The sequence below is a fragment of the Micrasema longulum genome, unplaced genomic scaffold (genome assembly GCF_059751315.1).
Source record: "Micrasema longulum isolate JH-2025_06_02 unplaced genomic scaffold, ASM5975131v1 h1tg000442l, whole genome shotgun sequence".
Taxonomy (NCBI): domain Eukaryota; kingdom Metazoa; phylum Arthropoda; class Insecta; order Trichoptera; family Brachycentridae; genus Micrasema; species Micrasema longulum.
Genome location: NW_028277641.1, coordinates 2987 through 75075, shown reverse-complemented (window position 1 = coordinate 75075; position 72089 = coordinate 2987).

Genomic DNA, 72089 nt, shown 5'->3' with positions numbered 1-72089 from the left:
AGCCTTATATATTTGGGAGTACAGATAACTGAGGATGGAAGCATGCATAAAGAGCTCGCAATCCGCATAAAAATTGCTGGAGCAACTTGATGCGTGTTGTCTGGAACTCTATTTTATACTCGGTAAAAACAAAATGCTGATTATTCAACTTTTGTATATTGCCAGTTCTCCTATATGAGTTAAAATCTTGGCACCTTACCAAAGCTCAAAACACCAAACTTCTGAGTTTTGAGAGTAAGTGCTTGAGAAGACTATTAGGTAAAAGGTGGTTCGATTTTATAACTAACATTGAAGTCCGAGAACGGATGCAGCAGCCTCCTATAACAAGCGTCTTGAGGATGCGGTGGTGGACCTGGCTTGGACACGTGCTGCGCATGCCTCAAGAGAACCTACACCCTAGTTGCCTTTTTAAACCTGCGGGATCACGCCGTCCTGGAAGGCCGTCAATGACGATCTTTAGACTTTATTCGGCGGAATTAAGGGGCGCTGGATTGACATGAGAAGAAGCGAGAGTGCTGGCTGGCGATAAGGTCTCCTGGAGGCAACTGGTGATGTCCACATGCTCTACCTAGGAGCGTATGTGGAAAAGAAGAGCAAGAATAAATGTAATTTTAATACGAAGCCTAACAAGAGACTGTATAACTTACATAAGTACATTGATTGACATGATTATACTTTGGAATATTATCAAGACTAATCTTAAGAAAAACACATATATTTAAAGCTATCAAAACATGGAAAAAATCTACGTTTTCTTATCGCACCCCAATCGAAACAGAATACACTTGCCGTTAGACTATTAAATCGTTAACATATCATCACAATTATTATGAATCGTGTTATGTTCTTAATTTTGTTTCAATTCACACCATGCCCATTTTACAATGCTCCCGAGGCGGGTAACAGCTGAATGCATTTTTTCACATTTGAATTTTAAATACTCACCTCAGTTTATGAGGAATTTAAAATGGTTACAAAAGCCATTATCAATTCAGATAATTATTTTAATGCAAAAAAACCTCTCTGTTATTGCGAGTATATATTTTAACGATTCTATTAGTTCACTGACATTTTATTTCAATACAAACATATAAATATTGGGAGAAAAATAATACCCCAGGGTTATAATATCAATATTGATAATTTGAATAAAAATTATGTGAACAAAATAAAGTATCTCGGGATCTACTTGGATAGATATTTAAATTTTAAAAAAACACACTCAATATGAAACAAAAAAAAATTCATTTACGGGAAGATTACGAAATGTAATAGATTTAAAAAGTAGTATTCTTATATATAAAACAATAATATGTCCACACATGAATTACTGTTCTTTCATTCTTTTTTTATTTAATGAAGGAGAAATTCAAAATATACAAATTCTTCAAAATAAGGCAATGAAAATTAAACTTAAAAAGTTTATCTATTCTAATGTCGAAAGAATGCACAAAGGAATTGGCTTGCTTACAGTAAAGCAATAAATCAAATATAATGTGGCAATTTTATACATAAAATAATTAAGGGGATGAAAAAAATAAAAACAATAATCAAACTTAACCAACAATGTCATACATATGAAACAAGGGGTAAAAAAAAGATAAGATTACCAATGAGGAAAAAACAGAATCTCAAAACTCATTGTACAAGGGGTTGAAGCTGTGCAATGAGTTACCTGAAGAAATAAAGGAATTAGAAACAATGTAAATATTTAAAATTAATTTGAAAAAATATGTAATTGTGAAATTTCGATAAAAAAATTGTAAAACTATTAAAAGTTTATATTAGTTCTTAAGATGTTATGAACAAACTTAATAAACCATAAATAAGTGAACATTTAATATGAACTTCAACCTTCAATTTTTTTAGTTAAAAATTAATGCTTTTTTATTACAAAAAAAGCTAAGACGTAAAAATATACGTGTTAAAATGATTTTTACATTATGTGGTTCCTACTAACGAACTTAAAATAAGCAGTTTTGTAGTATTTAAATTACAATGAAAATTATATTTTTAAAATAATAAAGCGTAAATTAAAACGTGTGAATCACATCATAACTTCGGAAAGCTAATGTAAAAATTGTGAACCAATATATTAAATGAATTCAATGTACCTATTTACTGCGAACCGAATTGTGGTACCGTGGTAATGTTGTAGTCACGGATTAAAGGTTCGAGGTTCAAATCCCACTCTATCTATATAAATTAATTATTACTTTGAGGAATTGATTTTAAAACTGAAATATTTTCATTTTTATTTTGTTTTTTAATCTTACTCTTTAGATGTATCTTAATTTCTTGTTTTTCCAACAATACGTATATAATAAGTTATTTTAGTTTCCCTTGACTGGCACATGTAGCTTCAGACTAAAATAATTCAATTCGTGAAATAAATTTTTAATTACAAAAAGGCGGGTAATCGATTGGATTGATTTTTTAAAAAATTAATTCATTTTAATGAAAGGTACCTTCCAGTGGGATGACAAACTGGAATGAACAAACGAAAGACAAAAAAAGGGTAATATTGGATAAATTGAAATTTTTTTTTTTTTGTACAAATTGATAATCTTCATATTTATATAATAAATAAGTGTTTCATTACTGATAAAGATAGTTTTTATAATTTTTTTTTTGTACGGAAAATTAAAAATTATTTTATTGACAGTGAGGAAGTTAAGTGCTTCGGGAAATTGGATATAAAATATGTCTTCTTATACGAAGTTAAAAGTAGAGCATTTAATTGAACGGCGATATTTTCGAAAATGTAAGAGAAAATTATTAAAAACTGTTTTAATATAAATTAAATTCTTTAAAAGACGTCACGAGTTCTTGTGAATTAAACAACGATATAATATTGTGATAGATTTCCGGTTTACGGGAGGACAATTCACCAATCAGCAGAACTCGTTGAAATCTCGTGACGTCGCAGGCGGAGTAATTTCAAAATCGTGAAACTTTAAAAAATCATGGCTCTAATAATAATATACATAAAAATTAATACAAACAATTTTTCTCTTAGTTTGATAGTCTCATGGTAAAAAAAAAAAGATTTTCCTTATTGAAGATAACTCAGTTAGCTTCCAATTTTATTCGGTGTCTTGAAAGCTGTTTGTGGACGCCATGATATGCTCCAAGGTAATTTTAGAAATGTGGTAAACATGAACAGTTTTTTTGTTGCATAAAATATACATATATCGTCACTTCAGCGGTAACATGACCTTTCTCATTTTTTTGCACTTCACAGGAAAGACAAAAAACGGAATGAAAATAGAATGTCATGTAGTCAAATTTTTATATGTCAATATATATACATAGATAATGTACATTAAATACATAGATCATATTGCCGCTTAAGCGATGATACAAGTATACATTAAATGACCATTTTTTAAAAAAAATTATAAATAAAAAAAATGGTGGTGAAACGAAATAATCATGATTATAAATCCCTATAGACGCAACATTTTAAGTTAAGAATTTAATCACATAATATTGCCGCATAAAAAGGTAAGTATGAATTCAAAATACAGTAAATGAATAAATGTTGTTCCAGAAACAGACATATGCCGTTTTCTTTGTTTATGTGAGCGTATTGTGGTGTATTTTTATGATGATAATAGTAATTAAACTATTCAGTCGAATTTGTGTAGTAAATATTCAGTATTTGGAACAAATTACTATTCATTGATTCTCTAATGTGAACGTTTCGCCCGAAGACATACGGATACAGCATCTGATTTTTCTTAATGTTTCTGGATCAGCTAACGGTAGTAATAAACTACACGCAAAGATCTCACGGTCTTGTCTTATTGTAAGTTAATTATTATAACTGAATTAGAAGTCGTTTATATTTAGATCTGCAAATAACACGTCGCAGTTTATTTTTATGGCGTATTGTAGCAAAGCGTACCCAATCCATTTATTTTGCACCCACGATAGACAAATCCCGCCAAAAACATGGCCATTATTAATAAAATAATTAAAATACATCAGTCATGATATTATAAAAATACTTTTTATATAACATTACAAGTCACAATAATTAATATGATGGTTTTAAAATTTACCTTAATTAAAATGAATTTATTTATTTATCCACCATTTTAGTAGTATAAACGTATTAGTTTTTTTTTTTATAAATCCTTGTCTTTGCCCTGGCTTATTATAAGTATTATCATCATCTTCATCATCATCAGCCGTCTTTTGTCCAATGTTGAACATAGGCCTCCCCCTTTAGTCTCCATATTTCCCTATCCTGAGCCTGATAATGATAGACACAAACATTAGTATTATAAGAGTCCGTATTCGATAGAATTCACAAGTTATTGAAATATTAATAGATATAAGGAATAAAAACAGGAAGTATTAAAACACATTCGTTCCGATAAAGTATTAAACAATAGTTTGTCATCGGGTGCTCAGACATTATTTTTATTAAGATTCAAAAAGAGTACAGAAATAATATTGTACACTTAAAAAAAAAATGAACGTCGTCGATGCTTTGAAAAAAATAAGAATAGGATCAAGAAGAAAGAAAGAAAAAAAAACTCAACAAAACCAAATAAAACGTTTCTAAATATTTTTAAACTAGTAGAGAAAAATATATTTTAAGTAAATAATAAACATAAAGGTACTTGAATATATTTGGAGATTTAGAAAAAAACCATATAAAAGTAGTGGATAGTCATAAATGTAACCAAAACAAGACAAAAAATAAAAATAAATCAAAAAATTTATTTTATATCCACAAAACGAAAATTAAAACTACCTACTGGAATTAAAATCTAAAGTGTGTAAATAAATTTTAAAAAATTAAAGCTGAAAAGGACACACTAAAAATGTATTTACCGAGACATAAAAATACTGAGTTTTACAAAAATAATAAATCAATATAGAAACATTCTGTCTAAACATAATTTTCTTTTTATTGTGACATGTTTGAAAGTCAAGTGTCAGCATATTAAATATTTATAAAATGTGGATGTGGATAAAAAATACATATCACTGATATGAAAATAGTTTGCTTACCCCGAATGTAGATATAACTAAATATAAAACGTTGAGTATGGGTAACAGATCATCACCTAAATCCCATCATAATCTAAAAATAAGATCTGATTGTTCGTGCCAGATTTTAAAACCAGTTGATAACATTAAATATCTGGGAATAATTAATGACAGAAATCTACGATGGATGGTTCAGGTCCAATAGCTTGTTTCCAGATTGAAAAAGCCGAGTCATGTGTTCTGCTCACTTATAAACATCTTGGACGTTGGCACTCTTAGAACTGTGCACTTTTCCGGTCAGTGGCAAACTATAGTATAGTGGGCTGGGGAGGTTGCACGGCGTCCATCATGAACCCCCTAATAAATGTAAAAAAATAATACCTAAGGTGATGCTTCGGGGTCCTCTTTCCCATCTGAGACATTGTTTCAATTATGAAGGTACTGGGTATTAGACATAAAAAAAAGAGTCATTAACACATTTCTGGTCATGCGGTTACAAGAGGAAATCCTAGCAGAATGCTTGAACGAAATTTTCCTGTAATTTGGATTATTTAATAACGAAAACACGAACGATTTTTGCTCAGAGATATTTATCTTTCTTGGCTCTAAGAGTGTTTAATGTCCTGGATGAACGAATTAATTTCTCCGAAACGAAAACCATTTTTAGAAGAGATGTACAAGTTTGAATTTTGTTTAAGGGAAGAGACTATTGCAGGAGACTGCTGCGATATATTGCATATATTTATATGCTATTGAGCGTATTGTTCAGATGTTTATGTACCTAATCAGTTTTAATTTTTATTTCGGCTATTATTTGATAATGTACATGCTTTTACTTTCCATTATATTGTGTCTCAACTCAACACAGGGCTCTTGGCCTCATAGAAGAACCAAAATCATGGACGAGTATTATGACTCGATAGCTGCTTGCAAAAAAGAAATCAAATGAAGAAACGTCCACCGCGTGGTGTAGTGTTTGGCATGTTTGCCTACCATGCCTAAGGTACCGGTTTCGATTTCTGGCTAGATGTATGAAAACCATTGGTCTTAATAACTTTTTTAAACTGCAATATGTCATTGTTCTTGGGCTGGCACTTGAAGCGTAAGAAAAGCGCCGTGGCGCAGTTGATTAGACACCAACTCGCACCTCGATTGTTAAACCGCAGTGCGTGCAAAAAGTGTTGTTTAGAGATAATGGGGATTCAAAGATTTCACTTTGCTTGAAAAACTGGGTTTTTTTTTGTAAATTTATTAACTAACCCTTACGTTGAAAGTATTTTTTACATCTTTTGAAAAGTTTATCTGAGTCTTTTGTTTAGTTTTGCCTGGTGTTTTATTGTATTGTTCGGTCCCTAGATTATTAGTTTTGACTGTCATTGTCTCGTTTTAGAAGGATGATTATGATATTTTTTCTAATATTCTCGTAATGTGTCCATTGTTCATGTTTACTACAATTTTTTTCAAGTTTTAGTTCTTCGTCTACAATTACACAAGTGGCTAATTTAGAATAAATTTTAAGATTTCTCGTAGAATTCAATTAAATTATATTGCTTAGTTTGTTTAAAAAGTTGTTTAGTTGTTGTTAGATAGGAAAGGTCATATGATAACTTTTTTTTTTTTATTTTGCTGTCTTTGTTGACTGTTTATGTCATTTTGATTTTCTGTTCCCCGTAGTAGTTTCGTTTAACATATTTTAGTTTTTACATATGCTTCGTACAATTTTTTTCGTTTTTGGAACAAAGATTCTGATTTTTTTTTTAAAGTTGATAATATCGCTACTTTGCTAATTAAATTGTTGATAATTATTCTCATGTCAATTGTCTGTCTATTGTTAGTCTTAAGTATTTTACATGTTAAATTTTCGTCGTTCATCAATTATGTAAGCATCTATTCAATGATATTTTTTCATAGATTAAAAATTGATAATATTCCTTTTTTTTTTCATGAAGTGTAAGTAAGTTTGTGTTTGTCCATTTAGTCAACATAGTTAGGTCTCCGTTTATGTCGTTGTTCGTTAATACGTCTGTTTGATTTTTGTAGAATAGTCCAATGTCATTGGCATACACAAATTTTTTTCATTTTATTTTACAGTGATGAGTCATTAATATTTATAAAATAAAATAGTGGACCTAAAATAGATCCTTGTGGTATTTGATCCTTTATGAAATCTTCATTATGAAATCCTTATTTTCAATGACTTAATGTTTTATTTAAAACATACTTCCCTTTTGAACTTTCAAGCTTGTGACAAAAAATCCGAAAAAAAATCAAGAGTAGTTTAGGTGTTGTGGTTTTTCTTTTTCGTAAATCTCCTCTTTTGCCCCATGCTGACAAGCCTTTCAAATGCTTTTTTTCGTCGCTTAGCGGGTAACTCCTTATTTTTTTGTGTATGTCCTAATGTTTGCAGACAGGCTGGATTTCTCCCCTTGGGAGTAATTTAGATCCAAATTTGTTGCAACAGAGAAGGAAAAACATTTTTAAAAGAGAATACTGAAATTTAGGCTTTTACAGGGCTTACGACCTGTCATTGACTGGTTTAAATTACCACTTTACAACTGTGTAAAATTCATCATTCTGCTTATGTTTTAACATCCACAAATTTAGTTAAAATAGAGAAATAAATTAATCGCTAATGTTTTGAGTATGTCCAAATAGGCCAGGCAGGCTGGATTTCCTCTTTAGTGAGTTATTTAGATCTCAATTTGTTGCTCTTGAGAGGGAAAACATTTTTGAGAAGGGAATATAAAAGTCAAGGCATTAAAAGGGCTTCCTTGTTTAATGGCCACTCTGTACATTATATAACATTTACCATTCTGTTTATGTTAAAATATTCATATTTTCTCTACAAAATCATCTGTTGACTTTAGTACAACTTTAGATTTAGAATATGGATATTTTAACAAAAACAGAATTCAAATATTATACATTGTTTAAAGTGGCAATTTAAACCAGCCGATGACAGGTCACAAACCCTTAAAATGCTTATACCTCTATATTTTCTTCTTGTTAATATTTTTTCTCTCTATTGCAAAAAATTAAGATCTAATTTAATTAATTATAACGAACACAAGATTATTTTCATTCCTTTTGTGTGGATAAAAAATTACATTACTAAGGGCAATATTACTAAAGGTAATGAATCACGTGGTGCTATTATCAAAACATTACTTTGTTATTCAGTAACAAAATATACGTTACGTCAAAATACGTATTTTCCTTTAAATCACGTAAATGGTTTAAGCTCATTAAACGTAGCGAAGTGAAAGAAACGTTTTCATTACAAGTCCATTGCAGGAACGTACAATTTCTATAGAGTAAGCTTTCAGTTACATAATTTAGATGCAGAGCTTTTTAATACAGAAAGCTCGATTAAAAAGAGTTGCATGAAAAGTCTTTTCAGGACTTAAAAGCCTACAAAATATCCCTCCAATTCATCTTGCGTAATATGTTAATCTCCCTTATTCATAATATATGTTTATTGCAAACATGAGTCTGTATATCTTTTTGAAATGTATTTCTGGAGCACTGTAACTTTTACGGATATAAAAATGCATAGATTTTCTAACTGTCCAATTTGTCACAAATTATTTTGTAAGGGTTTCTCAGAAAACTTATGAAATCGGATAAAAAAAAGTTCAATATTTTTGTATAAAATGTGATAATACGTGAGGATTGATAAGAAAACTTGTTACTAATTCTCCTCATGATAACTAAATTACCGCATATGTTTTACGATAAAGTTTTCATACAAAATATTTTTTTTAATGTACTTTCCTTAAACATTTTTTTTTTATGATACGGTGCGAAAACTTGCGGTTTAGAATGAAGTATTATTTTAAGTCATTTAAAACATTTATTCATTTAAAATTACACTAGTTTAAATATTTATGAACTTATTAAGGCTTTTTAGGCTATGCCCGTGTCAAGCCACAATAAATAACAATAAACATACGTAGTAAAATGAATAAGTTTAAATTATAATGGCATAGAATAACAATCTAGAAAAAAAGGTAAATTTTATATATAATAAAATTCCAAAGAATACATTGCAAAAAAGAGAATCAGAAATAATTTTAAAAATATTAAGAATCACACATTATCAAATAAACACGTTAATAGTTTCATTAAAATCAACAAAATAATAGTAAAATATAGTAGTGTTAAAAAAAAACAAATAAGAGTATCCTTGAAATCAACAGAAAAATAATATATACATAAAAACAAAATTGAAATAATAATAATTGTTTTATGTTTTCCAGAAACTTACTCAATACTATAGTAAGAAATATAAGAAATAGGAGCAATATATCATATGCCAAATAATAGTTCGTACTTCATTAAATTATACAAAAATATATAATGAAAAAAAATTAAAATATCAAGATATATACAAATCAAATAAAAGTAAAAGTATGGAAGGAAAGCAGATTTGTAAATTTTTGCGAAATGCTAATCTCATATTTCAAGTTAAAAATTAAATGACTGCATTTTACATACACGGAATAACCATTGATTTGTTTGTTTGTTATTTTTGTTTACTTAATTGTTAAGAACGCATTCTTAAAAACAAAGTACTGTAATTGTGCAAATTAATTCATGTAATTAGTTCGAGGGTTTAAGTGAAAGTCCACATCAGAAAAGAGTTGTTAACCCTTTTTTTGGCAATAATTCCTACAGGATACATCTAATTTATTTATTTCACATAAACTAAAACGCAAGTAAATACCATTCAGTTAAAACTGCTTTACCGTATTTTTCATTCTTAAGTGCATTATCATAATTCATAATTAAATTTTATTAAAACAAAAAAAGTGCTTTGAGATCCTAAAGCTTTTCCAACCAGCAAATGGGGAAAAAAACTTTCGTTCTGTTAGGATAAGGGTTTGGAATCAAATTTTTCATTCTTTTCTTGCACCAAATGGTGCATAATGCACTGAATTGGTATACCAATTGTAGCGTACCTCGATAGTTTTTGTAACATGAACGTAAGATGATCAGTCTTAGGATCGAGCTACTTGAACATTAAAATAATTGTGGAAATTTAGACCATTAAGATATGTATGCTTCAACATTGTTTGAGTATGTCCAAATGCCTGAAGACTGGCTGGATTTCCTCCCTAGGGAGTTATTTATATTTAAATTTATTTCAACAGAGAGGGAAAACATTTTTGAGAAAGGAATGTGGAAGTCTAGGCATTTGCAGGGCTTATAAATAAATGTCATTGGCTGGTTTAATTGGCCACTTTACACACTGTGTAACATTTACCATTCTGCCCATGTTTAAAGATCCACATTTACTCAACTCTTCCATCTGTTGACTTTTGTAAAGTAAAGGAACTGAAACCTTTATCATGTGGGTGAGATGAATCCGGCTAAACCGAATCTCATACTAGGCAACGCCTGAAAACAATTTTTCAATTTTTATATTTCTTCTTTTACCAGGTAGTAATTGAACATTGTTTGAGTATGTTCAAATGCTTGCAGACTGGCTGGATTTCCTCCTAAGGGAGTTATTCATATTTAAATTTTATAAGCCCTGTAAATGCCTAGATTTCCATATTCCCTTCTCAAAAATATTTTCTTCCCCTGTTGAAATAAATTTAAATACGTATGCTTATTCACGCACCACGAATATTGTAATTTTGCTTGACAAGAATGAAATAATCAAATAAATTGAACGCTTAATTAGTTATTTTTATGGACTGAGTTCTTGCTTATAATATACAGCACTTCACTTCAAAGTGAATCAAAGTTTTCTTTGCATCAGCCATAACCCACGTAAGCATTCCCTTAATGAAACAACAGAATCAGTGGTGCAAAACCAATTTAACTAACAAAAATCTCGCGTACTTTTTGCTACACCGGAAAGGAATTCCATTTTACCTTTGACTTCAGCATGTTACTCCGCAGCAGGAATTATCCAAGTAACGGTATTACTCTGCACAAAATACAATTTAACAAAGGGAACCTAGGAGTAATTTAGGAGTAATTCGGAGCTGGAATATTATTAGCTTGATACTGTCTCGGTGCCCGGTAGTTGGTAGCGAGCATTTGTTGCTATTTCTCTCGTGAAGATTGGCAGTACAATCACGGATTTATGATTACACTTTAAGATGAGAGTCTTCGCATTTAAGTCCCGTTTTTAAGTCCTAACGTCTCATTTATCGTGAACGGAACAAATTATTATTAAATTTGCTTAATATTTAAGAGACCAGTCGACGCAAAGCTGGAACTCTGATTAAAATCATAATCGAAATTAAAACACACCTTACTCATATTCATATTGATAAAATAAATCATTCCTTTTTACAATGATACTAAAATGCAACAAAAAAATCAGAACCCACCCAAAAATACGAAATTTAAAAAAAAAAAATTGCTTAGAAAAAAAAACATTTGCGTTTTTACCATACTATACCCAAAGTCCGATGGCTAGATGGAGTGCAATATGACGATGTGGATGCTATTAGCATCAGCGAAAGTACATTCCTCCACATACTCAAAAGCATTTATGTGGGTCTTCTTATCGATTTTGCTCATACAAAAACGCAATGTTTTTTTGTAAATAAATGAGTTATTCTATTTAAATTGTTAATTTCATAAATCGTGATTTATATTGAACTAGCGAACCCGACAGACCTTGTCTTGCCCAAACGTTGGCTTGCCTGCTGTTGCCTTGGAAAAAGATTTTTCATTGATAAGTTGGTACCTAGGTTCATGTTTATGGTTGAGTAACAAACATAAATAATTCATTTTTAAATATATAATCCTTTTTACAAATGTCAAACTCAACTCTTCTCACCAACAGGGGTGTACTTTATTCATGAATGCGATTTTCAAAAATGTATTGAATGTTAGTAAATATTATTTTAGTATTCCCAAAAATTCAGTAAAAAAAATGAATGGGAAGAGATTATAAGGAATGTAAGGCGAAATTCTGATTGGGATCCATAAAAAACGAACGTTGTTTGTAAACATTAAAAAACAAACTTCTTTTTAACACAAAAAAAAACATCCTTTTATTTTTTTTTGTATTTGCATTCTTGTTGAATGCAACCTTGGTAGGTCGACGACAAATATATATATGATTCTAACTTGTTTTTTACAGATTTGATTAAAAATTGTAATATCTACGAAAACGCGCAGAGCAAAGATCTACATTTCGCTGAAAACCACATGTAAATAGGTTTGGCCGTTTAAGAACAGTTCAGTGACATCACACGTACAGAAGAAATATATATATAAAGATTAAACTCTACTGCTTTCATTGCCCTATTTCCTGTGTATTTGGCAAATTACATATATGGAAAGCCTTGGTCGGATTTCGACCTCATGATCATATTGCAAACACGAATGACAGGAAAATCTGTATTTACTTGTATGATCACAATAGCCTTTGTCCATTATAGTATCTTTATAAATTAATTAAGGTCGGAAGAGATTAACATTATCATTATTTTAGAGTTTTCTAACTCCGACGCCCTTTATAATATAAGTCAGAGAAAATAAAACCCCTAATCATGTACGAGTATGTAGCACCGTTTTTTAAAAAGTTTTTAACTAGATCAATTTAATAGACTCACGGTGAAATGAGTATTGGAAGGTAGGTACTACGTTTGACAATTTCAACACCGAGGTCTAACAACACTACTTCCCTTTGAAATATACATCAGAGACTGGAAGAGTAAGTACACGCCAGGATAGAGACAGACTTGTAGAGATGATGATAATAGTAAATCAGATGTTGCATAAAAAACGATAATATTTAAATTAAATTTCTCATTTTATTTAAAGGGTCCAATTAAATAATGTCCTGGTCTCTTAATCCTAAGATCGCAGTAGCAAATAATCAAGTTCACAAGAAGTGCATGTCACTGCTGAATACGGAAATGCAATAGAAGTGCATTTATCATTGAATGTCGATAAGCGTTGTCTGGCGGCTTCTCGATATGCAACTTATACTGTAAATTAAATGTCGACAAGTTAATGAGGGATCTAAATTCAACTCTCTTACTAACTAGTGCATGATTCTCCATATTTGTAAACCTTGCATCTGTTAGATAGAATGCATTCCTGCATTGAAATTATGCTGGGATTACAGTTATAATTATTTGGAATTTCTAGCTTATTATGCAGTATGCACTCTAGAGGTAATTATAAATCTATATTTTTGTTAGCGTATTAACCATAGAATCTATGCCCAGTGTGTAAATGTTTAGTGTTTTAGAATGCTCTATTCGTTGAGTTTCTTTTACTGTTTTCTTTTTGTGCCGATGTGTATTAACGATTTCCTAAATTTAAAACATTGCTCGATGTATTTTTAGTTTCTAGAATTTCATCCATCCATGTGCTTTGTATCAAGAATACTTTTGATAATATAAGCTTTAATATTATGTTAATCAACTAAATAAACAATATAAACAACTACTTAAAAAAATAAGGTTTTGATTTCTAACTTTCCATGCACTCAGTAGCTACAGAATATGTCGTCATCTAGAATTTATTTGTAATTTAGTTAATAACTCAATATTCCCAAAACGTAATTGGGACTAGATTTCTAACCGTCCGTGGGCTTTGTAGCTGCAAGATGTGTTGGAATATTTATTTTACAGCGTCTTTGACTTAGTTTTTTACGAAAATAACGCTCTAGAAGTTATCTAGAATAATAAAAATGTAATCATTTATAATATCTTAAATACAGAAAACAATTTTCTACTTAACTGTTTTTTCTATAAAAAGTGACTTTTGAAAAATACATTGAATGTATTCAAAGATGTATCGCTTTATTAGTAATCTCGAAAAACAATTTTACTCTCACGGAAACGTATTTCTAAAATACCTTTGTTGTGTAAAAACACTAATCAAAAACATTGAAATTTTAAATATTATTTTTAACTAATTTATTTTCTAACCTTATGTTTTTAGCTCCCCTTGTTGCATATTTCAACAAAACAATAATTCTAGTAAGCTGAGAATTTAAATAAAAGCCAAATTCAAATTTAAAACTCACTAGCAATAGACCTGTGGTATTTTTATTTTATTATTTATTTTAGCATAAACACCTTCAGTTAAGTTGACTTTTACCCAATATTGACCATAAAAATAATTTAAGGTTATATTTTTCTGGTATTTTGTCTTTGAGTAATGAAACAGAAGAAAAAAAAATGTTGATAAATAATTTAAGGTGTGTTTATCACATTCAATTGGTACAATGTTTTATTTTTATTTTCCTGTCATTTATGACAACTTTTAAGTTCTTTAAAAAAACGTGTAAGTTTGCTTTGCATCCATTTTTTAACATGTTTTTATCAGGTACTACTCCGCGGAGGTTAATTTATTTTGCGTTATGAAACTTGTAACAAAATGCGCGTAGCCATGGTGTAACTTTTCATTAATATCCAATTAAAAATCCAATATGAATAACAAATGGTGCATTCCCACGGGTGCTCAGGTATTTGGATTTACCTAGTTAGTGATTTGAACAACTCTGTGCTTTGTTAAAAGAAATCCATAATAATAATTAAGGTACTTACTCAATTTTATTACTGACTTCACTTACTGAAGATATGTTTCGTCAAGAGGTACGTAATAGTAAAAAATTAAAGATTTTATAATAATTTCCAAATTTTAAACTCTTTTTTAGTTAATTTAATCAATAATCTTTTGAATATGTCAAAATAATTAATAATTGTTTTCAGATGTTGCCTAGTAGGTGAATTGGCTCAGCCAGATGAATCTCGCCTAAGTGATAAAGGTTTCAGCTTTTTTATTTTAAAAAAGTTAACAGATGGAAGAGTTGAAGATTTTTGGATGTTTAAACATGGATAGAATAGTAAATGTTACGCAGTGTGTAAAGTGGCCACTTAAACCAGCCAACGAAAGGTAATAAGTCCTTTAAATGCCCAGATTCCGTATTCCGGTCTAAATTATTTTTTTCTCTCTGTTGCAAGAAATTTTGATCTAAATAACTCCCTAGGCTAGAGAATCCAGCCTGTCTAAAAACATTTGGACATACCCAAAACATTGCGTCTTATAAACATTTAGTTTTGACGTAAACTTTAAAGAATTTTTATTCAATAACTACACTCGCAGTACTATTTACTGCCTTAGAAGTAATTAAGAATGTAATTAAACAATTTTGTGACCATATCACAATGTTCATACATTTATGTTTGAAAGAGCACAATGTAAATTCCTTAGATTTATCAACTGTTTACTTAATATACTTACGAAAAATTTTGATAACGATTATTTACTATGTACACCAAATGTGTCAACACTTATAAATGTTTTATTATTTTTTTATAAAATAGCAAATGGCGTATTGGACGTTCCGGAATCAACAAGTATTATCGGAATAAAAGTACTTTTTAAAAATACTCAGCAGCTAACCTTATTTTTTTAATCTCCTGGCAGTCATAATAATTATTTCAATTCAACATTGTTTTGAGTATGTCCAAATGCTTGCAGACTGGCAAAGTGTGTAAAAACTGTGTAAAGTGGCCACTTAAATCAGTCAATGACACGTCATAAGCCCTGTAAATGCCTAGACTCCCATAATCTCTTCTCAAAAATGTTTTCCTTCTCTGTTGCAACAAATTTAAATATAAACTTAATTCACCAATACCTAGACCAGGTAACAAGTATGATGAAATTGATACATTTCGTTTGTCTTTACATAATAATAAATTATATTTTTTATCGGTTAAATATTTTAAAGGCTATAAATTAATCTGCATAATCTTTCGAAGTTTTATTCTTTATTTACTAAATTTTAGTAAATGTTTCCTTATTTTTTTTAGGCATCTCAATACAATACCATATTTTCAATATCAATTTACAATAAAGGTTTCAGCTTTTTATCTTCACATACGTCAACAGATGGAAGAATCAAAGGAATATAGATGTTCAAGTATAGACAGAATCATAAATTTTCCACAGTGAGTAAAATGGTCACTTAAACCAGCCAATGACAGGTCATAAGCCCTGTAGATGCCTAGTTTTCGATATTGCTCTTTGTAAAATGCTCTTAATTTCTGTTGTAATATGTATATTTTCATGTATTTGTATGAGTATATGTATATACTCGTATATATGTATATGTTTGTATGCATGTGTATGTATGTGTGTATTTGTATTTATGTAAATATATTTAATATCTTACTGTATACCCATACACCTATGTGGGTACATTTACTTAACTTATTACTGTTTATTTTAGTTTTTCTTGTGTTATTCTTAGTTTAAACTTCATTTAAATACATATGTTTTACTGCTGCACTCGAATATTTTGCTAATTAATGTAAAAACCCATAGGGCGTAAATTTAAAAAAATCTTTGCCCTAGATTATTTTGAAAGTTTTTATTGTGTACACAGCTTTTCTCACCTGTTAAATGAGAATTTAGTAGTGTAATTAGTTAAACACGAGGTTGTGTTACGGGAACTGAAGAGAATCAGTAATTGGGTCACTCTGACTACTTCTGGAGATAAGTTGAGGTGGTAATAAAGAGTTTTGAGGTTTAAATAGAAAAGGGACAACACGGGGAGAACACCATCCTGAGGCAGGATAGGAAATGACCAGAACAAGATATCATGACCCGAGGTCCGTAACAAGAGGAGATCCGGAAGGAAGGAAGGTGAAAGATGACTCTTCTGAATGGGGCCAATTTCAAACTATGGCTCCGAGATAAGAAAATAAGGTATGAGTAAAAGAAAGAAATAGAAAAAATGAGAAAAAGAGACTTTTCTTTTATTATAACAATAACTATCATACGAAATATAAAATTACGTTATTTTAAAACGTTTTCGCAAGTTTTCTGTTATATGCTATAATGATACACTCGTTCATTTAGAAAATTATTTTTTGGCCTTTCAAATAAGGATTTTTTATTGTTTTACGTATTTTGAAATAAAAACATTTTTTTTCAATAATTTTGATAAATCAACTGATATGAAACAAAAACATAGAAAAACTCATTTTAAAAATAAGAGTTAGATTATAGCAAGTCTTGCAGCTACTGAGCGCATGGACTTTTGAAATTCTAGACATTAGCTTTTATTAACATATTACAACAGAGATGAAGAACATTTAAGAGAAGGTAATATAGAAGACCAGGCATCTACAGGGCTTATGACCTGTCAATGGCTGGTTTAAGTGGCCACTTTACACACTGTGTAACATTCACCATTCTGCCTATATTTGAACATCTATATTCCTTCAATTCTTTCATCTGTTGATGTTTGTGAAGTTAAAGAGCTGAAACCTTTATGTTACACAGTGTGTAAAGTGGCCACTTAAACCAGCCATTGACAGGTCATAAGCCCTGTAGATGCCTGGACTTCTATATTACCTTCTCTTAAATGTTCTTCATCTCTGTTGTAATATGTTAATATAAACAGATCCCCAGGGAGTTGAATCCAGTCCTTGTCTACAAAAATTTGGACAAACTCAAAATATTGTTGATTAGCTTTTATTTCCGGATAGTTACCTAAGACAGCGTCAACAAAGACTGTTTCACATGCCAATATACAGGACCAACCTGCCAATGGTTATACCGATTGGTAGGACTATCTTTATATTGAACAAAATTACTTTTGACATTGACATTATTCAGGTCTCTGAGCGAGTTTTTCGTTTCAGGATTCTCCAACTTTTTAAAATTTAATATTATTCAAAGAATATTATGTATAATTACGTGCTATTTTTATATAAACCTAATTTTACTGACTTTTTATCGTTATTATTTGTATATGTTTGTATTAAGATACCTTTTTAAAAATATTTATTTATTTATTTATGTATCTCACAGTTTTAAAATGTACAAAGTTTCTTTGCTGCAGGTCTCGACTAGCTAGGAAATTCCTGTGTTTAGAAAGGGCCTTCTTTTTTACATGTGTTTTTTTTATTTTATTAAATGATGCTTAATAAGTTCAAATAATAATAATAACATCAAAAAATTCAACATAAATATAAATTAAAAAACATGCAGATAATAATTATTAAAATTGAATTATAAATATAAATTAGAAAATGTACCATTAGTAATAAGAAAATTAAACATTAATGCAAATTTGAAAATTTACATATATATATGTAAATATATTATTTTATGTAAAATTGAAGCATAAATATAAATTTGAAAATATAACGATAATCAAAAAAAATATATTACGTGTTAATACTAGTAACACTAAAAAATTCAAAACAAATGTAAATGAATTAACAGAAAAAGTAAAAATAACATATAAATAAAAACAATAAGGAGATATTTACAATATGCATATATATGAATAAATAAACCAAAGTAAAAATGATATATTTTTATCTTCTATTTTGAATTACCCTCAGAACGGCAAATATAATAATATGGCTGTATATAAATTATGAACGTAAAGTTTAGTGGAATGTTTTGCTCGGTTTCACAAATGGTTCTTGAAGTTCACACTATTGAATAATGAATGCAGTTCTTATGTGAACTGAACTGCATCCACCGGTTCAGAGTTTGTTTTAATTGTTCCGACTATCTTACTCCGACAATTAGTGACTTCACTCGACAGTTTGTGCTTAGCACAAAGGGACCGGAAACTTTGCTCTATTTCTTGCACTTGGTCATTGATAATACATGGAAGACAAAGAAATTGCATATTTTTTCCATTACAAACTTTATTCAATAATAAAAATAATGTGACCTCACTGGGGTGGGGTTACCCGTACCGAAGACACTTAACGATCAACTTTATCTGAAATAATCTTTGTATTTGAAAATAAACAAAGAAGACCAACTTAATAATCAGAGATAATTAACAAAATGTTTAAACAGTTTTAATCACTACGTATTTGTGTTTGTAAGTAATTTATGTACATCTTTATTATTTATATTACAAAACGCATAATACAATAATTAAAATATTTTTTAAGCTATACACTTGTGGAGCATTTGATTCCATAATAATAGACCAGAAATTTATTTCCCGGTGAGAACACAAAAATCAAAATGTGATTTTTCTCAAGCCTGGGTGTTTTGTGATGTAATTCACCACTGTTATTGGGCCTCCTGGCCTGTTGTGGTGCAAAAATAAAAAATAAAATAAAATAAAATAAAATAAATAAATAAACTAAACTAAGCAGTATTTATCTAGTCTACAAAGGTTTTAGAATTCGTAATTTTTTGAAGAATTTTCTTAGCTTATTCAGATAAAAAATACACATACAATATTACTACTAAATACTATTTTAACGTAAATTCAATACATATATTCCCATTTCGTAAAAAAATACAATTCTTTTTTATATAATAGGGAGTGACGTCTTGCAATAATTTGTTAATTATATTTTTAATCATTAATATTTTAACCGTAATATTTAAAAAAAAATATAAATCTATGTAATGTGTAATTTTTTTTTGTACACGCGGTAAAAATCAAAACGTTTAATTATTTATTGAACGGCGAAGTTTCTCATAAATAAATGAAAACAATTACAAAAATACGTTTTAATAAATATTAAATGTTTTAAAACGTCACAAGTTCTATTTAACAGCTGTTTAGAAAAGTAAATCAATTGCACTTTGTAATTTTTAATTCACAGATAAAGAAACACCCATACAATATCGTCAGCGGAAACTCAAAGTACACTGAGGTACAAAAAATAAAAATACAATATTTAAAATGTTCGTATGTTACAACAGAGATCAAGAACATTTTCAAGAAGGAAATATAGAAATCTAGGCATTTACAGTGCTTATGACCTATCATTGGCTGGTTTACATGGCCACTTTACACACTGTATAATATTTACTAATCCGCCTATGTTTGAACTTCTATATTCCTTCAATTCGTCCATTCTTAAATCTGTTAATCTTTGTAATGTTAAAAGCCTATTCTGACCAAATTGTTTCACCTACATACCTAGCCAACGCCTAAAATTAAAAATTAAAATTAAAAACTCTTCCTGAACCAGCTGGTGTTTTGAACAATATTTTTAGTCGGTTCAAATTTTTATTGACAGAACTGGATTCAACCCGCTTAGGAGTCTTTGTTCAACAGTATATTAACATAACATAAACCACTGGACTCCCCTATTGTCCGTTTTTTTTTTTTTTATCAATTTCAACAAATAAAATTAGTCGACTTCAATCCGTGTTTGATTATAAATACTATTTTTTTAAATTACTCCTTTGATTATAAATTATTGAACAACTTCTGATCGTATAATCTAAAGTTTGATAAATGCTTTTTTTGTAAAATAAGCTTTAAAATACTTTAACAACGAATAGATTAATCATAGTACAAGGAATTATTTGCTTTACTAAAATTGTTAAGGAATAAATATTTAAAACACCATCGATGTATTTAAAAAAACGAATACAGGCGCAAAATACAAATGAATAAAAAGCACGGGTTCTGGTTTAAGGGATGTGATTTTTCTATTGCAGGTATTTGTTTCTTATCTGAATGTATGCATTGTTTTACTTGGTAAAAAATCGTATCATGTCTTAAAGATTTTCTTTTCTCTAATAAAAGTTTTATCCAATTTAGGTTTCCAATACCAAGAGGTAGGTAGTAAATAAGATCTCGACTCATTGTTTATTTTTCACAAGTTTAGAAAGACGCATATAAATTATTCGATATTGACAAACGGATATCGCCGACACGGAACTTCTACCTAGGTAACAAAATAAAATTACACACCTTTAACCCTTCTCTTACAGAACCAAATAAATACTCTCGTTACGGTGCTGTATAGTCAATACACATGCAAAAATGCTTTTTTAGTTTTTTTAGTATTTTTTTATGTAATTTTAGAATTTTTAATAATATTTAGAGTTTGGTAATGATATTTTATATAACCTTATACCCCCAACTCTGGAAAGTAGTGACTGAACAAAAAGTAGGTAATATTTAATTTACACTTATCGTAGAAGGTTCCATCTAAATGTTTCTCTATCGTTTATACTTTAGCCTTGTTTCACAATCCAGTTTACTTAACGGCTGGACTTTAAAAGCTTTTAACGAAAAACCAGTGTTAGTGCGGACTGAAAATTGTCAGCACCTTTGTACTGGTCTACCGGTACACGTGCTATGTGCTACAATTTACTTTTGTGCTGGTACAAATGTAATGAAAGTGTGAAAGTCTGACGGTTTCATGGAATTGCCTCAATTCGAGAGACTTTCAATTTGAATATCCCGGTAAATTAAAAACTTCACTTACACCTGTTCGATAAAATAGACTCTGATGAGATTTTATATTGCACGCCAGATTCCAATTCATTTGATTTCCATTTTGTAACCGTTTTTCATTCAATAGCCAATCACGATTTATTGATCGAGTTTATTGTTAATCGATTAATTAACTGATTATCTGACATACATTTTAAACCAAGATGTAGAGCAACTTAAATTGAATATGGAAATCTAGGAATTTACAGGGCTCATGGCCTGCTATTAGCATGTTAAAATAATTCATTTACAAATCGTGTAACATTCACGATGCTGCCTATATTTGAACATCAATATGTTTATTTTTTTTTCTTTATTTAAAAAAAATAACTTATTGAATTTCTCTCAGATTACAATTTTATTATGCTTACTGATAATACATATTTATGTAAAGACTTAGAATTTTCCTATAAAGTTGTATTACCGAATAGCGTTTAAAATAAACTAAATAAACAAAATTAAAAGAGGGTGGCTACTCCGTCAAAAGTTTAAATATGAATAGTAGCTAATGTGTCAATATTTTAATTTATCATATATTTTCTTATTTAAAAAAAAAAAGTTGAGATTTTTTTTTATTGTTATTTTTATAAACATGTATTTTCTGATCTTTCCGGCTGTTAATTATATCTGTTATTCATTGTTTTTATAAATGAAGATAATATAATATAAGTTAGTATAAATATAATCTCCACCCACAAGCTACAGAAAGTGGAAAATATGATAAATGAAATTTGAAGACTGTAAAAATGTATAATTTTTACAGTCTTCATTTTACAGTCTTTAATTATATATAAATATAAATATAAAAAATAACGCCTTAACCCAAGTTAAGTACTTCAAATTTGTTATAACAATGTTTTTGCTCAAACAAATAAAAAAAAAATAGCCAGAATAATTATTAATAAACTTTCGACTAAATACAAGGCATCTATTAATTTAAAGATAAAGATTACACAAACATCACTAGGTCAGATTTAAAATTTACACTAAAAATACATTATGTAACTTAGTAGACATTATAATATTAAATATGTACATCTCCCTTCTCCTTCTTATCCTCTCTTCAAGTATTCTTGTCCTAATCCCGCCCAATTTACAATAACTTACTTTTCTTAAAAAAATATTAAATGATTATTGAAAAATATTTACGAGTACATGAAAATAACATTTTCAAATGTATAAACTTTTATATATTTATTTAATATGTAATATTTTTTTTTTACTAACTTTGTTTACCTTGTGGAAATCTGTTATTAGTTCTGAGTTTATACACTATATCCGTTTGTTTGCTTTAAATATGTATGTAGAACTGTGGATTTCCCAAATAAAATAAAATTTAAAAAATATAAATAAAATAAAAAACTTATTTGTATTGGTATTTTTTATACTTATTCTGAAGACCACACATTAAACAAATAACTTATATAGTATAATCTACCTCTCCCGTATATGAGTCGAAAGATTTCTCCATTCCGCCAATTACATCGGATAGGATCAACATGTAATTTGCGATCCGTTATAAGAACCAACCCGGGAAGGGAAATTGATATGTCAATAATGGTCATCTTGTATGTAGCTAGTTCTTGTGCCACTATCCCACTCGCTAATTTACCGCGGTCTAATACTGACACTCTATCATTAAGTTTCTCTGCAACACCTTCGCTGTGTTTGAAAAAAATATAAATAGTGACGTTACTGTGAATAGTTATTACTGCACGCAGTTGATTTGCGGTACTACAATTCTTTGTATGCAAACATAATTTATTTATTCTTCAAACAGTGATAAACTACCAACGATGCACTCATATACACATACAAAACAACATGTGACTATGTCAGTTATATTTTATAACTTTCCGAAGTCCAAAGCATGAGAATTGCTGAAATTTCAAAAAACTTAATAAACAAATCAAAATGAAAATAGCATTGGTTATTCGAAAAAAAAAAAAATATGTATTACAACAGAGATGAAGAGCATTAGCAGTGAATAAAGAAGTCGAGACATTTACAGGGCTTACGACCTGTCTTCGCTGGTTTGAATGACCATTTTGCACTCCATGTAACATTCACCATTCTACCTATGTTTGAACATCTATATTTCTTCAATCAAACCTTAATTAATGCGAGTGAGATTCTGACCGAATTATTTCACCTACCCACTAGGCATCGCCTGAAAATACTTTTCAAATTTTATAATTCATAGAGCAGCGGTTTATCAAAAATAATTTGTAGACAAGAACTGAATTCAAACCCCTTAGGAGAAATAAATATACTACAACAAAATCTAAAAAAAAATTGATATTGTTTTTATTCAACGTATTACATCTAAGTTATCATAATACAGTTTTGTCAGCTTTATTCTTCCATTTCGGAGATCTTCTTCATATAAATAAAAAATAAAAAATTCTTAAAAATATCCACTGTCCATGTGGGTAACTCTAAAACAACTTTTTTTAAATAATCAATAAATCTATAGGCAGGCGCCGTGGCGCAGTTGGTTAAACGGCCAACTGTGAAACTGGCGTCGCGGGTTCGATTCCCGCCAGTTGCAAGAAAAGAATCCAAGAAATATTTTTTTTTTAATTGGTCTGGGTGTTGTGGTGTATTTTCATCACCTCCTTTCAAATCCCTTCTATCCCACCTGCTGACAAGCCTCAAAATGGAGGCTTAGCAGGTTATTCCTTTAAAAACTAAACTATTTATTTCTTGTAAAAGTTGCATGGAAAAAATAATAACATAACTATTTGAATAAATTAATCATTTTTAGATTTTATGTGTAGCTGCACTAATAAATATCACCGCAAATGCACTTAAAGTATTAATAATCAATATTGGTGACCACTATTAAGAATTAACGAGTTATGCAAATTACTATACCGAAATACACACACAGTAAGTAATAATCAAAACTTGTCCGCGGAAGCATGACATCGATTAAATAAGTTCAGCTTAATGATAAATTATTAAGAAACTTTTAATTAAAATTTCTGGGTGAGACATTTACTAATGACCTGAATAATTTTTAAATAAAGAAAAAAAATATCTTGTGCAATTTGCTTTACAGCGATGATTTGATGAAAATAATTGTATTTTTCGTAAGCTATGATCAAAATGTTGGTAAAGTTGTTCAAGGGTATTAAGTGTATTACAGTCATTTGAGATTCTTTATTCATTATGTAAATAAAAGACTAGTTATAATTTAATCCCCGAATTTGGAAAAATTGCGGCATCTTCGAGACTGGTATCTTTATTAAGGTGTTCAATGTATTTATACAAAATAGAGGTAAGGGTAGATAATTCAAAAGTATATGAAAGTAAATTAAATACCTCCTTAATAAAAATACAAGTCTCAAAGATGTCATGGAAACGATGAAACAAGTCACTGGATATTCAAAATTTGCGGATTAAAGTATCACTCGTCTTTTATTTATATAATAAATGACAATGAACTTCCATCAAGAATTTTCACTTACAAACTTAAATTCTTTATTCAATAACAAACTTATGCAATTAAATAATAATTAGAACTAAATAAAGAAAACATAAGGTATTAAAATTCTTAAAAACGTAGTTAAAAAAAAAAATCTTGTCGGGTTGTAGTCCAGGAGCTAGTGTCTCGAAATCACTGGTAAAGTCCGTGGTTCGAATCCCACTCTACACAAACTCTACAAAATATTTGTGTTTTATTTTATTAGTACCTGTATTTATCATGAGAAATTGTATTTACCATCGTAAGAATGCACTGCATAAGTCCGTCAATTAAATAAATATTAAATCTAACGTTTGCTGTCCATAGTTATTTATAAAAAGATTTGGTACCAGACCATTAACAGATGTATGGTAAATCTTATAAGAACCTGTAATAAAATACCCTTAATTGGTAAAATATATTTTTACATATATATAAATGAATGTAAATAGCACTTTTTGTGAGGAATATGTATTTACTTTAAATAAATATTTAATTTATTTACACTTATTGCAACAGAGAGAGAAAACATTTTTGAGAAGGGAATATCTAGGCATTTACAGTGCTAATTTTATTTATTTTATTTTATTTTATTTTTTCAAGAATTAACGGTACAAGTACCTTTTACATAACATACATACATAAGTATTTACAGTGGAGTATATACAGTAACATTTTTTTCAATGCTTACTTAGAAAGAACATAATTAAAATATTGATTCCACACTAAAATGTTTTACAAGTAATTTTTTATAAGCTAGAAATTTCAATAAAAATGTGTCACCTAAATCCGAATGTTTATTACCCAGCGCATGTAGACGATTCAGTACTGAATTGCTAGAATATATTGAGATATGATTGTTGCAGTGATAAAGTTGAACTAGCCTAGTCACTCTAACTGGTACTTTAAAACCAATGAGGGCCAAAATTTCAGGGCTGTCCAATACTGAATTAACGATTTTAAATAGAACTAATAAATCATTAATAGTTCTCCTGTCCCTTAATTTAATCAAATTTAATATATTTGATAAATAATCATAGCTACGAAATTCATTACGTATTCCTAATTTAAAATTAACATATCTCAAAAACTTATTCTGAATTCTTTCTATGGTAATTTGGTGAGAGGCATAATAAGGGCTCCATATTGTAGAATTATACTTCAAGATGCATCTCACCAAGGAGGTGTATAAAATTTTAAAATTGTTTATATTTTTTAAGTCCTTAGTGATGCGCAAAATAAACCCAAGCGTCTTCAAAGATCTACTACTAATATCATTAATGTGACTGATTAAAGACAACTTCTGATCAAAAATCACACCCAAATCGCGCATCTTAGTAACTGAATCCAATGCAGTGTTACCGATTGAGTAGTCAAATAAAATAGGATTTTTTATCCTGAAAAATCTCATAATATGGCATTTTTTTATATGACCTGTCATTGGCTTGTTTAAGTGGCTACTTTACACACTGTGTAACATTCACCATTCAGCCCATGTTCGAACATCTACATTTTCTCAACTCTTTCATCTGTTGACTTTTGTGAAGTAAAATAAAATATATATTTTTAATTAATTAATACATATGAGTTTTAAAATGCATGTCTTAAAATACATTTGATAACTTATAATGCAATAGCCACTATCATTCAAATGCAGTATAAAAAATAAATTTTAAAAATATTTTTTAATTGTAATGAACGTTCATTAATACCCTTTATATTCGTTTGACGAAATTGGTATTATTATTTTTATAAGTATTGTATTTTCTGCAAAAGCTTCTGGCGATTCTGTCAATCTCATTATATTGTTTACTGCTTTAGCTAACTAAAATATTGCTTTCTGTGACGGATATGAAACTAATGGTTAATAACACCGGCGCGTTGTTTATAATAATTATCATTAAGTTTGTATTTAAATTTAAACGGATAGAAAGTTCCGGTGGTTGTATTTTTTTATGAACTCCTTAAGAGCTGTGCTAAAAAAACACTTTACACGCGGTGATGTAACATCGTGTTACCTTAAACAAAAGTCAGAATATTCTGAAGTTCAGACATTGAAAAAAAAAGACAAACAGATTTACTGTTAAATTACTCATTTTCTATAACTAACAAAAAAAAACTGTACTTAAAGCTCGTTATTTATTTATTATGTATACGGCTAAAGCCAATAACAACAGTTACACGATGAAAAATTTGTACAAAAAACTGATCAAAAAAGAATTAAATAAATTAAAAATCATAAATACGCCGGTCATACAACTAGCGTGCACCCCGTTTACTACCTTGATTGACTGATTGAACGAATTTAAGGAATTTTTTCATTTGTTTTTGTCTATTTTACAGAAACACCGGCCACAAATCAGCGTCTCTGTTTTCCTTGTTATAAGTTATATTTTCACGCTCATCTGTTTTTCTTATACAGTAAAACAGATGAGTTGTGACATTGGTATCACATGCATTCATGTAATAATTATTCTAGATAAATATTTTTTCTATTAAAATTCAGCATATTCATACAAATTTTACTTACCAAATCGGATGTAAAAATGTCAGTTTAAAAATGTATTACAAATGCAACTTCATATTTTTAATAAATACGATATATATATCAAGTCTTGTATTCTATGTAGACTCGTGTTACACCACAACCACACAAGAGTTAACTCGTTTATTTTCATTCAACGTAAAAACATATTCTAGATCTTTATCTTTATCTTTTTATCATAACCATTTGATTAAGTTCCCACATTTCCTCAATACAACAAGTTTCTGTATTACCTTCTTTCAGCACAAAGATAACAACGCTACCATATTACAGAAAGCTCCTTCGGGCAGCCATTTTTTGTTCGGCAAGGAGAATTTTTTTTCTTGATTTTATGAGAACACCTCCAAGGAAATTGAAGACTTTAAATGCAATTTTGCGGTATGTGGTAGGCAAACTGTTATCATTAAAATTATTGTCATTATTCTTTATCCACAACTAATGGTGCATAGTGCACTAAACTAGTACGCTAATCATTATAACTTATATCATTAAATTGTTTTGATGTTATCGTTTAAAAATATCTATGGCATAAATTTAATATTACACAGCATAAATAAAAAATAGTTTTTCTTGAAAATTTTCGATAACCACTGAATAGTTTCATTGTTTCCATAACGTTTGTGTGAGATGATCAGTTGTACTTTTCATATACAATTTTTAGACCAGGTAAAATTCAATATTAGCAGAGTATTAACATCTTTAATATTTTATATTCATACATATATATTCTTTTTCTGTTGATTAAAATGATACTCTTGTTTTGTTTTTTTTTTAATACTACTATATTTTAATATTATTTTGTTGATTTTTATGATACCACTATTTTGTATATTTGATTATGTGTGATTCTTAGTTTGTATAATTTATATTTTAAAAATTATTTTTTTTGAATTGTATTCTTTGGAATTTTATTATTTATTACATTTACCTTTCTTTCTAGATTGTTATTCTTTGTCATTATAATTTGATCTAATTAATTTTACTACGTATTTTTATTGTTATTTTTGTGGCTTGACACGGGCATAGCCTAAAAAGCCTTAATAAGTTCATAAATATTTGAAGTAGTGTAATTTTGAATGAATAAATAAATATAATGTTCCTTGTTAAGCAATCCAATTGCGCTGTTGCGTGGTAGGCAAACGCGCTAACCATTTGACCATAATGCAGATTAAATAACCTAAACCTGTGTAACTTCAAAGATTTAAAATAAAACAACTCTTAAATATTATCCGATGACATTGGAATTATATGTAACAGCTCATTAATATAAAATGTTGTATCCGTTGATAACATTTTAGGAATGTTTTAATAAACAGTCAAATTATTCATTGCTAGATTCGACAAGAAAAGATCATAATATTCGATTTGAAAATTACGTGGGATTTTAAAACAATTTATTTATCTTTCATCTCAACCAATCGGGAATTCGAATGGTCACGCGTTTAATTAATTTCAAAATAAAATACATTGTATCTTAATTTGCGTAAAATAATCAAAATGTATCGAGGTTGCAGGTTGTCGCACGCCCGTAATACCAGCATTAAATCTCTAGCCGAATGTCTTACGAAGTATTCGATAAATCGATAACATCTTGTAAATTGCCACACCTCATTGTGGACCATTCCGAGTAGTGACGGAGATAAAATAAATCGATTATTTCAGCAACAAGATCCGACTTCAGACTTCAGAAATAAAATTTTCGAGTACATTTTACTTTTCAAAAAGTCACGTAATTCTGGATTTTGGATATAATGTATGTACCTAGGCCATACAAAAAGCTTGTTTTTTTATTTGGCAAGCCAGTGCGCTCGTTGGGAAGACAACATATGTATAACTTTTTCAGATATTTTTGATTGACAACTCTTTACTAGAGCGTTCTACGAAAAATGTCTCTTCTGTATTTTTATTTAAAGACCTCATTTTGTAAAATTTATTACATTTAACATTGAAAAATTTAAAAATTCTCGCTTGACAAAGATTTTACTTTTTAAATAAAATGAATTATTTTTAAAGATGTATTGGATAAAGATATATTTTATAATTATATTAATGGATTCAAATCTCAGTTATTTTAATTGCAATTTAGTTTATTTCTCAAACAGCCTGGTAACACAGTTAAATAATACAAAAAAGTTATTAACAAATAACAACAGGGATAGAGAATACCTTAAATAAGGGAATATGGAAGTCTAAGCATTTACAGGGCTTATGATCTGTCATTGGCTGGTTTAAATGGCCATTTTACACACTGTGTAACATTCACCATTTTACCTATGTTTGAACATCCACGTTTATTCAATTCTTTCATTTGGTGATTTTAGTGATGTTAAATAGCTGAAACCTTTATTGTTGTGATGAGATTCATCTGACTGGATAACTTTACATACTGAGCAACGCCTGAAAACAATTTTCCAATTTAGAATTATATAACTTCACTAAAATCAACAAATGGAAGGTTTAAAGAAACGTGGATGTTCAAACATAGCAAAATGGTGAATGTTACACAGTGTGTAAAGTGGCCACTTAAACCAACCAATTACAGATCATAAGCCTTGTAAATGCCTAGACTTCCATATTCCCTAATTGAAGGTATTCTCTATCCTTGTTGTTATTTGTTAATCTTAATGACTCCTGAGTGGGTGAAATCCAGTCTTTTGTCTACAAAAATTTGGACAAACTCAAATAATGTAAAAAAAGTTATTGCTTATAAAAAAATAATCTCTTTTTTAATTTATTAACCAAACGACAACCTAATCATTTTATTAATTAATTTATATTGATTATTGCAAAACGTTTTGGAGTCTGTAAAATATTATATAACTGGCCATAAAAATCATTTGATAATTTTGAAATGTATACTCTAATGGAATGATCGATTGTTTAGTTTACCGATTTTAGCATCACTATTCCTTGGCAATGGGGCGTGGTGAAACGAAATTTGTTTAATATCTGGCGTCAATAAGGCCGCTGATTGTATCTGGTTGCGTAGGCCTGATTTGGAAAAGTAATGCACAAAGAGACATGTCCGAAAGCGACTCAACAATTGCGTGTAGTACCATTGTGAACGACAATGTGTCGAAGGAACAGCGATACGAGATTTTTTGTCACGGTAACTTTCACTCCGAGAATACGTAACACATGAATAATAACACCTGCAAAAGTCGTTACGAGAACTATTTTAATTTTTTACATCTTCAGATTTGTATCTTTCAAACACTGTAATGGAAATTGAAAGTCTATTATGAGAGAATTTAAGAACAGTGTAAGAAAAACATGACGTAAGACTTCAATTATTTCTAAAAAAACAACTGTTCTGTTGAAATGATATATTGAACAAAAAAGAAAGACATCAATTACCTATTGCTTACTTTCTATCCTATTTCGTTTTGCGCTTTCATAAAAAAAACTTGAACTGTATTAGTGAAATAATTAGTTATAGGTTATTCTTATTCTTTATGTGTCATGTTGGGTCTTCTTGACGTTGATAACTACTTGGGAGAAAGCTTCTCTATCCTGAGCATTGCGAAAGAGCTCCTCCACAGCTCTAATCCTGGTCCATGCTCGGATGTTTCTTCAAAGCCAGGAAAGTTGTTTTCTTCCAATTTCTCTACAACCCTCGATCTTTCTCTTCATGACAAGCTGAAGTTTGGCATATTTATCACCTCTCAACACATAGCCAAAATATAACATCTTAAGTGGTGAATTTTCTTCATTTCTACTGGCTCTACATAATATTTTATTGTTGGTTATAATATTGGTCCAAGATATTCTTTACATTCTAGGGTGGATCCACATTTCAAATGCTTCAAGGCGGTTTGGAATATTAACTTGAAAAGTCCACGCCTCTACACCGTACAGTAAGGCAGACCATATAATATAACATTTGACCATTCGTGGTCTCAATTTATTTATTATCATTATATTACATACGCAAAATTATAATTTATACAAAGTTGCTTTGACTGCCTTACTAGAGTTATTTACCCCGTTTTAAGACAGTCAAAAAATATAAAAAACAGTGATCAATTCATAGAAACAGTTATAAAGATACAGGACAAAGTGAAAAACAAAGTAAAAAATGAAGTAAAAACATGGTAAAAAATGTAGTATAAACATAGTAAAAATGTAATAAAAACATAGTAAAATTGTAGTAAAAACATAGTAAAAATGTAGTTAAAAACGAAGCAAAACCATTATAACAAAGTAATAAATGTAGTGAAAACATAGTAAAAACCATTATAAATGTATGAATATGTCTATAAAAATATTTTGAAACTCAGTAAAATGCAAAATAAAAACAGAATACATACCAAGATATATATTTAGAGTCATAGTAAAAAAATGAATGTATGCGCATAGCAAAAAACATATAAAAAAAAAACATAGCAAAATACCAAGTAGAAAGAGAAAAATAAAAAGTTTAAGGTTATTATTATCATCACAAAGAAAAATTTTCATTTTCAAATGCTGTTTCGGCCGCTTCAATTCTGCATTTAATCTCAGTGTCGGGGTCTAGATTCTCAGTGATAATACTGCCCAAGTACTTAAACTGTTTCACTCTCTCAAAATTGACACCCTTGTTGAAGATGTACATTTGGGTGACTCTCGGATAATAGGTTATAGTGAAATTTATGTCAAGAAAGCAGGAAATCATTTTTACAGGGGAATAAAGTCTACGCATTTACAGGCTTATGACCCTTTATTTGCTGGATTAAGTTCCCCTTTGCATATTGTGTGCCAATTACTTGCCTATGTTTAAACATCCGCAGTTCTTCAACTTATCCATCCATTGACTTGTGAAATAAAAAAGCAGAAATCTTTATCGACGTAACATCCCGCAAATACTTTTCAAGTTTCATACCTATTTTATAACAATTTGATAAGAATATATTGCAGAATATTTCTATATGCTTGTAGACAAGGGTGGATTTCACTTCCTAAGAAGTGAAATCTAACATTATCTACAAACATTTGGACATACTCAAAATATCGTTGAATCTTAAACAGCATAAAAATAAAGTTTATATTTGAAGCACTTACTTTGTGGTTATTCATTATAATAAAATAAATCAAACATAAACCCTGACGAAGAAGCTTGTTTGCTTTGAGACCGGTCGGTGAAAAATAAAAATTAGTGGTTAAAAACAAAGTTGTTTTATTTATTTTATTTAGCATAAAAATAATTCAATATTACGCAATAACTTACTTTTTTTACACTGACTAAATTCAAACCGAAGCAATGTAAAAACAATTGTGACACATATTAATGGTAATAATATGCTTCTAAAAGACATATTATGCTTAGCTAAGAACAAACTTTAAATTCATACAAAAGAGTGCCTTTTTAAAATAGCAATAGCAAGGAGGCGTTGGGGCAGCAATTAAGAGTTTGTGTGCGATTCTTTTTTTTTGTCAGTGTGTCGTATTTTCAAAAACGCTGGATTGTATTATTTTTCTATCCGCTTCAACCTTCTTAAGAAAATTGTTTTTTTTTTAGTTTTACCGTAAGGTTTTCATACTTTAAAAATATAATTTCATTTTAAATAAGATTTCTATTATTTAAATCATCTCTACACATTATGAAGACTAAATATGCTGTAATATATATATTTTTAAAAATGCTGCCTAGCTCAGAACACGTATTTACCATACCTAGTGAGGATATGCAGTACCTATCTTATATGTTTGTTTATACTTAAATTTTACATAATTGTACAACATTTTCTTTGACTTAATTGTACCCTTTTTTACTGTTATGCAAACAGAACAAACTATTATTTATTACAATATTTGAGTTTGTCCAAATGTTCATGGAGAAAAGATTGGATTTCACCCCTTCGGGGGTCATAAAGATAAACAAATTACAACAGGAATGGAGAATACCTTAAATAAGGGAATATGGAAGTCAAGGCATTTACAGAGCTTATGACCTGTCATTGGCTGGTTTGAGTGGCCACTTTACACACTGTGTAACATTCACCATTTTGCCTATGTTTGAACATCCATATTTCTTAAATTTTTCCAACTGTTGATTTTAGTAAAGTTAAAGAGCTGAAACCTTGATAGTTGTGAAGAGATTCATCTGACTGAATTATTTCACATACTAGGCAACGCCTGAAAACAATTTTTGAATTTTCAAACTTTTTCTTGGACCAGTTGGTTTCATTACAATATTTGAGTTTGTCCAAATGTTCATAGACAAAAGACTGGATTGAAATCTCTTCACAACAATAAATGTTTCAGCTCTTTAACTTCACTAAAATCAACAGATGGAAGAATTGAAGAAATATGGATGTTCAAACATAGGCAAAATGGTGAATGTTACACAGTGTGTAAAGTGGCCACTTAAACCAGCCAAGACACGTCATAAGCTCTGTAAATGCCTTGACTTCCATATTCCCTGTATTATTTACTTTAATAAAAGCCGATTTTCGGCACTAAACTGAACTAAATTAGATGACACTAATTTGAATAACTATATGAGTATATCCCAAGTACTTGAAGATATTAAAAAGCATTTGGTGCATTGTGTAAGATGTTTTTATATGATCATCACAACCGACATTCTTACGAGTACTATGGCGATTTATAGTGAAAATTAACTCATACGCCCACCATCGCGGATTATGGAACGAATTCCATCAAAGAGAATTAAATTATCGAACCCATTATTACAAGGAAGCGTTTTGTTAATTGCTTTTCATAATCCACTTGATTGATAATACACGTCTTGGAAATAGCTAAGCTTTGCTTTATAATTTGGTAATAATTAGATCAAGCCACACATGGATTAAGCCATTTATCAGAAATAAGCGTAGGACGAAATTGATGTGACTTTACATACGCATAAAACGTAATTCGTTTTTCAATGTGTTCAGAGGTATTGCATTTACAATCTCTAACATGAGTTCCATTAGTTAGCCAAACAAAAAAATCTAATGAAGACATTATAGGACCGCTCAAGGATGCAATTATCTTTCATAATAAACTTCGGATGGATTTTTGTAAGCGCTCCCACAGTTAATAGAGTTAACATTAAAGAAACAAATTACTATTAACTGTGTAATCAAATAAGATGTAAAAAGCATTGAGAAAACAAACATATTAACAAGTTGCGTAAAACAAGTTACATAAAAGTAATGATAATTTGTTAAATAAATTAGAACAGTCCATCATATCAAAAAATTACAGCACTTTTTAATAAAATAATACTATGATATTAACATTATAGTATTGCATAATTATTTTCTTAAAAGTTTTAGTAAATTGAAGTTGTTTCATACAATAAAATAAATAAAACAAATTTGTTTTTAACCACTAATTTTTATTTTTCTCCGACCAGTTTCAAAGCAAACTAGCTTCTTTGTCAAGGTTTACGTAACTAATGAATTGATTCCCTTTTTATTTTATTTCTATCGTGTTCACTAAATACTACACGTGGACCCAAAAAATCAAGTGTTTTTTTTTTCTTACACGGGTGGTAATATGATATTATTATTTTCGAAGTAAGACAGGAGAGTATTAAAAGAAATATTGTTTATTTGGTTATTAATTATTATTTTCTTATTATGAATCGCTTTTTTAACTTTTAAGATTTCTAAGTTGTCTAAATTAAATATTTTATTTTCAACATTAAGTACTTTTAATCCAGTGTCTTTATTGAAGTTATGATTATTTTCTATCAGATGATTTGTGAATTCAGAAAAATAATTATTATTTAAGCATCTTAAGTGTTCTTTTACTCTAATATTAAAGTTTCTTTTAGTTTTTCTAATGTAGATTGAATCGCAATCATTACAATTTAATTGGTATATTCCAGATTTATTATATTTATGGACTTTGTCTTTGTGATTTTTTAACAATGTTCCAATATTATTAGTTGTGTAGAAAGCCAGTTTAATGTTTGATGGTAGGGAATTTGATAATTGTTTTGAAAAAATGTCATTTATAAAAAAAATCCGCCTCCATTTTTTAAGTGTTTTATTTTTATTTATTTTTTATTTATTATATTCTAATGAATAACCACAAAGTTAGTATTTTATATATAAACTTTATATAAAGTTGTTTCATTCAAATAATTATGGGTATCTTTGTCAATTTTTTACTTGTCCAGCAGTGCAGATTATATTTATTAATGAATTTTACACACTACGCAAACAAAACGTCGAGATCAATATAATGTTGAGTTTTAATCATAGTCACATACAAAATCACCCATATTGAAATGGTTTGTTTTTTGATAATTATTTTTTTTTTATTTACTTTTTTGTGCACAATGTAAATTGTACATTGGTGAGCTTATTGCTAAATAGTAATTTCTTCTAACGCACCAATAAAAATAAAACTTTATTTCCATAATAAAAGATATTCGCTTTTAAAAAATCCAAAGATATGCTGTTACTCAATGGGAAAAATGAATAAAGAGGGAAAAGGAAAGGAGGAAAGATTAAGGAAGAGAAAGGAGATGTTTCTTCAGACGTGATTTAATAAAGATACTAAAGTAACATTTTTGATAGTGGACGGGAGATGTTTCTACAGTCGAGTCACATAGACTCTATTTATTTTTGTTTGTTTTTCATTAATATTATCTACTAAACATTCAAATAACAGAATATATCACTTACAAAAATAGTGCTTTAAAAATGTTCAAAATTTGTTCATATTATAATTAACATTGGAAAAACATAAATCATCGAAACTTAATAAAAAATATACATTTTTTTAACGTCCTTAAGGGCATCCGATTTCAGATAAACCTTTTATCATTCGTGTTATTTTTGTTTTTATCTCGTATAAGTTAAAAGTCGGTTAATAAAACGAAAGTAGAGTGGTTGAAGTGAGAATGAGAATAGCTGCATAATCCATGGTATTGTTATTCCCATAAAAAGTGACTTACAATGGAGCCCTCCGCGAGGATGATGTATAACACAAGAGTAAACAAGGTTGGCAAATAGATAGGGAACATGTTTTGCTAACATAATAATACGCTGACTTACTTGGAGCTTCGGTATGTAGGAACCGTGCATATCAAGTATCTACTACCTACATTATAATTGTATTTATACATGAAAAAAATACCTTAAATATTCGAAACTATTTACATCAACCATTTAAGGTCGAACCTAAAGATATGAGAATGTCGAAACGCACTAATTTTCAGTTCGATAATATAAATTTCAATCATTACGAAATATTGTTTTCACTGTTTTGGGTAAAACCTATTGTATTATAAAATGGAATGAACACTGTTTATTCCATTTTATTACTCAAAATAATATTCCGGTTCTTCTTATTTTAGTGTAATGTTTTATAAAAAATATTGTAATTTTGACATTTTCAATATTTGTGAAAAAATAAGTCTGAAAGGTACATAAAATACCTGAGAGTTACTATTTACTGTCAACTTAAATAGACTAATTGAAGTAATTATTAATAAACTGAGATATATAACCTATGTGTCTAAACCGTTAAGTATCAATGCTCAGATAAATACTTTTAAAATGGTATATTTTGCATTTATACAGTCATTGCTTTCATATGTGATAATTGGATGTAGGGAAGATTTTAACAACAATTTTAAACCAGTAGAAAATATTTTAACATTTATCTTCCAAATAAAGCTTCACAAAAATTGCACTTTTCACTCTTTTCAATTGTTCCGAGAAGCTAAACTTTTAGAAATAAGACAGACAAACTATCGTTTTCAATGTTTAAAATGCATATTTATGAATCGAAATTTATTTACTAGTCATTCAAATAGATCAAGTAGTCTAAGAAGGAATGATGTGCTAGAAATACCACATTGTTAAACGAGGCTACCAATGAGACTTGTATTTTTTATGGCCCAAATTTTTTTTTCCCTTTTATACTGATAATATTTCGTTAAAGTCAAAATTTCAAAATTTTCCTTCTTTCTGAAAACATGCACTACCCTAGATTCAAACTAAAGATATCAACTCTTTTTCCCTATGATATATTTTGTTGCCGTTTAATAATAAAGAACATTTTAATGTTTTTATTTTTATTTTCTTTAATTACTCAAAAATAAAAAAATACTACCTCATCTTTTATAGAAAACATTTTTTTATTTTACAAAAAATTCATATTTTGATTTCTTATAGGAGCAAAAAGTAAATGAACATTTCTGGTATGCCCACAAACAGGCCATGCCTTTGTAGGATATTTTGTTCACTATTCTTACTATTAAAATGTTTTTTTTTATATTTATTTTTCTTAAAATGCTCTGTTTTACCTCTTGTGTTTATTGTACAAAAAACAAAAAAAAATAAAAATATTTATATAAAATACTAGAGCTGTGCTACTCTGCGCGGCGCGACGCGGTAGAGTTGCCTCCGTAAGAATATTTTGTCGCGAAGCGCAGTGTTATGGACGCCAGAGCGGTATAGAGGGCTACACGTCCGCATTCGACATAATTATTTATTCTTTTCAGCATGTTTTATCCAAAAAAAATGCGTTATCCTGTACCATCTTCAATAATTAAAACTTTTCTTTCGACACCCTGGAGTAGGTAAGTATAACATCTCTCGAGATCTATTTAAAGATGTAGTTTTGTCTGTGTCCAGGCGGATGAAGATCACAGTTTTAAGTCTGAATCAGATCTTTTTATAAACCTATTTATATTTGTGAATTAAGTTGGAATTTCTATTTTTTTTAAGCCAATCAACAGGCTTAAGTAAGCCCTAATATATTGGCATTTATGAGTTATACTGAAGCTTAACATTCTTAAAATCTACTTAAATTAACAAAGTGTAAAATTGACAAAAGGTATGTATATGGCATAATCTAGGCAAAAATGGCAAGTATGACATCGCGAGTCAGGAGAGACAACACCGCTTGCTTCTTGAATGCCTGCTCTTGCTGTAGGAACACATCGACAGTACGGTTTAGTGAGATTTCGTTCACTGTTTCGAGGATCTTTGGCAGAGGGGAAAAGAATCCGATGTTAGTTTTATAATTTTCAACAGCAAAAACAGGATTGGTACGCAAGTTAAGGCGAGGTATATTAAGGTTTATCGAAGCCAGGATATCATGGGCATCAATACAGTTAGATATTAATTTGTGCAAGAAAATCAAACCAGCAAAAATCTTCTGAATTCTAAACTAAAAATTTGAAAGTACTCTAGACGATCAAAATAGTTGATTATGAAAGTATTTGATCCGATTCTAAACATTAACGATTTTAAGAATTTACGTTTTACTGATTCAATCCGATTTATATGAATATTAAAATAAGGAGACCATATAATAGAATTAAATTCAAGCAAACAACGAACAAAATATTTACAAGGTAACTTAAATTTACTTACTAGTATAATACAATAAAATATATACACCCAACTTTCATTTATCTTTTAGTCTACACAACGTACAAATTATTTATCCCTATTATACCTAATTTACAAAAAACATTTTGCTAGAAAAGTGGAGTTTGGCTATGTTGTATGTACTTAGGCCATACAGAATTTAAGTTTTTTATTTTACGCGCGTCGGGAAGACAACTTTTGTTTAAAATAATAAATGTTAACGTCAAATGCGGACGTGTAGCGCACTATACCGCTCTGACGTCCGTGGCACTGCACTTCGCGACAAAATATTCTTCCGGAGGCAACTCTGCCGCGTCGCGCAGCGCAGTTTTATATATTTTTTTTTTATTACATTTTTTGTTGTTTTGTTTACGGTTTTGTGGTGTACTCGTCTTCCCGTCGAGAGAAAAGTCGGCAAATGGTTGTATGTATACCTTTAAATGGAATATAAAATTAATTTATAACAGTTGTGTTACAATAAAACTAATAATTGAAGCACCAACTTTGTGATTTTACAGCTTAAAATATTTCTAAATATTAACTTGAAATATTTTTTAATAAAATACGTATTTGAACCACTTTTTTTCTACCGACCGGTTTCAAAACCAATTTAAAAAAAAAAAAAAAATTCACTTTGTTTATAATCACTAACCATATTTTATTTGTCTACCGGTTTCAAAACACGACTGTTTCCTCTCAAATCATGAATTTATGATTTTTACTTGTTATTTTTTGTAAGAAGTAGGTAAATAATATTGGATGTCAATTATTATTTTTTTGGACAGTCAGGTTTTAAAACCAGTGGGAAATATAATATAGTTCTGTTGTAATTTTAAACAATCTTAATATTTATTTATATTTTTACAATTGTATTGCTTATGTAGGACCGTTTTTGCGAAAAATAACCCTTAGGGCGTTTTGCGATTCTGTACTTTTGTATATATTAAAACTTACGTTCTAACTAAGCTAACGTTAAACTTTCTATGTTACTTGAGGGTACGATAAACGAAAGAAGTGCTAATTCAGATATCTTAACAGTCTGGGACCTTCGATTTTACGGAAGGTTCCATGCAAAGAGTCGGCTACGGTAAAATCACGATCTCAGAAAATAGGACATGAGTTGAGCCAAAGTTTGACAAGTTTTTCTCTGCCTGAGATGGATTTTTATAAAATATATTATTAATCATCATCATAATCAGCATTTTGGTTTTTTGTAGGACACAGACTTCTGACTCCTCCACTCTTCTTAGTTCTGCGCCGTTCTCATACACCGTCTCCTACCCATTATTTTATTTTTTTATTCTTTTTTTAAAAATTTTAATATAGTGTATTTACTGAGGTAACTTGAGCCAAGGTCAATTAACAATAAACAAATGTTATTTTACATGCGAAAATATAATTAATGTGCTAAATTCTTATAACAGTATCCCACAAATTAAACTTTTACACATAAACAAGATGTTTCAGGGCCAGACAGCGAAACTTCAGAGGAAACTTCCTCATAATAAATTCTTTTTGAAATCATAACATTTTTTCAGAAAACACATTTTTTTACAGTTATTTTTTTAAATCTGAAAATGGAGTAAATCCTTAATTTCTTGGACTAGCATTGCTTCCACAAACTCCCCACCCCTTCCCTTTTTAGTCGTTTTTATCTTATAGAAGGGGTACGGGTTTATGAATGGGATGCTAGTCCAAGAAATAAATGATGGAGTAAAATTTCAAATTATATAAAAAAAAATCCATGTGGAATATTCCTTCGAAATTTTGCTGTCTTGCCCTGAAACACCATGTTTTCTATTTTTCTCTATAAACATATACAAATATTATTATTACGTACAATAAAAACCAGTATTTTTTTTATGGAGCAGGTATTTCAAATTTGGTTTGGATGAATGACGCAATCCGTTTTACCTCTACTTTTTTCTAATATTAATTTTGAATGTCCTTTTTTTAAATATTTTTGCTACCTGACGGTACAAATCTGTCCTGGTGTAAAATAACTCATGCATCTCTAATTTGACAATTTATTTTATGTAACTAATTAGTGTTGGTTCATATTTGGACATGTCTGAGTAGTTAAGACTATTTTTCAGTAATTAGTTCTAAAAAAATACTCTTGGATATACGTTTTGCGTAGACCTGTCACGCGGTTGGTTGTGTCAACTCAATATTATAATTATGATAGCTAGTATGTTTTTTTTTCAAATATTTTTTTGGTTAAATTATAGTCACGGTTTTATTCGTTTTTAAGCTATGAATACCAGCGTTCAAAAACATACAGGTAAAAACTCTACTAAATCTATGTACAAGGATCAACGGGTTAATGAACAGTGGAAGTATTTTAAAGATTTTAATTGCGTAATACTCAAAGTCCCTTTGACCGAAAGTGGTGTGGGTTTATATTTGTTTATGTTGCCTTTGTGTCAAGGATTCTGTGATTAAATTATTGGTATAAAACGGTGAATTCTTTTTTTTAAATAAAAATTCTTATGCTACTAACATATTTACTATTACTGTGTACTAGAATGAGCCACTGATGATTTATTTGTGATCCACTGTACTCAACCTAGAAAACAAAGTAAATTATTTCTCGCTTTTATTATAAAACCGTTGTTAGTAAATAATCTTTCGTTGTAAAAAAATACAAAGCAATCCTAAAACACAATAAATATGCAACAGTGACTTCAAATTTTTGCTTTCGTGTTTAAACCATTACAAAATTACATCCCTCCAAAACACCCTGACCCTTGAAACGCATAATCATTAATACCCGCATATAGGTAGGTACATATTATTTTTATATTTTTTATTTTATTTCATTGGAAAGCCAACCAATTTATATCAATAATGACAATGTGAATAATTTAACAAAATAAATATATTTCATGATATTACTGTTTGTTTTGTTATCAGTATAAATATGATCGATATACTTAGTAAAAACATTTATAGCTATGCACTAATATTATCCTACAATTCATATAAAACTCGGAACGCAAAACGATATTAATCCGCCATTCGCCAACACCGTGAAATGTATTGCTGGGCAAGTTTTGGAGAGCTTCTGCTAAATTTGCCATTGTTACTTCTAACCTGACCGTTGAACTTATCAACACAAGCAGTGGAACATACCAAACATATTAGTTTAATGTTTCACGCTTCATAACGAAGGTAAACGGAAAGTTATATAAGATACACAAGCAGTAAAATTTATCATTTTTTTTCATTTTTAAAAATTTTTAATAATTTATTTAAGATATGGCATGGATTTAATCATGCCATGTGTTTTTTGATCTTCCGCATTTTCTGCATTCAACGAAATTTGCATCGTAAATGGGTTAAGCCGTTTTTTTGTTGTTTATTCGTTCTGCATGCCCAAACCAAACTGCAGAACTCCTCTCTTGATTGTGTCGATAATGTGGATCTCGAGATTTGTGGACAGAGTTTTACTGCACATTCACCTAAAGTATGACATTTTTACAGAAAGTTTAAAACTACCAGCCTACGTTGAATGCTAGAACTAAGTAAATTTCAGACGTGTGAAAATTACAAAGAAGACATTACGTAAGAAAAATACGTTAGTTGTTTTGTTTTTTATTGTTGTTTATTCCTAAAATTTAAAAACTACTCACCGTTCCGTTTTCTTATATTCCGCGTAAACTAATTCATTTTAATGAAACAAATAAAATAAATTTGTTTTTAACTACTAATTAATTCAATTAGAGGTTAAAAACAAAGTTGTTTTATTTATTTTATTGTAATGAATAACCACAAAGTTAGTGCTTCAAATATAAACTTTATAACATACGAGTATTTTAAATTGTGACATTTTAAAATTGGTAATTGTTTTTTTTTGTTCAATTTTGTACGACTGTGTTGATTTTCAATAAAAGTTTTTTCATAAAAGTTTTAACTACTACATTTGTTTTTTTTTTTTTTAATTGATTCAGACTTTTTTTATATTAACTCTTCTCTTACTGTGTCTACATCTTCCCTTTATGGTGCTGTGTAATCGATACACACGCAAAAATGAGAGATTAGAAAACAAAATATTCACAGTCAATTGCTTCAACTATCTGAAGTTAAAGGAGACAATATTTTAAATTTGAATTCTCTAAATATGAAAAAAACATAAGGACCACCTCTTATGGAGCTCGGAGAACTACTGAAGCTATTACTGGCGTCTGGCAGAAATTTAGACAACTTTGCTATTTGCACAGTTAACGCGTGAAATTATTTCACGCGCTCCCCAATGTACCTGCAGCATAGAATGTGAGACGTAAAGAGTGCAATTGAAAATTCGGCACTCTTTTACTTGGTCGATCGAGTAGATGATTTAAAACAAACTAAATGCTTTTTTTGTCCCAACAAGTAATTAATATTTTATAAACATATATTTGAACCGATACATAAATGTATAACGAAGGAATTATAGAGTAAAGTTATTTTTTTATATTTATTTATCAAAAACATACAAAAATTAAAATACAAATTATTAAGTCCAACTGAACTGCATCGAATGCAGTTTGTAGTAGATTTATAGTTAAGTTCTAATAAATAAACATAATCTTATATTTTAAATTATATAACATTCTGTAATGTAATTCACCACTATAATAGGGCCTTCTGGCCTGTTGTGGTGCAAAAAAAAAACGAAAATCAAAACTAAATATATAAAAACCTTATTACTATGGAAAAATTAAAATATGCATTCCCATGTGCATCGAAAATATGTTACACGTAGAAAAATAAAAATTTGTCAAAAAAAACAAAAAAAAACTTTATCCATAAAGCCCTTAATCAATTACAAAGAAACTCATTAAACTTCGTCATTGTAGTTTCCATCTTTTGTGCAGTTGTATAGAAACATCAGAAGCCCGTACCTTCACCTCATAATATTACCAGGTCGACAATTGAATGGAAGAATGCCTAACTCCGTGGTTCACTTTAGAGAGATGAAATGTGATTACAATTTTGCAGCCACAACTCAATTAAACTTTGCCTGTGTCGTGATCAGACCATTGGCATTGTATTATTTAATATTAAACACACCGCTGCACTTATAACTACCTGAAGACCGACTGAACTAAGTCATGTAATATTCATATAAATACCTTTTGAATAATACCAAATTATAATATATCCTCAAAATAATACTCATTACACATATAATTGCTGATTATTGAAAAACAGTTGTTATTTATTTATTCACAGCGGTTCAAAGAACATTTAACAAAAAATGTAATATCTGATTATACAAAAATAATCACAGCACATAATATGACATAATATGTTAAAGTATAATTAAAACTAAATTAAATAAGAGTTAATAAAAAACGTCCTAAAAGTATACAAAGTGGAATACGATAACAACAGTAATATAGAAATATAATATTAGTAAATAAAAAATAACAGTATCGATGAGAAAATCTTACTTACTTAAACAAAAATATTAATAAGTAAAGTTGACAATTATATCAAATAAAATACAAAAAACGGGGTTTATATTTAAGCAATAATTCATTTTAAAAAAAATAAGTTAAACCAAGCGATATTATTCTTAAAAAAGTAACGTAAAATACTTTTTAAAAAACCTATTACTTTTCTATAAAAAAAAATCCGAGAGAGACTACATTTCAATTGATAAATATTATTTTTATTAAAAATGACAAATATTTGTTAAAAATTATTACTATGCCTATTTGTATTCTTAGTATAGGTAAGTACATTTCAAAGTTGGTTCGTGAATAATTAGTGTTACAAAAACAGTATTTTATGACTATTAACATAAGTAATAAAATCAATAAGAAACAACTTTGTTTTAAACCCCTTGTTTTTTAAATTTTTCTACCAACTAGTTTCAAAGCTATACAAGCTTCTTTATCAGGGGATATTTAACTAATGTAAATAATAACGTTTTCATTTTTGGGCGTTTCCTAGTAAGTCAATTAATTTAGCGAGATGTATAGGTGTGAGGTTGGGTTTGGGTATAAGCGTATGTGTGTGCGTGTGAATAAATGTAAGTGTAGAATTGGGTTAAGGTTTTTACGTGTGTGAGAGTGTCATTTACATTTTGATGATTTTTTTTATTTTTATATTTGAGTCATAAATTTTCTGATCAATAACTTAATGATACTGATATACCCAAATAACAGTGTACATTTGGAAAAATATATACTTATTTAGATGGTGATCTTGTTATTATTTTTTAAGGAATTAAATCTGTGATCCATAACCAACACTCATATGCAAAATATGTAACAAAGCAACACAACTGAAATTTCGAGGTTATTTCGTTAATCACAAGCATTTTCATGGCCGGGCCAAAATGTTAATTATACTTTCATTTTCAATTAAAAACAAATTTTCGTTTGGAATGAATAAATAGTCGGTTTGTTAATTATAGAGATTTTCATATTGGGAGTGTCCTTCCTGGAATATGTTCATTAAAATACTGACAGTTACTTAATCAAGCTCCGTAAATTGAGACAATCACGTACAAATACGTATGTGGGTATTGGCGATCTTTTAACTTACACTGCACTTCTAAGAGCTTTTTTTCAAAACATTACATGAAATAAATAATCATCGTCATCATCATACATCTGTCCGCACCAGATGACACATAGTGCACTCTTGAAAATCAAGATTGTGGCAGCGTTGGAGCAGGACGATGTGATGTACTTTTTAATTAAGATTATTCTACTTTACTTTTTGAATATTTTTTTCGTCTTTTTTAACTTGTTCCCCCAAACTCTCAAAATAGTATATTCTTTGATGTGGAAAAATAAAATATCCCTCAAAATGTCATCTTTGAATCCGGTGGATAAAAACACAGTTCTGTTCGTGAAATAGAACTTTGGACGAGTGCTTTCGACTCGGTAGCTGCTATCAGGTAAAAATCCTTCCGAGGAAATTGCGGGATGATAAGACTGCCTCATTGTGTAGTAGTTAAAGTATTTGCCTGTTTTTGTTGAGATCCGGAATCGATTCCTGACAGGGCGGATGTGACATATTAATATTGAAGGTTTTTTTAAACTGCAATTATTCATTGTTATTAAACTTGAATTTTAAGTGAAAGACTAATCACCCTATCTTCGTGTAACATATTATTGAATTTGCTGCATTTGATTTACTTATGTAGTACCCTATGCACCACTAGATGTAGAAAGAGGAATAAGGAAGATTTACAATATGTTTTATAATTAATAAATATGATTCCGAAAATAAATAGCAAACCAAACATCACAGCGTTTCCCTCTGTTTTTCACGGGTGACGTTTATTCCTACTTTTTATATGTCCATCTTTAAGTATTTTTAAAATTTGATCGTTCAATATCTTTCTCTATTTTCTTCTCGCTTTTTGTCACCATCAAATTTTGCATCATAAAACCTTTTAGCCAATCTCTCGCTGTTCATTTGCTCTACATGTCCAAACCAACGCAGAACTCATTTCTTGATTTTGTTTATCTCTGCCTTACAAAATGTACGGATCTCGATATTTGTACACCTATGTTACATAATTTTACCACACATTCACCAAAATTATTGCGTTTCGACAGCATTTAACATACTCACTTCCCTGTTTTTCAAATGTCATAATTCGTTTCCATACATCAGGTGTGGACGAGGGGTGTATGTTGTAAAGAACACTCACAAAGAAACCATCAAGCTGTTTTTTCCGTAAGGGTAGACAGAGGGAATAGAAAGCTATATCACTCTGTCTTTGCATACAGACCTCCTTGCATATGTTGAATTTGGTAAAGCTGTTTTTCTCGTTCCTCCTCGTTTTCTACATCCATAAACATTCTCATAAAAAACCCTTTTCTCCGTCATTTTACTGTTTATTTGTTCTACGTTTTCTAACCAAGGAAGCACTTATTTCTTAATTTTGTAGATAAACTAAATGTTTTTTAAATTTACTAATATTAACTTGGTCAGCGGAATTCTATTAAAATTCTTATGATTTTATTTGTTTATAATTAAATACACTTTTCAAAGCTGTAAATTAAAAATAGTGAAACATCAATTTATATACAATAAAAACTATGAATTATGACAAATTTCAACAAGTGTGTTTTTTGTTGGTTAAAAGATATTGCTTTTAGCAATTGATATTGAAGGCTTGCAGTGCATTTATTTTTATTTTATATTTAAATTTATAAAAATATATGAACATGTATTTATTTTCTTTATTAGTGAGGCCTACTGTTTTAAGCATAACATAATTTTCGATAAACAAAATATTCATTCATAAATACATTTAGATTCAAATTTAAATGTTTATTTTGTTTAAAATAAAATTAAGCAGTTTTCCAATACTATTTTTTATTTTATTTTATTTGGAAAGCCGAAAACCCTACATACATATGTAAGCACTGTTTTACATGAAAACTTAAAATAAATATGTACATGCATTGACATTGTGCAAAAGTACAGTTGTAAGGGGTAGAAAGGTTATAAAAGGGTTGTAAACGATCTGGCTAACGACTCCCTCACTGCATTATACTGCCTTTTAATACGGTCCCTTTGTGTACTCACTATGCCAGAAACTGCAAGAAAATGTCTGTCATTTTAAATTCAAACATAAAAAAATAGTTACTTTTTCGTAATGTCCAAATAATTATAATGAGTATTTGTATTTTAAGTGATCTAAAATAACTCACCGCAAAAATGTTAACATGTGTTGTTTTTACAATTTTTATTTATATTAATACTGAACCAACCATAGATTTGGCAGAGATCGAGATGTTGAGAAAATATCAATCACGCTCATAAAATATATTCAAATAATACTGTAAGCATTTTATAACAAAAAATAATGGATCTTATTTTTTGCTTTCATTATTTTACTTTTCACCAGCACACTTACGTTCACTGTTAGTTAGTTTTTATGCAACCCTATTTTAAAATTTGTTGACAAAAACTTTCAGAAACATTTTAGGAAATTTGATTTTAAAATATTTTTTAGGATAATATGAAGCAAAAAATATGAAATCTTTGATAGCTAGTTAATATTACGATTCTAAAATTTAATTATAATGCTCTTCAATTTCAGACGTTTTTCGTATCGTTCTTTCAGTTGGGAAAATCAGATTTGATCCAGCAAAGCGAAAGTCTTTTCAATTACTTTTTTCGTGATGTAAATGGGAGAATTATGTTTTATAAACATGGAGATATCCAAATGTATTAAAATAAAGAAATACGACCAAATTTAAGTATTTTAATATGCTCATTTAAATAAATTTCGCTTTTTCAGAGAACATCATTTTAATAAAAACCTAATTAAAACTAATTTCAATACATAGCAGGTACTTAAATTTTTTTTGAGGATCTTACAAAAATAATTTCAATAAATCGTTTTAGAAAGATGAAGAGTTTTATAAGCATTTTTACCTAGGTTTCAAATTTTTTTATTCTTACTGAAAATTTATCGCTAAGATATTAAGATTAAATGTTAATTATCGACTTATCATTTCTACACAACTACATTTCACACAGTTAAATGGATTGCTAGCCATTAAAGAATTTGAAGTCAATTGGCAATTATTACTTTGTTATCTATTTATAAATATATAGAACGTAGCGTGCAATTATCACTTCATTTCTGTAACTGTTAAATGTGTAGGCAGCATAAAAATATTAAGCTTTGATATAATGCTTAGATACCGATAAATGTATGTAATTTATTCCAATCAGATTAATATCCCTCGGTTATATCAGATTGACAAATATAAATGTGGCTCAAATCATAAGTAATGATTTTATATTTTTGTCAAGTGTGCGTTTGTACAAGTAGAATATGTGATTTTGTTCTCTCGTAAGTAAATCAAGGCGAACATTATTAATTGTTACTCTATATGTGACAAGTCAGTGTGCTTTTGCAACTGAATTACTGTCGAACGATAAATCATTCATTAAGGTTACTGAATTACCATAATTGAGTTGTTTTGATCCAAATCTGCATAATTCTAACACATAATACTTTTGGTCTACAATACCAAATTTTATATCGAGGTGAAAATATGAAGGCAAATTACATTAATTAAAGGTTTGCTTAATTTATTGAAAATCAAACGAGCTTAACGTGAAGCAGCATTATTTAATTATGTTAGTGATAAAACTAAAATCAAAAATGTAATTCACGTAAGGTAGGCCTTTTTTTTAGATAAATAAATATTAGCATTTCGGTTCTTACGATTTTTCATTTATTTCACATAACAAATTTATTTTTTCTTTTCCACATGAGCACCGTATTTATAATAAAGTATGTCCATACATACACACACATATACGTATGTATTATTGTACACGAACGTTTGCATAAATGTACCCATACATCACATATAAATAATATAATCACTAGATCCTTAACACATATACAACTTAAACAAATACAAGCGTCTTGACCACTACACCACGGCGCCCTCCGTGGTGTAGTGGTCAAGACCCCTGACTCACGCACGGGAGGTTCCGGGTTCGATTCCCGGTGAGAACACAAAAATTAAAATGTGATTTTTCTCAAGCCTGGGTGCTCTGTGATGTAATTCACCACTGTAATTAGGCCTCCTGGCCTGTTGTGGTGCAAAAAAAAATGTAATTGTAAAATGTAATACCACTTTCGGACAAAGGAATTTTGAGTATTATTCAATTAAAATCTATAACCTACTTCCACTATCTATTAAAGCAATAAGTAATGAGAAAATGTTTAAAAAGGCTATTAAAAAATGGATAGTAAAGCTAGGTAGAAGTAAAATGGATTGTTTCATTCGCCCATACCAATACTGAATCAACTACTTCACAACTGTATAGCTTATGTTAGGTTTTTGTTATTTTCATTGTGTGTTTTGTAATATAAATAATATAGATGTACATAAATACCATGTTTTTAAAACTGTCTGAATATTTATTAATTATGTCTGTTTTTTAAGTTAGTCTTCTTTATTTATTCTCAAATGTTATTTCCAAAAACTAAATTGTTAAGTGTCCTCGGCACGGGAAACCCCAGTGAGGTCACATTATTTTTATTATTAATTATAGTTTGTAAGCAAAAAATATGAATAAATAAATAATAAATAAATAAATATATAAATAGATAAAAAGTAAAATTTATAATAACATCAACAAAAAATCATAATTGTAGTAATATATGTATAATAATACGTATACACAAAGGTACTGATAAGATATTGATTTACCCAAATATTTAAATTTTGGTGGGCATTTTCAACGATTTGTAAAAAAATATTTGAAAATGAGAACCGCATTGTGGTAGATCTTGGTATGAACATCGGATATTTTATCAGTGAGTCCGCGATACTAGTCACTGGACCACAAGCCGATTCGTAGTAGATCGAATAGAAATTTGAAAGAGCTTTTTAACAAAAATTGTTCAACTGACAGCTATAAAAATACTGAATTGCGACAGGTTAACCCTTTGATATCTGAACATAGATTGAGTAGAATTTTTGAGATGTTTCCTTTTCAATTATATTATTTATAGCTTGAAAACGATTCCGTATTTTACTGTTTTTATTTCCAAAAAACACTTAATTTACAAAAAAAAGCTGTTACTTTCATATTTGTACTCCCATGAAATTGCTATGTGAAAAGTTGTTATTTTTACGAATCGAAACCTCGCGTTATAATTAAACCACAAACTATCAATTTTTAAAAGTACTCACTTGCTATCATAATTATAATATTAAGGTTTGTAAAGGAGTAGTAATTTAACACATCCAAACGGGTGACAGCTCTATGCAAAACTGATCCTCGGGAGTAATTTTTTGGAACTATTTCATTTATAATATCCGAAACTACACAAACATGACAAAATATACGTCAGTGATTATTTACATCAAATGCATTCTCATATAAGAGATTTTGAGTTATTTTACACCAAGACAAATTTGTACCGTCAGAAAGCAAAGAGTTTAGATGAATTTTATTAACATGTGTACTGTCTATGTCCCTTGCAGGGCACCACAAATTGAATAAGCAACTTCCAAAAACGAATTAATCTTTAAAGTCTGTTCAATATGACATGCATTTACAAATAAATAAACCAGCCTCGTAATACCCAACAGAGAATAGCCTCTTTAACTCATATCATCTTAGTCTAAACAGCAGGGGAAAATTATAGAAGACTGACATTTATTCAATTCGTCTGTACCTGTATAAATTTGTTAATATTAATTATTTTTCGATTTTTTTAATAAAATATACACATGATGCTTTTGCGTTTGTCTGGATTTTGCTGTGATTCTTAATAGTAAAAATGTAATAATATGAGTTTGATATATATGTTTTAAGCTATGGATTAAAAACACTGGTTTATAATTACATATTTTCATTTAATCAAATCATATATAGGTCAATTATCTAGTGAAGGAGCTTTCCCTAAACTTACACCAAAACATTTTTAATATACAGAATACAGATTTAAAAAATCTTTTTTGGATTAGAAAAAAAAAAAACAATCACTTAATAAAATGATAGAAATTTATTTACTTTCAAACAAGCAGGTTTTTTATTTAATATTTTGTGTTCAATATACTGTTAATTAATACAGTGTAAATAAAGTGTACAGTACAAATTAAAATGGAGAAAAAATGTACACACTCTTATTAAGAAACGATAAACGGTTTTATTTAAACGGTTCATTTGGTTAAAATTTAATTCTACCTTTATTTAGATCAACATCCTGTAGACTTTTAATGCGTGTGTGTGAGTTTCGCGAACGCTCCAGCTTTAGTTAAACAACCAGTACGTTCTATACTGGAATATTTTGTATATTTTTGTAAACTTCAGTAAACATACGTGTTGTATACATACTGTAGTATGTACATTGCAGTTTGAATGTACATTGTAGTAGAGATGACATATCTAGTAAAATTGTAAAACTTTACCATACAATAAGATGAACCAGTCATATTGCTTGAGGTTGAAAAACAAAACTCACGTTCCTCCCATTTCATTAAATGAGTTTATTATTAAGATTGTCTTAATTTGAATAATGCAACCTTGCACAGCGCAATGCGCAAGCGCATTCATCTTCATTTAAATACAATAGCAACTTTACTCAGTAGCGGAGAATGCAAGTACTAGCCGTGTGCTATAAATAATCATTGCAGTCCGAATTACGAGCCCCGTCGATGGTTCTCGCGAACGAACGGTTTGGAGGAAGCGGTGATCTGGAAGTAACTTGGTTCATGATACAGAGTCCATTCCAGTCGAGAGAATACCAAAATGCTATCTGGGGCACATGACGACCAGAATACAGAATAGCATGAACAATCGTCATTTTTTCGGCCACAATCAATACTGATAACTTTTCCTAAAAAAAATTCAACTGCCTTTTGTTTTTAATTTAATTCACATAAAAACTAAAAATACTTTGTAATGTTCAAGTTTTTTTCTTAACCTTTAACAAACTGTGCATAGGTTAGCTGATATTAGGAAATGATCGCCCGATAATCACTGCATGTTTTAATTTTATTAAAATTATTCGTGTTTCTTGCTTAGTGATCTAATTAGATTACATCACAAAATTTAGTTTTGTATCTTAAATTAAATAATTTTATTGGATTCAATTATATTTTCTTTTTTTTTTTACAAATACAAGACTGTATAATGTGTCGCGTTTTATTTAGAGAGGACATTATCAAACGATTGATAATTTATGTTTGATAACCAGAGTATGAAAATAATAAATAAATTATCAGTTTGATAATGTCCCATTATGAGTTTGATAAAGCCCTAACAGGACGAAACGCGTCACATTATACATTCTTGTATATTCCAAATAGTAAAAGTGGAATTTTAATACGGAATTCTACAAATTTACTGCATACCAAAAGATTACATCGCCTTCTTTAAAATACATGTTTTATGTACATTTATTTATTTCAGGGTACTCGATATTTTGTCATTTTTGTAGATCCTGACGAACAAAACATTCAATCAAAAGTTATCTAATGTACTTTGAATATGTGAAAAGATTTTTTTCTTATCTGTCAAAGTTTATTGTATAAATAAAATCGTGGTAATATTCTTAGTAGTTGCCAAGATATTAAATAATATGTAAAATTTGCAATGCCATATTTATCACACGGGGCGGGGGCGGGTTAAAATAATTAATATTTTTTTAATATATTTAGATAATTTATTTAGCGCCATTTTTGTGAAAATCACTTCAAGGGCGCAATCCATTTAACTCGAAATGGGTGGGTTAAGTAAATTTAAAAAAAACCATTATATCTTATGCTACTGCGTACCAATAATCGTATTTTACTCAGCACAATATTTTTTTTTCTTTAATAGAGATTTATAAAAAACTACAAATGTTGCTGCTAGAATTTTGAATAAAAAATGCAGATAACACAACTAAAAAATATTAATTTGAATATTTCATAAAGAAATTGAGTAATGTTTTTCTTAGAAAAACTTAAGTGTATTAGTGAGTATCATCATAATCATTTTCTTTTTGCCCCTAATGGTGCAAATGACACTGTTTCGGTTTACCAACCACGGAGTGTCTTAATATGTTTTATTACATGAAAGTAAGATTATCAGTCTCACACTTCAGGTTACAGTCAAGGGTCTTAAAAGAATATTGTGTAAAAAAACAATTTCAAATAAATATTTCATATCAACCATGGCGGGAATTGAATCTGAGACCTCTTACATGGTAGGCAAAGCTAATGTACATTTTTTTTTTTTTAATCTTTGTCCGGGCATTGCAGGACTATCTTAAAACAAATATTTTCCGTCTACTTTTGCAATGATTCAAACCAAGGACGTCAAGCATATAAAGCGTGCGCGAAAGCAACTATACTCGGAGGTGGAATTATCTCCACTCGATTTCTCATTAAGATTTTTACCTGGAAGTCATTAACTCAAAAACACTCGTTCGGAGTACTGGTTCTAATGCACATACATGACTATCTAAAAGGCGGTCTCCGTTGGAAAATGGTTAATACGTTTGACTTAAGCACGAAAGATTCCGAAATCGATTCTCGGTGCTCTCGCAAACTACTATAGTAATCTCCAGGGTGACACTTAAACGATATTGTCTTTTCTGTAGCTATTGGAAAATTAAACGTCCGTGTATTCTTCAAGGCCACATGTACCTTTAAAATCAGTAAACATACGAGTTTTAAATTTGACGTTAAATCGTAGGGACTACCATAGTAGTCCACGGTGATAGTTTTTTTTTTCGGTAGCTTATTTTTCATTTTACGAAAATTTTGAATCACGTTGTATCTTAATAAATTAACAATATTTTAAATTTTTATTTTAGGTAAACAAAATAACGATTTACTTAAAAAACATAAAATTGGTATTGAAATAAAATATATGAAACATCTGAAAAATGGGTATTTCTGGATAATCAGACCGGAATATGTTTTCAATTTTATAAAAAAAATTATTTCGATTTTTTTTGTAAATCTCTCATAAATCTGAAAATACTATTTTTTACCATTTTTACTAGATTCGACGGTTATGTTTCATTTTTTTCTATTTTAGAACTTAATAGTATGTTTTTTACTTTTAAATTAAAACACGTTTTCTGATTAGTATCTTTTTTTATTTAAAATATACTTGAAACAATGTTAAGTCGTATGGTTTTTTAGCCTACCATAAAAGGCTTCTATCGAGCATTGAGGTAAAAATTTAAGCGCTAGTACTCTAGTGTTAATTTTTCTTTTTTTTATTATGTATTATATGTACGGCCTGAGCCAATAACAACATTTATATGAGAAAACACATGCACAAGAAACTGAACCAAAATAATATTGAACTAGGCAGCAAAATGAAACAAAGTCAATAAAATAATGGGATAAAATATTTTTTAAAACACCTTCTACATATAGAACTTCAAGCTAAACCATGCCAATCCATCTTTGTTTGGCACTGTTTCAGTGGCAAAGAGATCCACGAAATGGCGGTAGATCTATCCCAAAAAACTCACTCACTCTTTCTCAAGTTGTGTGACGAATTGACTAATCTACACATTTTGGATATTGGGGCATAAAAACCAAAGTTGTTAGAATATTTGGGACCATGATAAGAAATTGATTGTAACAGAGATGGGACATCACTTTTAGCATTAAATATTTTGAAAACGCATATAAGGTCTATCTCAGTTCTACGTTTTTCCAATGAAGACAGGTTTGGGGATCGCTCTCTTTCAAAGTTTAAATAAATGTCATTTCGTGTTTGGTATTGTAATTCACGACTGTTTTTGAGCCTCCTGGCCCCGATTACAATGAACAGTTAAAATTTATTTTCAATTTAATCTACAAAGTAAAATTCAGTTTTATTTATGAAAAATAAAATGTGTTTACAACTTATTTTTCTAAACATGTTCAATTACCGGTTACCGATGAACATATTATGAATTTTTATACAAATAAAGATACTTTTGTACATAAATATCGATATAAGTTTATACTGTCTCAGTATATACCAATGAAGGTAGCCGTACATAATTGCGGCCCTGATCTGTTGAAGTGCAAAATAAATTATTAATCTGCGTTCTTCTTCCACATGGATTTGTTCTTTTTCGTCAGCACGAAATATTATAGTAAAAAAAATGTTCTCCGAAAACTAACAAACAATCGAGTAAATAATTCATTTTCATTTTGTTCTGAATAATATTTAATAGTTTGTAAATCATCAAACGTCTACAGTTAAAACGACAGCATATGGTGAATGAAATTTAACTGTCAGCAGAGTGATTCCAGCTTATTACAACAATAAAAGTCATCAAGGTTTATGAGAATTTTTATGACTGAGACAAAGCGCATTTTTAATTCCCAACTGCGCAAACAAAATACGTTCCTGTCGCGCATACCTAAAATACTCACTTTGTTTTTTCAGCAATAAAGATGATATGAAAAATGAATAGTGGCTATTAGCTTGTGTACTGAACTCGGCACCGCGACGCCAAGGAAGGCGTCGCGACGACATTTAAAATTGACGCTTGACAACAGCTTTTCACACTTCCGGCTATAAGAAACTCAAATGATACTTACATTTGTCATCACATACTTCCGATGATAAGTATGTTTAGTTAACTACATTTTCGTCTTTACGGAGTGTTATAAAACGCGTTACTTTTTTTACTTTTTATACATTAAGTACCCGTGAATATGACTTTTTATGCATTCAACAATCATTATCAATTTATGAATAAATCTTTACTTTGTTTAAAGTCTTAATATATTTTATTTTAGTTTCAGTGATGCAGAGCAGCGTTTATTTTATAATTAAAAGAAACATTTAATAATTTGTTACCCACTAAGTCTTAAAACTTTTCAGTGGGACACATTTTTTTTTATGACATGTTTATTGCATTTAATTTATTTACATTTTACAAATTTATTTATAAACAGGCACAATAAAGTATCAAGAAGATATTTTTTCAGTTCTTTTTTTTTTCATTTGAAGATCTTTCATGTTAATGATGGTTTATGGGAGGTCATTGAACAATCTTGGAACAACGCAATTTAATGTTCGCTCTCCGAAGTAATTTTTAATTCGGGGGACAAACGGGGAGCCCTTAGATTTTAATATAGTGTTGTGAGTGTGGGAAACTCTTTTTTTATATTTCGAATAAACAAAGTGATCTACAATCGATTTGTAGTCACAAAATTGTTTTACCGGCAGGACATTACAGAATTTAAAATATACACCTTCGTCCACATGTTTCGCCTCACGGATTATGCTATCCGGTACAATCCCCCTTAACAGTCTCACCTGAATATCATAAATTTTACCCATATGAGACTGGAAGGTGAGACCCATAGAGAGATATAATGGATTCAATGAGCAAGGTATATATGTATCTTAACGTTTTGAAAGGTAGTATGCTTTTGATTTCATAAATCACCTTAAGACAGTACCTTAATCTGTCGCAGATTCCATCAATATGAACACCCCAGCTAAATTTAGAATCAATAATTAATCCTAAATATTTATGATTATTATTTGTCGACCGCTTTCAAAACATGGCTGTTCCTTCATCAAGACATAAAATAAAAATAAACAGTTATTTACTTTTAAAAAAACCAACAAGAGTCATTAATGCATTATTTGTGTTCAATGTTTATTTTTGTTTTTTATGAATAAATCGAAACAAAATATGAAAAAAAATAATACAGTGTAAGAAAAACAATATTTTAAAGCTCCCTTTGCTTCAGATAAAATAATATGTTTTACGTTCTTTAATTTTTGTCATTACGATGGTTAAGTGAAAGTATTTATTTTACTATGATTTATAAAAACAGCTGCTACTAAAACGTCTTTACATATTAAAATTTGTTGTGTTGTGTGGTCTTCTGAACTAATAATGAATTAAAAGTGACTTGTTTTTCAGTTAGTGGTGCGTCATTCTATAAATATGCATACATCGTATCGGTGGCTACCACAGTGACTAAACTGCTTGCCTGGTGCACGGGGCCTTTTAAGTTCAATACCTAATGAAATCATAATAAATTAATGTTAAATTTCTCTCACAAAGACGTTCTTTGTTGGAGTTATTATTCCTCAACAAAGAAAGCAAGCAATGCTTTGTAGAAATACAAAACACCAAGGTTTTAAAAAAATCACATATATTATTTTAACTTTTAAAAGGGTGAGCTAAAAAAATCCTTGATATGTGATGATGTAACATCGTGTTTCCACAAGATTTTTTGTGGAATAAACAGTATGTTTCTCAAGAATATTATGTCTAATGCTTAAGATAATACGATGTTTTACCACCGCGAGTATATGTTTATTTTTAACACAGCCTTTTAAAAGTAAAATACGAGCACAAATCATATTTTCATTGTCAAATTCATATGGCATGGCTAAAACTGTATTAAAATATATTTTAATTACATTTTTGTGGGATTAAATGAAAATCCAGTTCCTTATTTTTCCATTTATGTTTTAATCCTGAATAAAGTAGATGACCACCATTAGATGGTTAAAAGCCTCGTTGTCATTTGCTTTTCTTAACAGTTTTTTGAACACCAATCCAGTCTTACAATGGATTTTCCGCTGAAATAACTTTTACTTTAAATCTTTTTTTTCCCTTTAAATTAACAAGATTTTGTATTTTATATTAAAAAGAAAGTGTATTAATTTGACGGATTTTCATTGTACAACAAAGATAACATAAATTTTATAAGTATAGTTTTTTCTATTATCATTGTATTCAATATTTCTTCTCTTCGTTTTTCCGTTCGTTATTAATTAAAATTATTGCATTTTTGTTTTATTTTTGTTAAACGTAGAATTATGTAAGTAAAATATCCTAATTATTAAATTAAAAAGTAAAACCAGATTTGTGTAGTTCTTTTCCGTTTCCTTTTTGTGCCGTTGCATTATGTACATTTGCCGGTCTTATAACTTTTTTGCTTTTATTATTTTTTTAAATTTTATTTTTACCCGCTAAGCCGCTAAGGAATAACCCGCTAAGCCTTGAGGCTTATCAGCAGGTGGGATAGAGGGGATATGGAAGGAGGTAATGAAAAATACACAACACCCAGACCAATTGAGAAAAAACTCTTTCTTGAATTTTTTTCTTGAAACTGGCAGAAATCGAACCCGCAACGCCAGTTTCACAGTTAGCTGTCTTACCAACTGCGCCACAGCACCTGTCTTAATAAGGTTTAATTTATCTTTTGTTGTAAACCTTTTAAACTCATTTTCAAGTTGCTAGAGTTTCACTCGTCCATGCGTTTTGTAGCTGCAAGACTTGTGGTGATATCAACTAACATTCGTACATTTTTTTTTTTATTATTTTTTTTATTAGGTAATTCAACAAAGATACATACTAGAAAACAAACTAGAAAACAAAGAACCATAACATGAACATAAAAATAAACAACGAAACTCTTAAAAACTAGAACATGTGACTTACCTTGGACTCTTAATGGACAGACAATTGAAATGGACAAAACACATAGACGGGTTAACAAAAGTAATGGCATAACTACATAGCCTCTTCTACAAAATTAAAGATTTTATACCAAGAAAGGAAAAAAATATGATGTACGAAGCCAATGTCAAAAGTAAATTGAGTTACATGATCGCCTTCTGGGGAACTGGTAACAAGACAGACAAAACAAGAATACAAAGACAACAAAATAAGATTCTTAAACCAACATACAACCTACTCTACCTGACCTCTACGAATGAACTGTACAAAAAAACACACCAGCTTGACATAAACTACTTTACTAAAATTGAGACCTTAAAAATTGTACACAAAATAACACTGGGAAACATACAAGACGACGACATAATATTAGTCAAAAATGCTGACATACACAAATATAACACCAGACAACAACAACACTATCATATTGAAAAAGCAAAGACAAACACAGGACAGTAAAAAATACTACATAATGGACTTAAACACTACAACGACTAACCTTACTACTTGAAAACTTTTACTGGAGGCAAATTTAAAATCAATATGAAAAAGCACATGATGACTGAACTAACTAGACTAGACGAGACATAAAATGACTAGACAATATTAAATTTCTAATGTAACCCTAACGGGTTTTTTAAAATTGTAAATAAATAAAAAAATAAAAAAGAGTTAATTGGCAACATTTTTCGAACTACCGATTTGGGACTGGGATCAAAAACAAGGTTAAACATTTGGGTTGGTAGGGAAACTTTTACTTTGATCAATCATTCTAAGAATTTGTTTTTTTTCTGTGAGTGAACATTGGAAGAACACATGACGTGGTTCACCGATGCCCTGGCCACAATCACAAAATGTAAAAGTTGAAGATTTTATTTTTATGAGATCGGCCGGGAGCAAACGAATCAATAAATTGACTAGAGCAATTACGAAATAAAATAAAATTGTATACGAGTAACTACTGTTCTCAGTCTGGCATTCCTAACATTTGCTCTCATTTTTCATCACACGAAGTCATAACTCTCACACTAGGCGACCATAGCTGTCTGTGTGTCTCCGTGCATGCCCGTGTTCACACACACGTATACATGTGTTCAGCTCGCAGAGTATAAGTATTGTGATGGGAAAGTGGGAGCGATGTTTAACTGCCGTGTTGACACGAGTCTGATGTTTTCCTTTATGACTATTTTGTCTCCAAGGGCGTGTCTGCTTTGATGTGTGTGAAATGGTTTCTTTTGGTGCATTCTGCTATTTAATGAGAGCCGCTATTATGGGAATGTAAATCACTGCGTCAATACACTAAAAAAAATTAAAAAAATATTGGACATTTATAAAAATACAAAATACATATAAAAAATACGTTTCATAAAAAGAAAATATCACATACTACAAACACCGATAAAAATATATAAAATTAATTACGAAACGTTTATTATATTTTCAAAATCATTGTGGATATTGTGGAGAAATGTTTTTATAAATAAATTTACATTGTTTTATTTATATGCTACTAGAAAGACGCGAAATTTTTGACATTGATAGTTATTGTGACGTCAAGATTCGCAACGATTGAAGTTCCAAAAAAATTTTAAATTTAGGAACTAAGTTCAAAATTAACATGAATCGTAACATATTAAAAGCGTGGCCAATGCAATTATCGTTTATTGCTGGAATTGAAAATTACAAATAAGTAGCAAGAAAAAAAAATTTTTCTCGAAAGTATTTCACGGACCCTAATTACTTTTAAACTGTAAAATAACTGATATTTCCTTTTAAGATAAAATTCTAAAATCCAATGAAGAGCTTCCTCTTTATATTGGTAACATAAAAAAATACAAATAATTATAATACAAAATGTAAAATAACTAATCGTATTCAACTTGTTACTTGTATTATTACACCAATCGCAGCATATTTCTATCAATTTTGTTACAAAAAAGTGAGTTGATTAGTTTTACGCTTCAAGTACCAGTCCAGAGGCTATGAAATAGTCTAGTGTAAAAACACTTTTTTAAATAAATAATCATATCAACCATGTCGGAAATCGAATTCGAGACCTCTTGCATGGCAGGCAATTGCGCTGATCATTACACCATGAGGCCGATAATACATATTGTAAACAAAATAATATAATATAACAGCTGACCATGCTTTTGTAGCAATGATATCACACGCATAAAATACAAGACTCGATGTACCTCTCTTATTTTATTTCAGAATAAAGTAGTATTCTGCTGTAAAGTAAATTTATAATACGCCAATTTTAATAATAATTATAAAAATCAAATAATTAAACAGTACACAATTAAGTAGAATTTTTGTATTAAAATACCTTTTAAAGTCAATCGTCTTTTCCTTAATATAACATGACGTAAAAGCACTGTTTGCAGAGGAATGATCTAAAAAAGTTTTTAAAAGTATAAGATCTCCACCATAACCATTAATCAACTTCAGCATTCTCCTTTTTGCACCCAGTGGTGCATAGAGCACTTTCATTTCATTTTATTTAAATTGAAAACATGTAATACATAATATCATGTAATATTCGCAAGGAGTTTTTAGAAAAAATCATTTGGGGACATGCAAATTACAATTTTGATTTAAAGACGTATTTATATTTGAAATATAATTTTATTTACAAAAGTAGAATTTAAATTTGTTGCAGATTTTTAAACAAAAGCAGAATGGTGAATGTTACACGGTGTGTAAAGTGGAAACTAGCCAATGACAGATCATAAGCTCTGAAAATGCCTAGACTCCCATATTCCCCTGTAAAAAAAAATTTCCTTCTCTGTTGCAACAAATTTAAATATGAACAACTTCCTAGGGAGGAAATCTAGCCAGTCTGCAAGTATTTGGACATACTTAAATATTGTTGGAGGAGTTTTTATTAATAATTTTCTCGGAATTATTGACTTAGGAGTTGTATGAAAGGGTAATTTAAAAAACATATATTATAAACAAATATAGTATTTTTACCGGCGCAGTGTCCTCAAAATGATAAACCTAGATGTTTTAGATACTCCCGCCCCGGGCGGACACATCTGTTGGAAGAATGACAAAAGGAGACATAAGATTTACTCTCGTTTTACTTTTTCTTCATCTCCTTTCTCCAACTTTAACTTCCAGTCATATCCCGGATTCAACAGGATGCTTTTGTTCGCAGCGACAATAAAACGAAAGGAAAATACACAATCAACCTTTTATCACAGACTATTAATTACGTGTGAACAAATAAATAAAGAACGTAATTATATATATTAGTAAAATCAACAATATTTTGAGTTGGCCCAAATGTTCATAGACAAGGACTGGATCAACAGATTGAAAATTTGGATGTTCAAACAATGGCAAAATGATGAACCTGTCATTGGCTGGTTTATCAATCATCAACAACCAACAGATCAGAACGAATCAGAACAAAATCAACAGATCAGAACAAATCAACAGATAGAAGAGTTGTAGAAATAGGGATGTTCAAACATGAGTAAAATGGTGAATGTTACACAGTGAGTAAAATGGCCACTTAAACCAGCCAATGACATATCATAAGCCCTGTAAATGCCTAGACTTCCATATATCCTAATTTAAGGTATTTTCCATCCCTGTTGTAATTTGTTAATCTTAATGACTCCCAAAGGAGGTGAAATCCAGTTTTATGTCTACAAACATTTGGACAAACTCAAATATTGTAATTTGTATATTTTTATTTAAAATTTGCGCGGAAATATAACATATGCTCTAAATTTCTTTCAACCGTGAGGGAAAACATTTTTGAGATGGAGAATGAAAGTCTGCTACCACATGATAAAGGTTACAGCTCCATAAAAGTCAATGGATGGAAGAGTTAAGGGCGTGTGGATATTTAAACATAAGCAGAATGGTAAATGTTACAGAGTGCGTAAAGCGGCCACATAATTCAGCCAAGGACAGATCATAAGCCCTGTAAATTCCCGGACTTCCATATTTCATTATGAAAAATGTTTTCCTCAATATTGTAACAAATTTAGATCTAAATAATTCTTTAGGGCCAAAATTCAGCCTGTCCACAAACATTTGGACATACTCAAAATTTTGTTTATAATATTTGCGCTTTGATAAAGCTATTGCTAAAAGCAATAAAAACAAAAAAAAATCTTTCAGTTTTGTTATTATATTAATCAATAATGGTCGAAATTTGTACTTTGAAATTACAGCTGCATTTATGAAAAAATAAACATTAACTATTGTTTTCTCTAATACGTATGTTTTTGTAAACTATTCAAAATCGTTTTTAATATTTTTTTGTGCAATAAACTTCAGAACGAAAAAGCTTTATTCCTTTTTCCGAGAGTCGTTCAATCTGCAAAATACGAGCATATTGTGTTCTTACATACTCCGCTATATATCTATACATATGCAGACGACAATCACTGCCAGTTTTCTTATAGAAAACAAATGTTTCAATTTTCTCCAAGGATTTTCTCAAAGGCGACCCGTGAAAGATTTTACAAATAATATTAAAACACTGTTTGAGAGACTTTTTTCTTTCGTTATTATTTTTATGACAGCCAATTTATTTTCGTGCATAGATTAAGTTTTTTCGACATTAAATAAGAACTCAATAGATTAGAACCATCTTACGAAACAATATTTACTTAGATGTAAAAACGGTCTTTGATTATATGCGTGGTTAATGCAAACATGAATTTAAATTGCATTCAGTTAGATTTCATAAACAGTAACCGCAGAATACTCAAATAAAATAATTGAAATGTTCGTAAGATTTTTTAATTAATGCTACATAACTTATACACAGGAATAGAAATATGAGCGATTGTTAATATAAGTTTATATATCGCTTATTTGTCGATGTGAACTTATTGCCTAATAATGAAATCAATTTCCACAGCAAAATGTGTATCAAAAACACAAAATATAGCTTTTCCACTGGAAACGCATGTTGAAGACATTTACAAACTTACTGACATTCTCCTATTCTTGGTCATACCGTATTATGAGATTGCAAAAACGGTGCTTCAAGGCGTAAATAAAAACTCTATTACTTATATTAGCTATACCTTCAATCGTGACGTCCACCAGTATAATACGCGACATAGTCAAAATATTAACGTACCTGGATCACACACGACAAGGTATGGTCTAAGGCAGTGGTAGCCAAACCGTGGCGCATGCGCCAAGCGTGGCGCATTGAACGATCACAGGTGACGCATTGCATTTTTGTGGCTATTATTTAAAAATAGGCGCCATGATGTAAATTGATTAATTGAATTCTAAGATTGGGGTATTCATTTTCCTCCCATAAGCGAAGCAGTTCCTATTCCTATCTCTATTTTACAACCGCAAACGTGAACGTAAGAAGGTAAAAAAGTTTGAGTTGTATGGCACATTTGATCTTGTATGTGAAAAATTTGGCGCATGGTATACAAAATGCTGGCCACTACTGGTCTAAGGTCTCTGCTGTACCTTGCTTGAAGTGAATCCATCAGGCTACCGGAGTCCTATAAAACATTTAAAAAATGACAATATTAATTTTAAAAATTACTACTTGAAGAGGTTCGTGGAAGGTGAAATTTAGTCTCGAGTTCTTCTTTAACCTCGGATATTTCTTTCTGTATGATGTTTTAATTTATTTGTATTAAAACTTAACTCGATATATTATTTCAGTTTTATGTACATATTATTATTTGTAAGTATATTATTACCATAGCTAAATGTAAATATTCTTCTGTCCTAAAATGAGTTAGTTGTAACTCCTGGGAGTACAAAAAAAGTATAAAAAATTGATGATTTCGTAAAATAAAACTTTCGTTTTGTTTCTGAAACATATTCACACTGAATAAACTTAAATTAAATAATTCTTGAAACACTCACGTCGAATAAATCTAATTTCAAATAATATTTTAAACACTCTTCATAAAAAAATTCAAGTTTTTATTAGAAACAATGTAATATAACAAGCCTACGCTGGTAAATTGGCATTTCTGACCTTTTCAGTTTTATCCACGGGATGACGGTTCTAATAACGCAGATGAGCGCTGTACATATTTTTTTTTATTTTTATTAAATAATATAATAACGTAAAACGATACATATTTTTTTTCTATTACAATCTACTTTTATATATTCGGTTGATTTAAAAACTGTAACGGTCCAAAAAAGAGACTAGCTCTTGGGCTTGGAGAGTGGCTTACACTGATATAGTTATTAAGTATTTTGAAGTTATATTGTTTCGAATATGCTTGTGAATAAAAAATATTTATTAAACTAATTAAAATAGAAGGCCGATTTTAATCAGGGTCAAATTTTTTTTTCGTATTTATTTTTAATTTTAATCGCAAAAAATGTGCAAAGACCACATAAGTATTTCAAAATAAAAATATTACACTTTAACATTATTGCAATGGGGAGAGAAAACAATTTTAATAAGATAATATGGAAGCCTAGGGGTTAACAGGGCCTACAGTCTGTCAATTACTACTTTAGGTGGCCATTTTAAACATGTACCAATCACTTTTATGCCTACGTAGAATCCAGCCTTTTCTACAAACATGTTGATACCTTCAAAATATTTCTGATCTGTAAAAGTGGTAAATTATAATAGTTTCAATATTGTTATCAAACGCCGATTATTTGAATGTGCAAAGGCCGTCAGATTATTTATTAAATAAAAAAAATTAAAAATGGATAATTATTTCGCATTGTTAGATCATTTCCAAACGAATTTTTGAAATGCCCTAGGTTCGTTTGAAGACAAAATTATAATATGGAGTTCTACCACATAAACACCACGTCAATAAATAATTATTTATCGACAATATTTTGAGTTTGTCCATTTTTTTTTAGACATGAACTGGATTCAATCCCCTTGGCAGTAATTAATAAACATAATATATAAGAAGGGAATATATAAATCTAATCATTTCATTTACATTTGCATAATTCGGTCAGAATCTCACCCGCATCAATAAAGGTTTCAGCTTTTTAACTTTACAAAAATTATATGGAAAAATAAAAGGAATTAAGATTTTCAAACAAAGGCAGAATGGTAAATGTTACACAATATGTATAGTAGCCACATAAACCAGCCAATGATAGGTCATCAGCCTTGTAAATGCTTAGATTTCTGTATTCCCTTCTATAAAATGTATTTCATCTCCGTTGCAATTATTTAATTGATATTTTGTACGGAAAAAAGTTTTACAATGACTTTCTTACCTAATATTCATCGTCATCATCATTTCTCTATCCGCACTCAGTTGTCCATGAAGCAGCGCATTGAGGACGCTTATATTGATCATTTGTTTTGGGGAGCCAAGATAACCACTTACACTTCGGATCCGGTCCAGAGACTATGTAATATTAAAGTAAAAATCATCCTTTCAATAAAATGTCCAATCCCAATTCAGACAGAAATAGAACCTAAGACCTTTGGCTAGGTAGAAAAACTCTTATTACATTTTTTTTTTTTTTGCACCACAACAGGCCAGGAGGCCTAATTACAGTGGTGAATTACATCACAGAGCACCCAGGCTTGAGAAAAATCACATTTTAATTTTTGTGTTCTCACCGGGAATCGAACCCGGAACCTTCCGTGCGTGAGTCAAGCGTCTTGACCACTACACCACGGAGGCCGCCACAAGGTTATTAGTTCACCACAAGGTGGAGTTATCTCTTATCGAGGTTTTTACCTGAGAATAGACGTCGAGTTTGAATACTTTTACTAAGTTCTAGTTCAATTTTAAATATCGAAGGGTATTCTTCATACTGTTGTACACAAATATCTACTAATATATCAAATCGGTAAAAACTACGAGCATAATTTCGAGAGTTTTTTTTTGTTCTTCAAAGTTGTTAGTTTTTTGAATATTTTTTTTTTATTAATCAATATATTTTCATAAATGTAACATGTTTTTTTATTCTCATACAAATCTACTTTTTCTACATATAGTAAATGTTATAACTGTAACTCTCCAAAAAAAGACTAACTATTGTGCTTGGAAAGTGACTTACACTGTTTTGTTATTTATTAATTTGAATTTAAATAATTTTAACTATACAAGTAGATACACGAGAAAAAAAAACTTAAAAAAATAAAAAAATAATAATAATAATAATTTATTAATAATAATTAAAATAGAATACTGGTTTTACACGGGTTCAAAATATTTCTTTAAATTTATTTTGAATTTATTTTTTATAGCTATATCTATATCTTTATGCCAAAGAGTTGTCGGTCTCAAGCAATAGGTCTCGAATTCAGTTCCGGACATATTTGGTATGAAATATTTATTAGAAATTGTTCTTTTTACACTAGGATATTTTATCCTGGAACGGCGCCTGAAGCGTAAGACTGATCATGATATCTTTATGAAACGAATTGGTGTATAAAATCAGTGCCCTATGCACTATAAGCTGCGGAAAGGTAATAATATATTTTATATTCTTTATATTCATTGAGAACAGATATAATATAAAAAAGATTTTTATTCAGGTAGACCTCAGAGCTGCATCATTATACAGAGAAATGTAAAAATACGAATTGAAACATTTTCCTCTAGAATTTTCCAATCCACCTTGTTAACTCTACATCTTACAACATCTCATGTCACGGCCCCGGAAATGCATATTCCTCAAAACTGCCTTGTTGCATTTCCGGCGGAAGAGAGAACCGCCGCCCCTGCGGAGCGATGCATATTTCAATATTTCATTTCCTGGCGGAAATTCCTTTTGATGCTGCAAAACAATACTAGAGAAATCGTTTCTAGAACATCCCTCACGTAACGGGCTTTCAGGAATGGGATGACAAAGGATCTACGTGCGTTTATTTTATAAAAATGAACACTAGATGGCACTCTCGAATTACAGACTGAAATAAGGTTTCATGAGAAGGCTTTCGAAACATCGATATGATGTGCACTTTAAAGCAATACGTGACTTGGAACGGTATTGTTTAATCTTAGATGTTTGATTGTTTGAAATAAAGACTACAAATCTAGTATATTATATTATATTCTGTGTAAAAAGAATGTGAGCCTTTACTTTTTTTAATTGTGAGGAATAAGAAATTTACAATGTAAGAAATAAAATTATTAAAAACAATAACGCGTTTTAATTTAAGAAAAATGGAATGCCTACATCATATCGTCGAGGTTCAAGCAAAAGTCATTAAACCTAAAAAATGACAGGTTTGAGTTAAATATGCCATTCGAAGTGTAAAATTTAGTTATTTAAGAAGCAAACGTCATCATAGAAAATAGTAACTTAAATCCAAATAGTTTATTTTACGCTATGTGACTTAACATTATATAATATATAAAAATATAAGAAAAAAAACACGTTAAATTAAAAAATCAAAATTAATAAAGTAAAATCGTATAAAGTCGTAATATTAAATATGTCCATGTTCTTGTAATTTTCTCAAATTAAACGGTTTGGGTAGGTAGGAAGAAATTGCCTTAAGGCAATATGCCTGCCCTTATATGTATATAAATCGTATGTGTATATAAAGTGTTAAATAAATAAATATCCGATATCTAGACAGACTTCATACTGTTAAATGTGGCGCCTGCTATTCGTAGCCGCACTCCCAGTTCGTTTTGAAAGCTGTCTTTGTCCGTAACATATTTTCCCAGGTATTTGAAACTCTCGTCCCTTTTGATGCCAAATAACAGGGGGTATCAAATTAAATCATACAAAAATAAGTAATGAAAAAACATCAAAATATCAAGATATATAAAAAGCAAATAATATAATGGAAGGAAGCAGGTCAGTAAATTTTTAATAACGTATTTCGTTTACGGCGTTTGAATGAATGAGTTAAATTAATGAACAGGGAAATTGAATTGAATTTTTTAGCCGTTAATAATATTGCAGTGCAAAATGTGCATATTTGAATTTCAACACGTATCTTGTGTGAGAATCTTGCAGGCATGGGAATAGTATGAACATATCAATAGATGCATCAAACGCAATGAACTCAATGTATTGCAGAATCGCTCCTAAATACGAAATAGGGATTACATTCGCTCCAGATAACACAAACCTTGTTACCTTTCGACCCACTCTTCATATCGCTATTCTCCGTACTTCGAAGTAAGACGCTCAGGAAATGCTATTGTAACAGTTTCAAAGAAATTTAATATTTAATATTGTGATGTTGATATTTTTCTGGGCTGACGTCTTTTGAAGTATTGTGTCTTTCATCTATTCAAGTCATTATTATTCGCGACTTGTTACTGATTCACGTTGAAAGTTAGCGATGGGGGTAAAAATAAATTGTACCAAAATGTGCTCCCAGTATTTTTAAAAAATATAATTCCATAATTCCAACTCAATGAAATATTCATACTATTTAAACTGTTTTGACAATTTTGTTAAAACTTTCTTCGAATGTTATAAACTCTTGTATGGCTGTGGTGTAACACGAGTCTTTATACAATACAAGACTTGGTATATCTCTCTTATTCGTTGAAGCGATGATGTTGTATGTTTTTGTAATCTTCAAAGGGACATTTTAACATTACCCAAATTAGATGCTCTTATTTGTAGAAATCTTGTAGAACAAGGCGTTGAACTGTAATGCGCGTGTGCGAAATTCGAAAAATTTACTTTATAAAGTGGACACAATTTTAAGAGCAGTATTCAACGAATACTATCAAGACTAGCGGAGAAACCGAGGTATTTAGTAGATACGTTGACATAGGAAATACGCATATGTATATGTAGGTATGTACGAGTATACATACATACTGAAAATAATGTTTGAATTTGGAAATCGCGTGCGTCCGAACGTACTTTGTGGAAATTTAAGGAATGTTGATTTGTGGATTTATAAATATTTAAAATTATTTGACAAAATACATATTCTTTAAAACTTCCAAGGGATACGCCGCATCCACAAGCCGTATGGACGGAATGCGTCCGGTACGTATATGTGTTTATTTATGTATTAGAGTTTGTATATAATATGATTATCCTACCCATGTGTACACAATATCTTATAGAACAGAAAAATTTATTTCAAATGACGTATAATCATTAGCATTTTGTTTTACTTTTGGTGCTCATTTTTTAATCTTATTATTTGTACTAACACCTAAAATATAATTAATTGTTCCATTCCATTAGAAACGTTTTCATACTATAATGAAAATATACTGAAAATAATATAAACATTATTGAACCCTAGTTCATAGTACTGTAGATTGGGGCTACTTTTATTCACGGGTCTAGATTGATAATCACTTTCTCTTTGTTATTTTTTCAATTTTTTGGTATTCCAAAGCATTGCGGGGAAAAAATCGAATCTCGCAACACCAAAACTGTCATCACAACATACATCAAATTCACCGCGGTCTGACTCTCGAAAATTTATTTAAAAAAAATAATATTTCGACGTAGTTTTTCAACAAAAAAGTGCTTTGCAAAACATCGAATGCGCCAAGGTATTTATAACTGTTATGAATTTGTTTTGAAACTATATTCCACACGTGGTTCTTTCTTCACTATTCTAACTTTTTTCATTTGTCGGGCATGTTGTCCACTACAACTTGCACTATTTGGCGTGGGATAACTTTGATTGGGGGAAGGGGGTATAATAAATATGTATCAAAGTTGCCCCATTAAATGTTGTGTTTCATTGAATTATTTGCTTATCGTCGCTTTTTCGTTAAATGTGTATATATAGAATCTAACAACGTTAATGATTTTGTTACAGGTTGAAGTCATCATGATGATGCGTACATTTAAGAAAAAAAACAGGATCAAGAAGCTACAAAAAATACGACTTAAATATACAGAATGCAGCCATCACAGAAAAATTGCCATGATGCATCTATTGAGTAGGTGTCCAAAAGTCCAAAATCCCTTACAAAACGCTTTTCAATAAGTATAAGGGGTTGCATGAAAAACCTCTTGGTAAACCTACTAAAATTTCTTTATACAAAAATTAATAAACTAAGCATTTTTTATGTAACAAATGGGGAGGGGAGGGGGTATTAAAGTTACCTCGATCACGTTCAAATGTTGATAGCACCCTTTTCTTTTTTTATTCAAAAACCGAAGGATGATATTATTTTTTTTTTAAACACTAATAGTAAAGTCTGAGTCATGAATGGAATTTGAGTATTTTTTTTAATGACTTAAGAACTCTGGTTACAAAAATATGACACTTTGAAATTTGAAAACTATCAAAGTAGCCCTGCCCCAATCTACGGTACTTACTGACTCTAATTCTCATAAAACAACCTCGAGCTATAATAAATATTCGATTTAATGAAACTATTTGTGATTCCCATGATTCACCTATCTGACATTTCTACTACTGAAAATCCATTACATTACTTTGTTTCTCTCTCAACGGCGATACATTTGACACATTTAAAATATACAGAGGAAAAATAATCGTTCTTTTTAGTGATTGCGTGGCAATTAAATTAATTGAGTATATTTCATTTGAGAAATGTACCGATTATTAAGTTAATTGGCCCTAAAGATAAACACTGTATTTGGAACAGAGAAAGTTCCTCGAGGAGCATTAGTAATATCAAAAGTACCACTTTGATTAAGTCATCACGAGTTTTTGTAAATATATCGTATTGTGATCATAGTCTGAAACTCACACATTCAACTTATCTAGGGCTAGGGGCGTAAACATTTCATGTAGTCATTTAAAGAGTGGCAGGTTTTTAGCGATAAAGCGTAAGTTAGTTATTTTATCCGATGAATAAAAACAAGTTTTTTTTAGGTAGGTGTATCAAAAATTAATACGGCCGTCAAAAGCAATAAGGTGTTTTATTGCCAAAAATCACAAACTGAGTTAAATATGAGGTAATGTTATGCAAACAATTTTGAACCATTTAACATGTATATCGAAATGAGCAGTAAAAAAATGTTACAGTACAAAAAACGATACACCGAATGTTTTTTTAGTTTTTTCAAGCAATAACACAATCAAACACTCGATTTAGATATGACACACACAGATTTTATGCTTTAGAAACAATAAGCATAATGTGTTTTTACTTAGGGATAGAACCAGAATAGCGCATATCATGGATTGCGTAGCAAGGCTGAAGTGGCAATGGGCAATACATGTTGTGAGACATGACCCCACAAGATGGACCCCTAATATTAAAAAATGAAGATCTTAAGAGAATAAGACGCGTCGGAAGACTTCAAAAAAGATAGAACGACGACATAACCGCTTTGGGCGGGTAAAAATTGCAACCGACCGAAAGAAATGGAAGGATATGAAGAAGTCTTTATCCAGCAGTGGGGGACAGAAGGCCGAAGAAGAAGATTTTACTTATGATTATTTAGGAAGTTAATAAATACTAAGCATCATGTCTCAAAATACGTCTTTTGTTAGTAACTGCAGCACCGAATTTTCTTATTCTGAAATTATATCTAAATACGTTTGAAAATTTGTGAATGTTTGTTGACATTTATTGGTGGAATTGAATACTTAAAATTATCTCGATAAATGCTTATTTTTCACCGTTATCAATTTTTAGTTTTTACGGGATCCCTTCGTAACTGATAACGACAGACTCGTAAAAGTGGTTTGAAATATGGAAATACAATAT